Source organism: Fringilla coelebs (genome assembly GCF_963513975.1).
Source record: "Fringilla coelebs genome assembly, chromosome: Z".
NCBI classification, from domain to species: domain Eukaryota; kingdom Metazoa; phylum Chordata; class Aves; order Passeriformes; family Fringillidae; genus Fringilla; species Fringilla coelebs.
The window spans coordinates 49,172,998-49,233,945 of NC_140031.1; the positions used below are offsets into that span (position 1 = coordinate 49,172,998).

At 38.9% G+C, this 60,948-nt stretch overlaps 2 protein-coding genes across 8 annotated transcripts; one reads left to right on the forward strand and one right to left on the reverse strand.

Annotated features, from left to right (window-relative positions):
- Window positions 1-8,478: 8,478 nt before the first annotated feature.
- On the reverse strand, window positions 8,479-10,176 carry LOC311165367 (uncharacterized protein). 2 transcript variants are annotated; one of them, XM_084225284.1, is made up of 3 exons: window positions 9,975-10,176; window positions 9,706-9,884; window positions 8,479-9,514 (listed from the first exon to the last, which is right to left on the reverse strand). In XM_084225284.1, exons 1-3 carry the CDS (start codon window positions 9,980-9,982, stop codon window positions 9,402-9,404), a joined length of 300 nt encoding a protein of 99 aa, XP_084081410.1. In that variant the 5' UTR covers window positions 9,983-10,176; the 3' UTR covers window positions 8,479-9,401. The 2 variants fall into 2 exon arrangements, with proteins under 2 accessions (XP_084081410.1, XP_084081409.1); XM_084225283.1 differs by having other exon boundaries at window positions 9,963-10,176.
- Window positions 10,177-10,406: 230 nt separating this feature from the next.
- Window positions 10,407-60,122, forward strand: CEMIP2 (cell migration inducing hyaluronidase 2). 6 transcript variants are annotated; one of them, XM_084225886.1, is made up of 25 exons: window positions 17,344-19,014; window positions 20,297-20,414; window positions 22,777-23,113; window positions 27,482-27,622; window positions 28,132-28,693; window positions 31,791-31,960; window positions 33,237-33,425; window positions 36,005-36,174; window positions 38,630-38,839; window positions 39,242-39,447; window positions 40,007-40,076; window positions 42,749-42,877; window positions 44,509-44,597; window positions 46,475-46,606; window positions 47,072-47,107; window positions 47,816-47,971; window positions 50,967-51,144; window positions 51,638-51,853; window positions 52,511-52,722; window positions 53,243-53,428; window positions 54,504-54,723; window positions 55,308-55,400; window positions 56,491-56,639; window positions 57,333-57,439; window positions 58,177-60,122. In XM_084225886.1, the coding sequence occupies exons 3-25, from the start codon at window positions 22,789-22,791 to the stop codon at window positions 58,371-58,373; spliced, it is 4,143 nt and encodes a 1,380-aa protein (XP_084082012.1). In that variant the 5' UTR covers window positions 17,344-19,014; window positions 20,297-20,414; window positions 22,777-22,788; the 3' UTR covers window positions 58,374-60,122. The 6 variants fall into 6 exon arrangements, 5 of the variants coding, with proteins under 5 accessions (XP_084082011.1, XP_084082014.1, XP_084082013.1 ...); XM_084225885.1 differs by lacking the exons at window positions 17,344-19,014; window positions 20,297-20,414 and adding an exon at window positions 10,407-10,533; XM_084225888.1 differs by lacking the exons at window positions 17,344-19,014; window positions 20,297-20,414 and adding an exon at window positions 10,859-11,183.
- Window positions 60,123-60,948: the final 826 nt, after the last annotated feature.

Below are 60,948 nucleotides of genomic sequence, written 5' to 3' on the forward strand. Positions count from 1 at the left end.
ATATTTGTTTAACAACATTTATACTTAATGTTTGTATAATTCATTTTCTTATGTCTAGAAACAGCAATTTGAAGCAGTAACAAAAGGCAAACACTGATAGTGAAACAAAACTATGATAAAACTATGGATTGTTTATAGGTATTTTCTGGCTAGTTTACATTTGAATGCTTTCTGACCTTCTTTGTGCCCTCTGCTGACATATACTTGAATTACCAAACATTATTACATTTAACATCCTAGCCTAATAAATCTTTGTTACCAGCAGATTATCTAATGCAATCTGCAGTTCAGTCAAAACTGAACTGCAGACTGGAGTCAGGAGTTAAATGCTCTGGAAACATAGGAACTTATGCCAGCACAAAACCTGCCAAATTATATTAACCCTTTTAGTCAAATTTACACTTATGTTTCAAATATGTGATTGGATTCTGGCACTGGGGGAGGAGGTTTCTGACTTTATAGGTTTCCTTGTAAGAGTCCATCAGTGCTATCGACTGGTCATGTCAATGGCTTAAGGACCAGAATGGAGAGATCCCAAAAAGGTGTGTTAATCTCCCTGTGCCTGACCTTTCTGCTGAGAATATTAGAAAAGTCAGTAATGGTTACAAAACAGACACTGGTTTGCATTGACTTGGACTGAGAAGGTTGCTTGTCTTCAGTATGCTTTCCCATGGTGGCATCAGGCAATTCTTCTGTACTTTGTTTTCAACTCTCTTTATAAACACAAATCCATCATTCTTTTAATCTGCTGGAGTGCTGGTTGAAGTTGACTCAAACATAAAAGGGTCTGTATCCTGTTGGGCCTCTGCTATCCTTTAAGTAGTATTTAATGACTGTACTGTTTGTGAGACAATACTGGCAGAGTCATAGGAAGACCCTACTGCATTGTGACCTAGATTATTATCAGTCAGATAAACTTTAGAAAGAAAAAGAGGCCTGCAGAGCTGGTTTTTACATTTAGTTGTAAATAGAATGCATTCTGTAAAGTTTTGTACGAGATCTGTTTTACAGAGGATGTTTATGAATCTCTTCAAAAAGGAAGGGAGAGTAAACTCGTTAATATACCAATCCAATATATTGAAAACATATGGTGGACCACAAAAAGTCTTGAGTTTATCCCTCTCCCATAATACAAACTAACCCAAACCTAGTCCTTTAAATTGACCTGTGTTTTGAACTGTCAGTGGGCACAAAAGTTATATTTTCAAACTCCAACTTCAAAACAGAAGCTGAAGTACTTAATTTTTAAAAGAAAGCTTAGATTCTGATGTAACCATAGCATTCTAAAGAGAATAAGAAGGTGTAGAGAGTATAAGACAGATGTTATTAAACTTCAAAATAAAGAAAGGGTCATGAGAGCTGACAACACCAAAAAGCTTGAGTTTCCGCATTGATTTATGGTGCTGCTCCTTGCACAACCAATTTGAGATTCTGCAAGCTGGGTCTTGAGACTGTCAAGGACAGGTGCATGAGGTTGTAACCAGTGGGTACCTTAGTGTATATTACATGGGAGATTACAGCTTTGGCTTCTGAGTTTAACCCATTTGTATTTAAGAGGAGATTAAAAAGAAAAATTAAAAATGGTTGTGTCAGCCAGACACCAAATGTAGCAGTCTGTTGATTTAGATTTACCCAGTCCATAGTAAGATGCAGCTTTTTCATTGCTAGTGTTATCTAAATGTTCAGAAGATCCTTAAGCCACAGACAACTTTGTGCTAAAAGTTGTGTTTCTTCTAGCTACTGTGGAAAGTCTAGGAATCATCTTTTTCATGCTATCTCATTCCATAGCCATGTTCATATCCAAGAAAGCTGCATTCACATAGCAGTTCTATTCAGATCTTAAATACTCCTCTAACTTGAGTTCTAGCTCAAGACTAGTCCAAAGCAAAGAACAAGCCTCCTATCAAGTTTTGGGTATTGTCAACTTCATATGAAAAAGTCAGCATTTTATTCCCAAAAAAGAAAAAGGATGGTTGTAACTGTCTGCCATCCTCTTTGAGGGAACACTTGAAAATATGGCTAGTGAAAAGGACAGCATGTACGCCAGGATAAAAATTTAATTCTTTAAAAGGGAGGAAGAAATTCCATTTGACTGGCAAGCAATTCCAGTTAGCAAGGAAGTATGTGTTCCACTCCAGGTTTGAATTGGAATATAGCACGAACGAATAGTTGTGAGGAGTTATTAGCCACACTAACATTTCTTTTTCCAATTAGTAATAAAGTGTTTACTAATATTTCCCTTTAAAATGTGGTTACCCAATTTCAGGATTAGCACTCATGAGACCTACAGGAGCCATTCACACCTCATGTCTTTTGTTATACTTGTCAGCAATCTCTGTTATTAAGCTGATATGCATATTTTGAAACTTAATTATAGAGCTACAGGCATTCCAAGACAGATATTAAGTTTCTCTGAATATATTTGTATAGTATCTTGCAAGAAGCTTAGACACTGGATCATAAATACATCAAATAAAATAGGATTCTGTTTTGGGGATATGAGAGATGAATAGTAAATCAAAGTTTAAACTCTGAAGACCAAATAGAGCTATGTACTTAAAAAAAGTAGAGTCATTACTACTGAATAATCCTTTAGATATGTATATAGCAACATATTCCTGAGTATTTGCTACACAAGATAGATGGATCAGGTAGTACTGTTTCAAATTCAAAAATATTCTACGAGAAGAGGTCCTAAATAACAGCATGCAAAGATATTTGTGTCCATTTGTGTCTGATTTTAATTCATTATCTGTACATGAAGTCAATACTTTGAACAGTGGAATAAGTTTTTAAAAATTATGTGATTTCTGTACACTCTGGCTTTCAGAAAATTTATGATTTATTGTCAAATTTCTCTGATTCCAAAAAAGTGTCTTCTTTCCCTGGTTTCATGTGAGAGGCTTATAAAGCTGACCAAAGGTAAGCTGTTATCATAAAAGGAAAAGAAACAGGCAGAAGCCTCTTTTAAAGTCTTTCTGTTAAAATGACACACCACAAAGATTAAGTTAATATTCAGTTCTGGTGGCTTGACCTTGGCTGTATGTCCAGTATCAACCCAGCCACACTATCACTCCTCAATTGACAGAAGTCTGTTCCAGTGCAGGCTTCCCATGGGATCACAGCATCCTTCAGGCATCACCCTGCTCCGGACTGGGGCTTCAAGAGCTACAGGTGAAGCTGCAGGTGGATCTCTGCTCTCCTGTGGATCTCTATGGGCTGCAGGGGCACCATTGCCTCACCATAGGCTGCACCAGGGGCTGCAGAGGAATCTCTTCTCCAGGCACCTGGAGCACCTGCTCCCCTTCCCTCTGCAGGTCTTTTTCTCTCAGGTATCCTCACTCCTTCCCAGTGCAATAATTTACACTTATGAATTGATTTTTATCTCCTGAAGGGTGTATGATTTAAAACAGTAATGTAAAAAGTGTTACATAACAAATGAAGTAAAATAACAATCTATAACTATATAATGCATAGCAAAACATTTGACTTAAGGCATCCATAAATTTGGGAAATTACTGTATCCTGCTCTTTGTCTTTTTGGTTAGCCAGAATGTAAATGTCTAAGAGTTTATGTCCAATTGCTGAGTGCTTCAAGGAGAGGACACAAATTTGCCCAGCCTCATACAGCTTTTTGTTCTGACCAGCCCATCCAGCATGAATCTGGTCCATGTACAGGTGGAGGTTTAGTCCAAAGCCTGCATGAATCTCACCCCTGCAGCAGGGGCTGATGAAAGCTGCTGCATTGTTTCGGCCTCATATGAATTTTAGTCTGAACCCATGAAAAGGTCTAATCACTGTGTAACGCAGCACCACTGGTGATTCCTTATGCTTGTAAAAAGTGTAAACATATGGTGGGAAACATCAGACTCTATGGAGAATATTGTCCAAATAAGTCTTTTAGACAGCCTCTACCATGCATAAAGCCAGCAAGACCTTTTCTGTGTAGTCATTACCTCTGAGTCTCTAGAGGCTTGGTTGTGATATATTTTTGTTGACGCCCTCCCCCAACTCTGGCATTGTTTTTTCCCGGGAGCTGACTTCAGTTAAGCCTTTAATCTCTATAAAGTCTCTGGGCTCTGTCCAATTCAGAATGGAGAAAATTGCTTGGACAGATATTATACCTTCATTGTGCTCAGCTTGAAGTTTCAGTTGAAAAATCATTGTCTAAGTTATCTTTCCTGTCAGAGTTTGTTGCCCAAACATGAAGAATATTTCTATCTGTAGTCTTTTTCTTTCTTTTTTTCCTGTGCTCTCTTTTCCACACAGCTTGCTCCACTGAATTTTGCAGAGGTAAGACTTAACTATAAAGTGTTGATGTCAGTCCAATGAGTACAACTGCCTGGCTTAGTAAATACGCTCCTACTGCAAAAAAAAAAAAAAAAAAAGGAAACAGGCTAAGGGAGTGGAACCAAAAAGTAAGAGAGAAACATAAGATTGGTAGCAAGAGAACTTGAAGGAAAATTAAAGAGTCAGCAGAAAAGAACTTCCCTGACTGAGTAGCCTCATGTGTAAAACGAATGGCAAGCTTGCTGACTGAGAATGTTGTCTTGCCTTCAGTGCACTATCAGCTTTGAAAGGTATTTTTTCTTGTCTTTTTTTTTTCCCCTCATTGCTTACCTAAAATCAAATGACAGCATTTGAGGAAAAAATAGGATGGCCTATTTTTTTCAAAGGGCTGGTTTATGGTAAAGGTTATAATTTTTGAATGTCTCCTATTTTGCAATTGACTCAGAACAGGAAGTAGCTGTTCAGAACAGAACATGAACAATCTAAAATGCAGCTCCTTCTTGAAAGCTTACTGATGTGATTGTGATAGCATATGGCACTTAGAGGTTGTTGGAAAATCCAAAGTGAAGTTTATGTACACAATTACAGGCTCTAAAGAGTTACTGTTCAGAAATACTACTAAGGAAACATCAATGCAATATTCAGTGGTGACCAACAAAACAAAAAGATTTTAGATATGATTTAGGGAGAAAATACAATAAAAAGAAAGCACTTTTTTCAATCTAAGGTATCCATATTCTGGAGGATACTGCAATTCTCTTTCTGTCTTTAAATAAATGGGCAGCAAAACTGCCAAAAGAAAAATTAAGATGCTGAAATATGAAACAGTTTCCATGAAAGGGACAGAAAAATATGTTCTGTTAATACATATATTGTTATCTCAAAAGAGATGGGCATGAGAGAACTTGATGGAGTGTGAAAAAGATGGATAGGGACTAACTTTCTTTCAATTTAAGAACTATGGGGTATCATATAAGATAAGTGGAACCTCTGAAACAGATACATCTTGTTAAAAAATAAGCTGCTTGTGACCCATATGCCCTGTGTAGTTACTACAGAACTCCTTGTCACAGGACGTTATGGCTATTGGGAACTTATATAGTTCAGAAAGCAAAAGATTCTTTAATAGAAGCTGGTAAAAAGCAGCATATCAATGGTGACACAGAGCTGCAAATCACTTGAAGAAGGGGAACTAGTCTATCATGTTTTGATGTATGTTTACTTATCTTTTAAAAATATATTCTTGTAATATCAACAGCTCTTGGAAAGAAGCTACTTTGCAAGATGAATCTCTGCTTTAGTGTAGAGAATCCTATTTTAACGTTAATTTATATTTTTTGTAAAGAAACAGATCTGCAAAACCAGTAATGATCATGGTGCTTTCACCTCAGTCTCTTGTTTAAAGAATTGATTTTTAAAAGTAGCATGATTTTTAGGAGTATTGAATATCTCAACCTAAGCCAAATATTTAAGGACCATGTTCTACAGGATTGCAAATGCATCTCACAAAATCAAATAATTCATTTCTGTTGGGCAAAGAAATACTTATTATTTTTACATTTGGCTGTCATTCATATTAGACACTTCCGCTCCCGGAGTTTTTTCACACACACAAAAAAAAAAAAAAAAAAAAAAAAAAAAAAAAAAAAATCAGAAGGTCAGGGTGATATCCTATGCACAGAATCCAAAAGATAACTTTTCCTGTAACAGTGATTCACATTTGTATTTGTTCTTCCAAAAAGGAAAAAGGTTCAGTCTGTCATTTGGTGACACACTCTGTTGGCAGAAAACTGAAAATTTACTGGAAACAATTCCCTCTGATATTACATAGGCATGTTATTCCTTTGTTACAAAACAAGGTAAACATAAGTGCTTTATTCTACAATGTTATTTAAACACATGTCAAATGTGTTTCTGCTGAATTTCACAGAAGGTTTAATAAAAGAATGACATTTTGAGGACTATGGTGTAAATGTGAATAGACAACCCAAAGTTTTGTAAGATTTACATTAGCAAATCATCATGTGCAAGAAATGTATCTTGTTGTGTTTGATGGAGAGTTCTGTTTTAAATTTGGTTTTAATCCCATGGAAAACAATGTTATCTTAGTGTCCTAATGTTGTACTTTGCCTTTAATATTTTCAATTACGCATTGTTCCTACCTACATATGTTTCTTCTGGGACAAAACAAGGTACCAGCGAATACAGGTTTTTAGAACTTTCCATATCTGGTTTTGGCACTAATTTAGAAGCATTACACCTTTATTATTTTCAAAATGTTTAAATACTTTTAAAATAAGTATTATTCCTGAGCATTTCACCTTGTGAAAATATTTATATTATCTCTTCAATCAGATACATAATAAGTAACCATAAGAGCAGATCACTTAAAAGCATTTCTCTACATTGGAAGTCAGACTCTCTTCTGATGCAAATCAGAAATCTATGCTTTAAGCTCTGCTCTTCCTGTAAAATTCACACAGTTTTAACCAAAATAATTCTTTGTTAAGATAAAAACAAAACAAAAAAATCAGGACTTAAATTTATCACATTGAAACATTATGTGCACAATTTAAAAACAATTACACCAGGCATATGAGATAAAAAGCAAATGTTCATAAATATTTCAAATAGTCTCAACCGAAGTCTAGCAGGCAATTTGCAGGAAATTATGCACTTAACAATTTTTAGTCTGCCTTATTGATTACAGAATGCCTCATAATCAAAAATTTCTGACAGATCTTAAAAGGTCTGTAGGCTGTGGTTCATCTCATGAGCACAGCACTCCAAATTCAACTCTCATGGATCTGACTAGCCTAACAGTGTATCTCCTTACATATTGCTTATGTTTATTGAGCAAACAAGCAACTAGAACCAGCACTACTTATGGCTGTGTTTCTGGTCACTCATTTGCCAATCAATTTCCATCAATATTTACCTTAAATGTAAGGCAAATTTACTGTTGCACTTAGCTTGTAAAATTGACATAAATGTCAACCCAATTCACATCAAAATAAATATTGAAGTGACTTGGAAGGTGGATACCTGCTGTGAGAATCTTTCCCAAGGAAAAATTTTTTAAATATGGAAGGCAATCACAATCAAATGTTTTTAATAATGTTGAACTAAAATCCAAACACAACAAGAAAGTAGTATCTGTGTTTCTTGATTTGAATGAATGGATTTGATAGGAAATCATAACTTTTATTCTGATGATATTTAAAATTGATGCAATATGGCTTTGTTGCATTTTGTGTTTCATCAAATTCCACTTTAGAAGTGTAAAAGGCAAAATACAGCTTTCTGCTACTCTTATTGGCTTTGTGATTTTGTTGTTTTCTTCTTTTTTCCCATTGTCTCAGTTATGTGCTCCCCTTCATGTGTTCCATCTATGTATATCTGCTGCCCCTTCCCATTCTTATTTGTTCTTGATACTTATTTTCAACTATTCTTTTAAAACCCTGATGTAATAATTCTCCTTTCATCCTTCAGTGCAGCCTATAATACTCCATTAACACAAGTTTTAATGTTTGGTGATAATTCCATTCTGTAAGAGATCTACAGCTACCTGAAAGAGATCATAGTGAGGTGGGTGTCAGTCTTTTCTCCTGGGTAACAAGTGGCAGGATGAGAGGAAATGGCATCAAGTTGCACCAGAGGATGCTTAGGCTAAATTTTTGGATTTTATTTTTCACAGAAATGGTTGTAAAGCATGTTGGAGTCACTGTCCCTGTAAGTGTTCAAAAAAACTGTGGATATGGCGCTTGACATGGTTTAATGGTGAACATACTTGTGGTGCTGGGTTGACAGTTGGACCTAATAATCTTAAAGGTCCTTACCAGAATTAATTTTTCTATGGTCCTATGATCTAGTGCTTTTATAGCTCAAAGGTGTTTGTGACCTGAGACTGAAAAGAAGGTATTATGTGGGTTGCCTAAAATACACATATGTATGCACTCCTAAAATACACCTACCTAATGCAATATATTTAGTTTCAGACTATTTAAGTATGTAGAAATGTTTTATTTTATGCCCCTGTACAGTAGTACTGGCAAAAACATCTGTACTTGGGTATCAGTGAAATTACCTTTTCTTCAGGCTTCTGGCTGAGAATGTTGATCAGCAGTGTATTTCTTCTTTATTTAGACAAGCATATAAAAAAAGTAAATACTTTCTGTTTCTGGACTATTATCTTTCTAGTAGATAAGCAGTGCTTACCTTCAGTTTAATTTCAGCCGAAGTATTCAGTACATACATTTGTTAGTAAGTATGCATATGTTTGTTGAAAAGAGGCCAAGTTTTACAATTACACGTGTTAGAATGATTTGTTAGGCTCCTGGCCTAACAAAGAAAGAATAGGAGACACACTGTCAAAGCCAAGATGAAATTGTCTTATTCATACACCTACAGGCTTTCCTCTCTGTGGTTTAGTGACAAAGGCAAGTTAGGAACTGTCTCAACCCGTTTTGTGTCTATACAGGCAAATCTCTGTCTTGACTCAATTACTGCTGTAACTCTTAGCCCTGGAGCTCAAGCTGTGCAGCAGAGCTGCAGTCACTGTCTTCTCCTGAGCTACTGCAGCTGCTCATTCCACCGTGGTCCCTGCCCAAGGGCAGCTGCTAGTCAGTGGCACGATGGTTTGCAGTAAAACTGCTCGGCACCCTGCAGTCCTGGCGTGAAACATTGCAAGTAATGGATGCGACGATCATCTCCAAGATTTCAGATTAATGAAGCTGATTTGCAGTCTGTTATTTAGGCGCTAGATGTCTCTGTGTGCTATAAGCACACCACACAGGCTATGTTTTAAACAAAGAGGAAATCGCTAGAGGCAAAGTTAGCAGGGCAGTGTTCACAGACATACAAGTGAGTTATCACTTTGACTTCATCTGTTTGGAATATTCCCAAGGAAATAACTATGTTGGGAAATGCTTGTATTTTCCGAAGCATTTCATTGAAGCATCTTGAATCTGATCAGAGCATGCTTTTTTTCTTTTTCGTTTTCTCTTTTTTTTTTTTTTTTTTTTCCTTCTACTGGCTCATTAGTAATGAGTGTGGCCCAAGCTCGCTGCGCGGAACTGGTGGGAGGTCCCAAATTTAAGAGAAGCCCGTTGTCAGATTTGCATCAAAGCTGACAGCCTGAGGTGCCCTGAGGCTTCACAGTTCCTCTTGAATGTCCATTCCAACTGATGCTCTTTTCTGTGTAACAGCTTCAGGCAGGGGTTCCCTGAAATTCAGCACATTTTGGGCTTTAGTTTGATTTTACTTAAAAAACATTAGAACCCGAAACAAAATTAAAACAAACAAACGAAAAAAGCAAATCAGAAAGCGGAATCAGGTTCTCCAGTCGGCTCTTTCCCCTGGTCAGACTGCCCGGACTACAACCGCCGTAAGTAACTCTGTTCAGCCTGCACGTACCGACAGCCGCCGCGTGTCTCTGCTCTCTGCTACTGTCGCCTCTCATGCTCTCCGGGTATCCCTCCATCCCTTCCCGCTGCTCCTCCGGAGACAGCACACTGTCTCTTCCTTCGTTGTCGCCTGGCCCTCGTACCTTGCGCACATTCCACACCGCCCAGGCAGCACCTGCGCGTTTATAACTGCGGAATAATTATTACTATTGTAAGTATTATTATCATTATTAGTAGTAGTACTACTACTGCTGTTGTTACTATTACTTTGACACGGACATCGGCATCTAACGGTGTGTCCAGTATTTAAGCTGCAAATCAGCTCTTTTCTACTCTGCCCAGAGGAGAGCCGTAAGTCAGGGCACGGATGCAAAGTACCCCCCTGCCTCCTCTTGCCCCCCAGGCCCGGGTGCTGCAGGAAGCGGCGCCTGGGTCTCCCGGCGGCAGCTGGAGGGCCGGAGGGACGCAGTCCTGCGGAGAAGGAAGCGCCAGGCCCGGGCCGGGCAGCGCGGCGCCGGGGAGCGCAGAGCGGAGGTGCGGCCGGGCCGGGCCGAGCCGGGCGAGGGGCGGGCGGGCCGCGCGGGGCGGCCCCGCTCCTCCCCCGGCGCGGGGGCGGGGGGAGCGCGGGAGGAGGGGCAGCGGCGGCGGGGCTCTGCCGCCTCCGCTCGGGGCCCGCGATCTGGGTCGCCCCGCGGGGCTTGCGGCCGCTGCCAATTGCGTAAGGGCGGCAGCCGAGGCGGGGAGCGGCGGAGTTGGCGAGCAGCCGGCGGCCTCCCGCCGTGTCCGGGGCGGGGAGCGCTATGCCGCCGCCCTGAGCGCGCCGCCGCGCCGGGCCCAGGTGAGAGCGCGCCCGGCCCGGCCGGGGCCAGCGCGGGGCCGGGCCGGGTCGGGCCGGCTGTGGCGCGGGCCGAGCCGCCGCGCCCGGCCGGCCGGGCTCCGCCGCACTGGCCTCTTTTGTTCCCGGGGCCGGCGGGAGGGGAGGGAAGGAGGGAGCAGACGGAGCGAGCGGGGGCGGCAGCAGCAGCCGGCGGCGGGGTGGGAGGGCCGGGCGGCAGCCGGCGGCGGGCGCGGCCGCCCTGAGGAGCCGCCCGGGGGCCGCGCGTGCCCGGCAGGTGTGGGCCTCGCGCCGCTGGCGGGGCCGCGGCAGGTGCGGCGGTGGGGCCGCGCTCCCGGGGCCGCGGCTTTGTTGGCGCGCCTGGTCGGATGCTGCCGCGATCGCGGTGGAGAGCGAGCGGGCTCGGGGCCGCATCGCGGCGTGACTGCGCTGGGACTTGTCATAGGTATCGCCGAGTACTTGGGCTGCCGTGGAATGCCGTCCTTGTGACTGATAAGCAACAGCTGCTTCACTTGCCCAGAGGCACGGAAGAAACAGTGAGAGCTGTACATCATCGCAGCCCCTCTAAGAAAGGAGGGTGTGCAGCGATTAATGCACTGCATTTGTGCTACACCGCAGCTATATGAGGGCTGTGTGCTGAAGATAATACCCTTGTGGGTACCTTAAGTGTGTATTTAGTGGTACAGTTTCCTTGAAAGAGAAGAGATTTTATATTTCTGAGTAGCTCTAAAAGCAGAATAGAAGCTGTGGCTCGACAAAGACAATGTAATAAGGAGGATAAAGTAGTACTTGGTACTTTTTTTGTGGCATTAGACAGTTTTCATGAATCACAGAAAAAGATTTGCAGTGGCTTAGCTACTGATGTGCAATGGCCCATGGGGAGCATTAAGGAGAAGGGAGGTTCATCTTTGTTCTTAGGAGTCTGCAGCTCTTCGGGGTGCTTTGTCTACATGGATCATGAACACTGCCTGCACAAATGTGAGCTCTTCTCCACAGATCAAATTTTTTGGGCCTCCTCCTCCTGCACTCCCTCTACTAATACAGCATCCAGCAGACTATGCTGGGAACTTGAGCTAGGCAGGGAGGTTAGAGAAATAAGTTACATGTAAAGCATGAGAAATACCCCCAAATACAAAGGGATTCAGGAAGAAGAAAGGGAGTGTGGAGGGGAAAAAGACAAAGACAAGGGGTCTTGTGAGGTCCATGCTAAAATGAGTGTCTTCTGGAGTTCTGTGTATGGTCTCGGCAAGAGCTGTGGTGTGTGCTGTTTTGAGATGGGGATATTTTCCAGTGGCACACTTGGGGTTTTTTAATGACAAATATTAACATATTGCCCCCGCGGTATTTTGTGGGGAAAGTGGTGTTAAGGATTGGCTGGAAGCTTTTAGCCAGTTCGTCTGACTTGTTGCTAGTTGTTAGAGACACTAACTAGTAGAAGATGGTGGCGCCTGTGTGTAAAAACCATTGTTTACAGAAGGGCCTATGAAATCCTCTGAACATTTCTTAGCTGTTACAGGTCCTGTGACTGGAAGTTGCCTTTTGGTGGTACAGTTCACTTTTCTTCCAAGTTTACAAACCAGGGGACCAAAAAATGGTTGTTTGTGCTTTAAGGCATGAATATAAAATTAGGTAGATCACAAGTTGTGGTTATTTTATAGCTTTTCTTTTTTTTCTTTTTTTTTTTTTTTTTTTAGTTTGAGTTGATATGTATTTGAGCAGCTTGTACTTCAGAGGAAGTTAGGAGGTTTATTTCCTTAATAATGACAGGGGGCAGTGAGATAGGTGCTTTTCAGTCTTATTTAAGTACTTCAAAACAACATTCTTACCACTGAGGCTGTGAAGAAATGTCTGCATGCCTTGGACTGTTGGGACAAGAAATGTTATTTAGTTATGGATAACTTTAAATGTGCTTTATATACAAAGGACAGTCATTAACTCCCTTTATTATATGTCCAGTGTGTTTCAGAAGTTTTACTAAACAGTTTTAGTGTACTGTTTTTGTATGTTTTGAGGTAAGTCCAGCTTCTCGCTGTGGAGGTCTTGTTTGCAGAAAATGAGCAGTGACTCAGTTTTGTTTATCTTACCTGTTGAATAGGACGGAGCTGTTTGCTTCTGTACCTGTGGAAAGGCTCTGGCTACTCTCTGTGCTAGGATTGGAGCTCCATCTCCTCTTGATTCTGCCTTGTACTGGAGATGGGGGGAGCCGGGGAGGAGAGGGAACCTGGTCCCCATTGTCTGCTGGAGGCTGATGCTGCAGCCTCCACAGCTGTGAGAGCACACTGTGCTACCTCTGCCCTGTGGCTGAAAGAGCTCCTTGGCTGACGGGCCACGTCACGCCTGACTTCAAGGAAAGTTGTCCCACAGTGCTTGCGATGAACTGTTCTTTACCTTCTGTGTGCGTGTACCAGTGATTTAAAAACTTCAGACAGAAATTAGTGGGAAAGTTGTCACCTAGTAAATGTTGCTTTTTGTATATTAAAAAATTAAATCATAGGAATATAATCTGAAGTATATCAGTAAGGTTCATGCTTTGCATTAGTAAGTTTGTCCCATAAAATCACCTACAGCATCAAAACATGATTAAAGTCTGTGTTGTAAGCTGCAGTTTCTTGTTTGGAGACAAATTCTGATTAGACTTGATACATTCTCAGCTTGTTTTTGCCAAAAGGGATTTCACTATTGATTTAATTAAGGTATTTTTGGCAAGACAAATGGGAATGAATTATTTGTAGAGGTGGGTGTCGAAATCCACAGAAATATTTTCGTGTAATAGTAATACTGAGAAAGTGGAAAAGGAGTAGAAAAGTTGAGCAAAGATGTGAGGGAGAAAAGTGATGTATTTGCCAATATGGAAAGAAAATACTGAAGGCATTAAAGAATGCATACTTTAGAACTTGTAACTGATTTTATTGCTTTGTTGTGAAGTAGGTTAATGGAAGGGATGTGCTAGTAGCTCTTCTATCTTTTTGGCACATGGGATTAAGAAGAACATGTGAAAAAGAGTAGTGCAGTCATGCAGAATGACTTGCTATACCTGGCAGGATGTTGCAGTACTTGGCAGTAGGGTGCAGAGTTCTTGGAGTTTCCTAGAATGAAATTCAATGTAGGTAAGCCAAAATACTGAGCCACCAGCTCAGTAGAAAGCATACCTAATGGTGGGTTACAGGGCTTTGTTTTGCTGTTTGAAGATTGAGATTTTGATGTTTTGAGATATCTCAAATATGCTGTTTGTGTTTTTTATAAAAGGAAAATTATAGCATGTTTTTTCTTTTAAAAAATTCTACAAAGGTATCATGTTGCATAAGTTAAGTCACTCTTCCTTTTTCACCGGGTTCTCAACTTACGTAGGTCTGTGATTTCTGAGATACTTTGGGGCCATGGATTATGTTGGCATTCAGATACACAGTCAAGTTACTTTTCTTTAGTTCATCAGTAGAAACTTTTTTCACAAGACACTGTGGCCTTCTGAGTTAGCTGGTATGTGCTCTGCCCTTCTGCTACATTGCCATAATTCCTACAGCAAAATTAAAACTACTGTATTTCAGCTAATGTGTATCTGTGTAGCATATTAATGTAAATCAGGTATCATATTAATGTAATCATATTAATATAATCGAGTAAAGGTGTATTTTGTGTTACTGATCTCAGCAGGCAATTGCAGTGGCTGAGTTGAGGGGAATTTGTTCCTTAGAGGAGGAGAGGTGGTTTTGGAAAAGTGAAGGTGAAAGGTAAATGACGTCTTAAAGCATAGTAGAAGAGTGACCGCATCACATTAGGCCAAGTGTCCATCCAGGCAATTACCCAGGGTCTGACAGTGGTAATAGTCATCTGGTGAAGCTACTGTTTTGTGATGCTACTGCTTCCAGCTTGTATTTCAAGGACTTCCTAAACCTGAGGCAGTGTTATTTATTCAATAATCCTCAACTGAATTCTCTTCTGCAACCTTGTTGCTCCCTGAACCTGTGTAAATTCTTGATGTCTAAAGCATATAGTACTGAGACAGATTCAGAGACTTCTGTGTCAGCTATTTTTTTCCTCCTTGGAAGAGGTATGAAATGTTTTTTGCATTCTACCAGCTACTTCTGATTCTATGGACTTAGTGACATAGAGCCTCTCTCTCAGTCATCTATGAAGAGTATGAAGAGTCCTTTGGGGATTCAAAGAGTTCTTACTGGATGTGATTGGATGTGATTTGCAGCTCTTAATTATTTTTTAATACAGACTCATTTAACTTGGTTCATACAAAGGCAAGACAAAAGAGTGTGGGTGTGCATCTGCAACAATGCAGTTTTTCAAGCAGTGTTTTTTTTTGTGGTTGATGCTCAGTTAAAATCTGCTGAAGCAGTCCTCCAAGTATGCAGAATGAGGGGTGGCATATCATTTACTGAAGCTTGAGTTGGACTGAAGAAAAAATTCTAAGAACTTAACAGCTTTGCCAAAGAAAGAAATCCACATGCTGATATGGAAGAGAGTGTGTTATGCTGATTCTTGTTTTAAATATAACTTAAACATGACAACCCTTTGATGATTAAGTGATTATGGGAGTACACTCAGGAATGTTTTGCATATGTCAGTTTACTGAAGCTAAATATCGGATCTGATTCTTTTCCCCACTGCATGTTATAGTCTGTACTATCATATATGCTTCTAATGTATTTATAAGAGCTTTTCTAATTTAATAATAGATGTCTAATCTTACTGTCCTTCTCTTTGGAGTAGGATTGTGGGCCAGTGATTCAAAGTAGTGCCAGAATTCAACTTTACTTCTCTGAAGTGTCCTATCTATACATAGAAAATTTTCTGCTTTGAAGTCCTAGGCTGTAGATGTTAGGTTGGGATTTGTGTTTTTCTAGAGACTGTAGATATCTGTATACTGCTTCTTATTGTCTATATGAGAAGTAGTTTAAATGCTTTTCCCTGATTTTTATTTGGATTTTTCCCTACCATCTTGTTCAGGTTCCCTAAGGTGAGTGTGGCAAATCCATCACTTTCGTGTGAAAGTTGTTGGCTTAAGTGTAGCTATTTATTTACTTAAAAGTGGGCTTGTACTCAGATGCATCACTGAGCTGAGGCCAAAGCATTCTCTAAACTAACCCTCACAATGTCCCTATGAGGCTAGCGACCACTTTTTTTCTCATGTTACAGGATTGGGGCCCAAGTAATCTGTGACTCATGCAGCAAGCTACTGACATATGGGTGGCTAAAATGCAAGTTTCCACTCTTGATCTCTTACACAGATTATTAAACATTTCATTTCTGAAAGTGAAGCAGTAAAAATTATTCCATTCATTTTGCTTACTTCAGCGCCATATTTCCTAGTGTGCTCTTGGATGTGCTGTATTTAAGTTGTTGATAATTCACTTGTTTCTGTGTGGTTTCCTCCAGCAGAATATGCTATTTTTAAACAGTAAATGAAAAATAGAATAGACTTCCACCAATTTATAATTTACAAAGATAAACTGTGTCAAAAAGAAACAAAGGGCAGGAAAGTAGAATTCACTGGAAATGTCAGATACCATTTTAGAAACACTGACTACAGTTTTCTGTGGCTGCTGGCTTATGTTTCTTTGTTTCATTGGGCCAAATCTGAAGCTACTACAGTTCTACTTGAACAGACTGAAAATTGCAGTGTCTGCTGGTCAATTTAGAATTTTTGAAAGCTTACCTAGATGTTTGGTGTCTAGAAACTGGGAAAAAAACATGTCCCTTCAGTTTCTGCAGTAGGATGCATATCTGCAGCACTACAAAAATCCCTAAGTTTTGTGCATAAACTTTCTGCAAGATTAGGTACTTCGTCTGCTCCATCAAATGCTCTGTAAGTGAAACAGGTGAGTGCTGCAGAACTTGTTCACACAAACTGTATCTGAAGGACAAAAGCCCACTTGTCATTGCAGCAGGGGACCATTTTTATTCTACAAATACCCTCTGGTCTGTCTCATCCTTAATGGTGATCTGCCAAACACCTGCACAAGAGGAGAGAAATGAAATTCATGGCTCTCCTATATGCTGTCAGCTGTGGACATGAGAGTGGTTTTACTTGACCATAACTTCGTACTTATTCCCACAAACAAGTTTTATTCCAGAGTGTCTATTTACTACTTTCCCATGCAATCTTTTCACCGTCCTCTCACCCTCACCTCGTCATCCTTTCTAGTCCATAGATAATAGCTTAATTGTTTTGCATATCACCTAAACATATGTAGTCCAACTTTCCCTACTTGTATATGTTTGAAATTTCTTCTGAACTGGAGAGAGGTTTGTGTTCTCTAAGATTTCATTAGAACAGCTGGTGAAGGTTATTTCTATCTATAAGCCTTCTTTTATACTGTAAATATAATGCATGCTTTCACTTCTGTTTCTTGATGTGTGCTACTGAAGTGGTTCTGTGATTCTGTGCTTTGAAAAATTTGGTTTAAGAAATATGGACCTTGCAGTTTTACATGTTTTCTACATGCCAAGAAATTCACTAAAGATTATTAACTGCTACACAGGAAATTCAGAAAATCTACTGCACATTTTCTTCTGAAAAGCTGGAGCATGGGAGAAAACTTGGTGGAGGCATGTAGAAAACACACGTGTGTCTAGATGTCAGTAGAGTTTCTAAAGGTTTTTTTTTGTAACTCAGTTGAGATTTTTCAGGCTGTTCTAAATATTGTGATTTCCAACAGTTACTTAACTTAGCAGTTCATTTTACTGTGCACATATTCTTTCCAGCTTTTGTATATGGATGGAAAAGTAGGTTCCTTCCAATATGCTGTTGTCTTAGTGAATAGGTGTAATTTCAGAATGAGGCAGGAGGAGAAAATGTGAAACCAGGAAAGAAAGCATGTGGGCACCCTGTCTGGAATTGTTCTTAATGGTGAGGTTGAGATTTGTGGACCTGGGGACTTCCAAGGCACTTGAAGCATTGACGTTTGTATCTCTGTTGTGGTTGATCTTGAAGGTCTGCAGAGGTGTGCGTGCCATGCTTTAGGAGCTTACCTGACATCACATTCTGTTCAGTAACTGTTTCTAGTTAGGAGCTTTTCAATTGTTGTCCCTTTCCCTTTTCATGGGTTTCTCACTGCCCTTTGGTTGTATACCAGGCAAGTGCCTCTACTAGGAAAACAGTAATAACTTTTGTGGTACAGAATCACTGGGTTGGAAGAGACCTTCAGGATCATGGTGTCCAACCCATGCCCTAACACCTCAACTAAACCATGGCACCAGCTGCCACATCCAGTCTTTTTTTAAACACGTCCAGGGATGATGACTCCACCGCCTCCATGGGCGCACCATTACAGTATTTTATCACTCTTTCTGTAAAAAACTTTTTCTTATAGCCAACCTATACTTCCCTTGGTGCAGCTTAAGACTGTGTTGTCTTGTTCTGTCAGTTGCTGCCTGGAGAAAGAGACCAATCCCCACCTGACTACAGCGACCTTTCAGGAAGGTGTAGACTGTGATAAGAGTGAGGCTCCTTTACAGTAGATAGAGATATCCTTTAGATAGAGAGTCTCCTTTTCTCCAGGCTAAACACCCCCAGCTCCCTCAGTGGTTCCTCAGGGTTTGTGTTCCAAGCCCCTCACCAGCCTTGTTGCTTCCTCTGGACGTGCTCGAGGATCTCAGCATCCTTCCCAAACTGAGGGCCCAGAACTGGACACAGCACTCGAGGCACAGCCTCACCAGTGCCGAGTACAGGGGAAGGATGACCTCCCTGCTCCTGCTGGGCACACTGTTCCTGACACAGGCCAGGATGCCCTTGGCCTTCTTGGCCACCAAGGCACACTGCTGGCTCCTGTTCAGCTGGCTGTCAGCCAGTACCCCAGGTCCTTTTCCACCTGGGCTCTGTCCAGCCACACCATCCCCAACCTGTAGCATTGCAGGGGGTTGTTGTGACCAAAATGTAGGACTTGGCACTTGGACATATTAAACTTCATCTTATTGGACTCTGCCCATCCATCCAACTGTTCCAGGTCTCTCAGCAGAGCCCTCCTACCTTCCAACAGATCAACACATGCTCTCAGCTTAATGCTGTCTGCAAATTTACTACTGTGTTGCATGGGGAAATATTTTTTTGTGTATGTGTTTTCCTCCACCCTTTGCTCAGTCTTTTCCTTAGCAGTAATTATATACTCTAGACAGTGTGGTAATAGGTCAGCACTAGAGCTGGTGTAGTTTGATGGCCCAGATCAACAGAAGTGTGTCATTTTTTCTGGTTTCTTTTATTTTATTTTTAAGACCAGTGATCTTTAAAATGTGCTTAAAGAGATGCATGAATTATGAAGTAAGCAAACGTTCTGTACAACTTTTTCGGATGGTGCAGGTGTGGGAGTCTATTAGCATGTTTTACATGTCTTATTACACTTAGCATTTGACAACACAGAAATGTAAAAAAACTTGGCTTTTTCCGCACTTTTTTGGGTGGTGTCATGTGACATTTCGAATTATCTTGTAAAATAAGCCAATTTCTTTCCAGGAAACCAGCCCCAAAATGAGTAACGGGTAAGCATGCTACTTGCTTCCAAGCACAGTCATGTCTCAGAAGGTTCATATGTTTTGCCCTAGTTGTACAGTGCATATGTTTCCAGTTTCTGACCGTGTGGAACAATGTGGGCTTGTATGAGAGTGTGGTAGCGGCACAAGTTAAAAGTGGTGAAGGAATACTTGAGGAGACTGGAGATGTTGCAGCCTGTTCAGTCGCTCACTGCTGTCTGCATGCTGGGGTTTGCTGTCCACAGCTGTTTGCTCAGTTGCTCTGTAGACGTATCCAGACTTGTAAATATTCACTGTTTTCACTTGGAAGCTGTGCAAAATAAACCTTTTATTTTTTTTAAAATTTAAGGTAGTTTAAGCTGGCCTGGCTGATGTTACCAGTATGAGAAGTAATTGTTTGCTTGCTCATGCTGTAGGAAGGGGTGCATGAGCAGAAACCTGGATTGTGTGGAGTTGCACTACTCTTGCAAAAGAGCGCTATGCAAATAGTGCAGTTATCCAGCAGATGGGTGGCAATGAAATATCTGAGATACTCCAGATAGATCGTGGGCTGAAGCATCTGAGATCCTCCAGCTGAGTCTGTGCATTGAAAGCTTCCCTCTTACTGATGGGCTCAAAGCACATGCTTAAGTGTGGCTCTGACTAAAAGCTGTATTGAATAATGGATTTAAAGTCTTGCATAATACTATGTTGAAAGCTAACATGCAAAAAGTTTGGGAGTAGTGAGAAAGCAGCATTTTTAAATGGCATGACAAATAACACATTGGTACAGATAGAGCTCTGTACAAATGTTAGGTAATTGGTTGTATATGGTGTATGAGAACTTGACTGTTATTGAAAGCACTCTGAAGCAAGCTGCAAAGTAAAATACTGTATCATTCTGTGTACCACAGTGCAATTGCAAAAGTGGGAGATGTTCTTGTCTGGGACTGACCATCAGGAAGAGATGCCCAGATCATGAGTTCCTTTAGGAGACCATGGCACGGGCACAGGTCAAACAGAAACATGGGAAAATTCAGGTGCATGGGAATTTTCAATGTGGGATTTAAATAGTTCAACTGTTTGGGTATTTTGTCCTGCATTTCTGTAAATGCATTTGCAGAGTAAACTTTGTGCTGTATTTGTGACACACGAACTGTATTCGGGCAGCCAAATAATTGCCTTCTCTGGTGCATAACTTGCCTTACAATTACTATGCATGCTTTTTTGTGGTGTTTTCTGAAGGGTTCCACAGAGTGAAAATAAACAGACCAATAATTTGAATCAGTTTATCTGTCTGTCCTTCAAAAAGCTAGTAGCTGGATAGAAGGATAGAAGACATCCTTTTTCAGCTAGAGAATTTCAAATAACGCATGAAGAGGGAAGGAAGTATTGTGATGGTTACTCCTGTTTTAATGGAAAACTGTATGGTGAGTCTTTAGAATGTTCTGAGTATCTCCTTATTGGTTTAGTGTAATTATTTTTATTTTGTAGTGGTTAAGACAGCAATTCTACCGTCTCTTTCCCACCCATCCTTGGGGTGACCTGTGTTTTCACTTGAGTGGGACAGTTGAAAAACTTTTACAATTGCCAAAATGAGGGTTTCAAACAAAGCAGAATGCTTTGTACAACACAAAATATGTTTGAAATATGACACAAGCGTTTCCAGTGGCTGCTGTAATTAATGTTTTTTGTTTGGTTTTTTTGTTACTTCTTTAGAGGTCTGGCAGTACTTTAGGAGGCCTTGGTGGGAAGAATTGTGGGAAAATTATTTTGTAAAACTGTTTCAAGTCTTGCATAGCCGATCTGGATTCAGTTGCTATAGCTGAGTAGTTTAAAAACTTTTTAACTGTTGATATTACACTATAATGAACACTGTAATAATTTTGTCAGTGTCACAGAAAAATGTCCTAACTGAAAAATTAGCCAAGTTTAAGGAGTTGGGGTTTCAAACCATAAAAAAAAAGAAAATCTCAATGCTGGATCAGGTTTCTTAAAATGTTTAATTAAGAACCCAGTCCAGCATTTGTTTAGCTAGACATAAATGCTGTCTTTGAACTAGTTGAAAAGCTCCATCTCTACCCAGCTTCTAATACCATATCTAAAACACAAAAATTACCTTCATTCTGAGAGGTGATAAGTTGAGTAAAAGCATGTGAGGGTAAAGCAAACTGTTCCACAGTGCATGTAACTGGTTGGGCAGTTAAGTTTGAGAGCAGATTGGGTTTGTCAAAGAACAGAAAGGAGAATGCTGAAAATTAATTTGTTATAACAAACAGGTGCAAGAATCACTTCTGGAGGACTTGGAATAATTTTTCCACTCAGTTAATGTTTCTGTGCCTTCATTGTCATTGTGCTTACATCTGGAGATGCATTGTCTCCCATGAAAGGGTAATCTAGCCTGTTCTATAGTAACAGCTCTTTTTCCTGGAAACAGTGAACTATCAGATTTTGCAGCATGTGGGACAAAAGGCTCCTTTGCTACTTCTCAGAATAAGATTACAGTTGCACATTTCTCCTTCATCAGCATGCCTGATACTTCAGAGCGTGGCTCAGACCTCCCTTTGTTAATGGAACAGAAAGAGGATCTTAATACTCTTCCATTATCAGTAGTTTTTATTTTCCCTACACTTTGCTGTTTAATGCACATAACCTATGCCTAAATCCCCTTCAGGATTTAGTTTCAAAAGTTAGGTTTCAGTTAACTGAAACTTGAGCATTCTTCTCAAAAAATTTCATCTATATGAAGTGTTAATCTTAATGAGGATAAAAAAAATTATGCCAGCTTTGTGAATACTCTGTGCAACTGTTGACTGGAAAACCAGAGAAAACAGTCAAATAAGTCAAATGCAGGTTTGTCTCTTAAACTAGACAAGTGTGGTGAGTTAGAGATGCTGCTGAGGATGAGCCAGGCAGTGATGGCATTGGTATGCTTTCCTCTTGGTGTGCTTCAGAAGAAAGATAGAAACAATACTAGTAACTGAAATAAAAGGACCACTCACTTCTGGGCGATGGATACAGACATCTGGAGCAGGCATGTTACTTCCAGGCTTTGTGTCCAAACCCAGGCATCTCAGCAGAAAAAAACCACAAGGTTTGCTGAATAAGATGTAGGTGACTTTCTTATAGAACAATTCCTGGTGTACCTTTACTAGCAAATGAATCTTGCTGTGAGTAAATCAAGAGTTTTCTGGCTCTATGCCCCTCAGCTTATTAAAAGTGTTGACTTAAGTTGTGTCAGCATGGCTAGAAATAAAATAGTATTTGGTATTTTAATTTAAACAGCTTTTATGGCTTCTGGTGTAGAAGGCAGACTTATCTTTTTCAGCTTCTTTTCCATAAGGGAAAGTGAGGAGTTTGTTCAGCTTCTGTGTACAGAAAAAATACATTTACACATTCATTGCATAACTGTGGGGAAGCAGCGGTTGCTAACTTTCTCATTGTTCATCTGATTTCTTAATCTCATAACACAAGTTAACTGTGAAAATACTCAGTGAAAAATACCTACTGGAACTATGAAGAAATGGTCTGTGCTGTATTGGGTCACTGTACCACATGCTTTTGAGTTCGTGTTGAAGACACCTATGTTGTTCCAAGCACTTACACCATGGCAAGTGACCAATAGCAACTGAGTAACAGATACTTTGTAAATAGTCACAGCTTCAGTAGCTGTTCTTGACACATGTGGCTTAAAATTGAGTTTTGCTGTTGTTTCTTTTTTTAATTTCATGCATTTTGATCTGTACTCTGAATGCTTGTCTCTTACTTTTTCCCTGTGTGTGTGTGTTCCAGTGACTTTATAACATGCAAGGCACTGATACCAGGGGGAGCTCCCCTGCATTCCTCCGTCCTCAGAACGGGAGCAGTCACAGGTCTTCAGGGTACGTCCCGGGGAGAATTGCCCCTCTCCGTCCCCCGCCGCCTTCGCAGAGCCATGCTGCAGCAGAATTTACCTCGGCGAGGCAGGAGGCCCAGACAAGACTCCCGTCCTTACCAGTGGAGCAGCACCGCCGACAGGCAGAAGCCAACAGACATAAAAATACACTTATATGTTCTGCCATTTCTAGCCTTTCACTTTTTGTTGCACTGGGGATTTTTTTGGGAATAGCTTCAAAATATGCTCCAGATGGTAAGTTCATTAAGAAAATCATCCTAGAAGTTATGCTACCTGTGAACATAACTCAATAATTCAGCATCAGCATTATTGTTGAAAGATAATAGGACATTCACTGTGATTTTGAGATCGAAGGAGGCAGAGACTGGGGGCAAAGATCAGCCCCTTTTTTGTTATCAGTGTTGTTTTTATTATGTATAGTTTGATTTACTTACACGAAACAGGCATAGCAGTAAATAAAGATTAGTGGTGAGGGGAGAAAGAGGCATGAGTGTTTTATAAGTGTAATTATTTTTATCTGCATAAGCTGTCTCATCTTTTCCCAAATTGTAGACAAAACTCAATCCTGTCTGTTTCAACAGTAACTAAGGAAGATAGTAAAAATGTGTTAAAGTAAAATAATTTAAAAATCTTCGAGAACCTGTGCTAATAGTATGTGTTTGTTTTGTTTATATGCAAATTGGGCAGGGAGCTTTTTTGATATATGAGCCCTGATTTTTTGTTTTCAGCTAATTTTAGAAAACTGGGCAACTCTTCTGGAGTTTGGAGAATCTCTGAAATGTGTCAGTGGTTTTAAGGCATCAACAGGTCATGTGATCACAAAGTGTACATCTCTCTAGTCAGTTACTCCTAGAAGATGCTATGAGGTGTAGTTGCTAAATATTGGTAGTACAGTTTGGAGTGTGGGTTGTTTTGATGACCTTGTTTGGAATTTTTGGCTGTTTTTAAGGCAGTAGTCAGAAGCTTTCTAGCAGCTAAAGAGGATTTTGAATTGAAACTGTTGGCTGCTGTAGTAACAGACTTCTCAGTGGCTTTTGACATAGTAATCAAAAAGATGCTGTTTCCAAAGTCAGTGCAACACAGGCTGAACAAATCAGATAACCAACTGAAGGTTACAGATGATAGTACGAAATAAATGCACATATCCAACTGAACTGCTCTTTGTGGTGGCTTGCTGAGATACCTCCTTGGGTGAAGTTGCTGAGCTTTCCTAATAAATTATGAAGGAAAATAATAAAACCTTAGGGACTAGTAAGTGGAGGATTATTCCTCTGTTATGGTACATATTGCTGGTAATGGGTACATATGCATTAAATGCTTCTGCTACAGACAAATTCCAGAGGAGACTGGAGGGTGATTTACCAGTTAACACTCTGAAGTATTTCGGAGTGCAGCCAGGCTCTTCTTGGTGCTGGTGTGCAGTAAGACAAGAGTTAATAAGACGCTCCACCTCAATATGAGGAAGAATTTTACTGTGTGAATGACTATGCCCTGGAACAGATTGGCCAGAGAGGCTGTGGAGTATTACTGGAGATACTCCACAGCCGTCTGGACACGATTCTGTGCAATGTGCTCTGGGATGACCCTTCTTAGGCGGGGAGGCTGGACCAGATGACCCACTGTGGTCCCTTCCAGCCCTGTTTATTCTGTGATACTGTGAAACCCTGACACAAGAGACTCTTCTGCAGGGACTAAGAAAAGCCTGGCTGATGTTTTAATCTTGCAGTATAGATGTCGCAGAAACTCCCCAAAAGTTCCCCGGTAGATTGAAATGTTAATGTGCATAAACATGTGCACAATATGTGCTCTGACCCAAGCAGGCATGGTTCTGTAGCGATCAACACCAGTTCCAGTTAGATGTGCTTTTCTTCAGGAGTAGTTGGAAATCCGTATTGTCAGAACTTTTAATAGCTGTTTAAAAGACAGTGGAAGGAATGTGACACTTGGTAGTAAATGCATATAAATTCCAAACCTACACCGTACTTTCCCCAAAGGCAAGATGCTGCTTGTCAGCATTTCTGTTCTTGTTTATCAGCTGGTTTCCTTCATGCTTCTTTCCTGATTCATCTAAGGAGTCCTGAACACTGGAGATCAGGGAGAGCAATGGAAGTGCAATTTCCTTCCCTATTTCCCCAGGCTTCTGATGCAAGGGTAAGCTGGGGAGACAGGGAAAAGTTCTTCAGTCTTCCAGCTCTCAGCTGGACCTTGCCGAGAGTAAACAGGATCCTCAGAAAGTTTAGCTGCCAAAGTCTTATAAACTTCTGCTGAGCATAATTTAACACTGGTAAATTTTTCCCAAAGGCCTTAAGAGTTCTAAACATGGTATCTAAACAAGTAGAAACTAACTATTTAGTTGTATCTTGAGAAGTGTTCCCGGCCTGTCTTTTTCTCCTGTCAGATTTCATATGCTTGCTCCATGAAAAGTTCTAGCATTGGACTTTTTTTTTGGTCAGGATGCTTTCTTGTGGGTGGGATGGTGTACTTTTCCTCCACTACTTGCAGAAATTTTACTTCTCCCCCCAGCTGTAATAGAAGCTACTAAACCTGAATGAATGCTGACCCATTTTTACAGAAATGTTTTGAAGTAGAGGCTTCATTTGAAAAATCTTCAACATGATTTCCTAAATTTGGCAAGGTCATCACTACCTAACGGTTTCTGGTCTGTGCTTCTGTTTTTATTTAACTTTAAAGGCAGTAACTGTTATCTGTAAAATCTACTTGATAATTTTGGAGATAACATATGGTGAAGTTCTATATATTTGATGTTTTCATGCAGCCCACCACAATTGCTAAGGGAGAATTTCAAAATACTTTAGCTAAACATCTCATCTGCTTGCCAAAAAATTGACCCACTGTGCCCCAAAAGCATGTTTGCATTACAGAGTGTCTGGTTCTGATTCTGATAGCTTTCTCTCTGGATTGTAATGTACAATGGATTTTAAAAAAATAATTTTTTAGTTACTGTTTTATATGACTTCTTTCTGATTCAGCAGGAAAATATATGTTCACTAGATTTTCTCTTCTGGGAATCACACTAAGCAGAAGTCATCAGGTTGCTGACTCACGGTTTCCTCACACTGCCCTTTGCTACCGGCCAGGAAATAAGCGTTTCTTCACAGTGCTTGTGTGTGTGGTGTCTGGGGAAAAGGGGTTAGGGACTCTTCATGAGTCAGACATTAGACTTGCCTTTATCTGGTGAACGCTCAGCAGTCTTGCTGATTGCAGCTCTCCTTGCTTTTCGGCTTTCCCTCATGTTGAATTACGTTTTCTAAAAGCTGTCTTCACAGGATCCTCCTAAAAGATTTTATTTTGTTTTTATTTTCATAATACTACTTGTCTGCCTTCTGACCTTTCTGCAGTTTGCTAATTTTTCCCCACTGGTAGATAAATCTTGGTTTATGTCGCTTTCCTGGGTTGGGAGGGATTTAAAATGTGGGCAGTTAATACCAAAGGAAAAACATTTCAGTTAGCAAAATAAGGCTGGCTTGTATTAAACTTGTGGATAGGTTTTGGTTTCTTTAGTTATTGCAAGAATGGACTGGTTTTGATAGCTTTTTGCCTCCAAAGTAGCACTTCATAAGTGTGGGTGTATTTATTCAGAAGACAGGATGTGAAAAAGCTATTTTGCCTGTTAACCTCAGTTGGCCTGCTAACATGTTTATTTTGGCAACTTTTTGATTGTCTTTTGCACAGGAAAAATATCTTTAATATTTAAATTTTTTAATATTTATTTTTAATTTTGATAAGATATTCCAAGAAATTGACTTTCCAGTTTTTATAGTGTGTCTGCTTCCACATTACTCAGATGCTTAATTAGTTAAAGAGGTAACTACATGGGTGTAACTTTGTCTGAAATCGTACAAGCCTGTCACTTGCTGCTGCCTCTCCTTCTCTGGCCTTGTAGCTCTCTTTATAGCCTATGTAGTGCCACGGCTTTCAGCAAGGACTGCGTGTGTCTTTGCCCTTGTGTAGTTTGTAGCCTGATATTTAAGCTCACTTCCTAAGGGGATACAAATGTTTAAGTTAGAGCCAAATATCTCATGTCCCTGCTCTAGCTAGTTAGGTTTTATACTAAATATGTTCAGAGTGTCTTGTCCCTCCTGCATACTTCCACTGAGAGAATGATTTGAATGCTTAAAAGTAAGAAGGGATCAGCCTTTCTGACAGGGTTGAGACCTTGAAGAGGTGGGATATTTAGATGCTTTATAACCATGTTAGCCTAGTTAGCTGGCCTAAGGCTTCCAGTGCTCAGTGATTGCTCTCTGTCTGACTGCATCCTGCTTATCTCTTCTCATCTACTACAGGTGACCTAGCAAATAAGAGAAAAATCAGATGGGGTTCAAAAGTATCTATGGTTAATAATGTGTGGTCAATAGTAGCTTAATTCAGTAAAAGAAGGCCTTCCTACCCCTGAGACTTCAGCTGTTTTTCAGGTGTCTTTTTGGCTATTCGAATGCAATGACTGCAGTGTTGAAAGCACAGAAGGATGTTGGAGTCCTTTGTGGGCGACTGAGCCTTTCTTACTTGTGTTCATCCTAATGCCGCCTTGATTGATGTGATGACGTTTGTTTTTTAAAAGTGGGATTTCCCATTGTATTGCAGAGAATTGTCCTGATCAGAATCCTCGCCTTAAAAACTGGAGCCCTGGAAAAGATCCTGAAAAACGAGTTATTATCAAAAAAGGGGATTTGTTTCGTCTGAACTCAGACGCTACAGTACACTCTATAGTTATACAGGATGGAGGTATGAAATAGCAAGCTGAACACCTTGCTTCAGTGTCCTACATATTTTTTACTTCTGTGATGGCACAAAAATATGTTGAAGCTTTTATCTTGCAGCTTATTGACCAGTTCCCATGCTTTTTTACTTTTCAGCCTGCTGCCAGGTTGGGTGTATTGTTCAAAAGATGAATTCTCTATGATGATACTCTAGTATCTTTCCAGGGCAGCATTGATGTAGTTTTCAATATAGGAAAAAATATAGGAAAAAAAAGGTTGTTTAGTAGCCTGTTTGTCCTCTGGTGATAACTGTTGGATATTAGTAATCCTACCAAACAGGCAGAAAAAGAATAGGAATAAACCAGTAGCAGTTACTTTCTCAAATATTCTTAAATATATGTAAGAACATAACAGCTTAATTCATGGGTGTGAAAATAAATCTGTAATTTTTCTGTTGCTCTTTCTGCAAAACATGATTATTTGAGTCTGTCTGAATTTTGCTTTGATGTACAGAAATATTTTTTTTTCCTTTAGGTTTACTTGTTTTTGCTGATGATAAAGAAGGTTCTAAAAATATTACCTTGAGAACTCGATTTATCCTGGTAAAGGATGGTGGAATGCTTCATGTTGGAGCAGAGAAATGCCGCTATAAATCCAAAGCAACTATTATTTTGTATGGGAAGTCAAACGAAGGTGCTGATGTGCCAGAATTTGGCAAAAAATTTATTGGTGTGGGCCCTGGAGGAACGCTGGAATTGCACGGGCACCAGAAGGTATCATGGACTCTTCTGTCGAAGACTATATATTTCTCAGGGCTGGCCTATGGTCATTATACATTTAAAAAGAATTTTTCCCGAGGACTAAATGTTAGAGTGATTGATCAGGATACAGCGGAGGTTTTGGAAGTGCTGAAGTTTGATACTCATGAATTTGCAGAGGAAAGCTTAAAGCTCCAGAACTTACTGAAAAATGGGCATCCTGGTCGTATTATTGCTATTGCTGTAGGAGATTCAGCTGCTAAAAATCTTTTGGAGGAAACCAGAGTGACTATTCAAAATCTTTTGGGAAGTAGGTTTGTCAGAGGATTAAGTTACAGGTAAGTAACTTATTTTCCCTTTTGTGCTGATTAAAGATGACATGCAGATTCTGTTGTGGGGGTTTTGTTAAACTTTTACAATTCATAAAGTTTTCAGAGAGTTCCTAGTGTTGTGCATTGTGCTGCAGTAATAGTATTCAGTTAGCGGTACAGCGCAGAGACTGGTGTCTTTGTGACAGACTTTTTTACTTACTCAAAATTACTTGCTTTTACTGTTACTTAAGAAATTAAACTATGACATAGATAGGCTGCTAGGTGAAGCTTTTAATTTGTATGACTTTGGAAGAGCAACGAGTGCAACTAAAGGATCTCTAAGGTTCCTTCCAACCCAAAATGTTATTTCTAAGGGATACTAAGATATCAACCTTCTTATTCATATTCCTGCACTGTTGAAATAAAAGTATGTTACCTCTCCGTTGAGTTCTCAAAGGAGCTGACCTGCCAAATTATTTTATGATTGAAATGCAGTTACAAGGTGTTTCTATGTCTTTTGGCAGTTCTTTTCAGTTGGTCAGGATTTGGATACTGAGGCAGTAGAAAAAATGTTACAGGAGTTATTAAAGGAAGAAACTTACACTGCTCCTCATTGCTCTTCATTTATTTGTTGCAAATGGCTTTTTGCAGTGCATGTTCTGAATTTGTCTTTGTGCCATGGGGTTGTGCACACTGCTCTGGGCAACACAAAGCAATGTGCCCTCATGGCCAGGAAGGTTCTGGCTAGTATCACAGTAATGTGGCCAGCAGGACCATGGCAGTGCTGTACTGGGCACTGGTGAAGCCACCCCTTGAGTCCTGTGTCCAGTTCTGGGCCCCTTACTACAATAAAGACTGATGTGCTGGAGTGTGTCCAGAGAAGGGCAGTGGAGCTGAGGAAGAGTCTAGAATGTAGTAAGTCGTATGAGGAGCTGCTGAGGGAGCTGAGAATGTTTAGCCTGAACTAAAGGAGATTCAGAGGGACCTCATTGTTCTCTACAAGCCTGGTGGGGGGTCAGCATCTTCTAGGCAACCAGTGACAGAACAAGAGGATGTAACATCAAGCTACATCAGGGGAGGTTTACAGCTGAACATAGGAGGAATTTCTTAAGGGAAAGGGTTAGGAGTCATCATCCCTGGAAGTGTTGAAGAAATAACTGGATGTGGTACTTGGTATCATGTTCTGTTTGACAAGGTGGCCATTGGTCAAAGGCTAGACTTGATAATCTTAGAGGTATTTTCCAGCCTAAATAATTCTGTGATTCTGTATTGGCAATACAAGTGAAAAGTATACTCAGTATGTTGTTGTTCTACTGGGATGGTGTTGTATAACCTCTCTGTGTCATCCAGTGTTTCCAGGAAATTGGTCATTTGGTTTTTCCGTTCTATTCTTATCCCTCACTATCCCATGATATGTGGTTTCCAGTTAGTTTCTTCCCTGTGCTTTGGCAGAGGCGGGATGGCGTGTCAGTCAGGATGGCATGTTCTGACCTCAGTTCCCGTCAGGATTACATTTATGTCACTGTCTGTGTAAGCACAGGGGTGTGGAATGGAATGCTCTTGCCTCTGAAGCAGTTGGGCCAAAAGTGCCAAGACCTGAAGGTTCTGTAGTAGAATACCACTTCCTGAAAGCAGCAAAGCCTGTGTGGCTTCACATTGCTCAGGTGGAGGTGCAGCCAGCCCAGCGTGTCCTGAGAGGTGTGTGTTTCTGGGGTTTGTCTCTGCCCATGACCTCCACACCAGTTTGTTTGAAATGAGGAACATCATCTTGTAACTGGGGAAAAAGCAGCCTTTTTTGCCTCTCTGCTGAGCTGATCCTTGTCTGCTTTCCTTAGTCGGTAAAGGCTCTGGAAGCACAGTAAAACTGTTTTGTTCTGTGGTGGAAGATAGCCAAGAAGCTATCCCTGATGGCTCGCTCAGGATAGGCAGGGTCACTTTCTTAAGCCTCTAATGGTAGTGCAAAAGATGTTAGCATGGAGGTGAGTCCTCCATTACAGCCCTCTCCCCTTCTACTTCTTCCTGCAACATGTGGAATGCAAAGCATGCATCAAAATACTTTATGTATGCAAGATGTTCAGCTTATTTGTGAAATGTTCAGCTTATTTGTTGCTGCTACTAAAGTGTGGCTCAGTATGTACTATTTCTGTGAACATTTTAATGCTAAAGTATTGTTTGGCTTTTTGATCTCAATCAACAAAAACATCAAGAAGGGTTAAAATAAGGGCATGTAGATTGAAGGTGAGTTTAATATCTGCCTTTGAATTAATCATTAGCAACAGACTGCAGTCCAGCTAGCTGACACTGTTTTCACTTGGGGTAAATGATTCAACTTTAATGATGCAAAATTGTCTGGCTTTTTAATAGATGATCTCTACTGCTTCCTTTGTGCACATGGTTATGGCATTACAGTGCAGTAAAGGACAGCAAAATAAACTTGTTTTTTTGAACTTGGTGGCAGCCATCTGTGGTGCATGGTTTGCTTTCAATTTCCAAACACTCACGCATGAGTGGTATATTATATGAAGGTTGTGCAACAGCATGCGTTTCCTTTTCTGGGTCTGAGCACCCTGGAAGATTAAAAAGCTGCTGTCTGTCCAGCACAGGGGCGAGCACCAGTGGCCATGGTGTTGCTGGCTCTGTCCATCCCTCCTGGCCTGAGGAACACGGGGTCCCCTGGAGTCCTGACTGCTCCTTTGGGGTGTTGCTGGCAAATGGCAGGGGGCTGTGGCAGGAACATTGGCACTGACTCCTGCCCCTCCTGGGCCATGGTAAAGCTGTTTGGGAGTAGGGTCCTCCGTGACTTTTGTCACACATCTCTAGCAATTTGCTTTTGGAAAAATGTTTATGTTGTTGAATGTTTTACTTAAAATGTACATGAAAGCCCTCCCCAGGAAGAGCTCTTGTTTGCCAATTTGTGTATCGGGCACCCAGTTATTTTTAACCTTTTTTTCTCTGCTGTTACATCTGCCCATTTTCTTCTACATTTTGAAGTTGCATTTTAAAATTAATTTGGAAGAGCAAGCAAAAGGATTTTTTATTACTTCTATACTTCTTGCCTTTCCTGGTTTTGTAAAGAATTTTTAAAGGGCCATTATATTTAAACATTTACTTTTGATTTTCACAGGCAAGCCTGGGCTTTAGTTGGTGTCATAGGTGGTGGAAATTCTTCCTGTAATGAATCAGTGAGAAACTATGAAAACCACAGCACTGGTGGGAAAGCTCTTGCTCAAAAAGAGTTTTTCACAGTGGATGGTCAGAAGTTTGTTGTGAGAGCTTACAGCGAATGGAATGATGGTAGGAAAGTGTTTTGTGAAATTCTACATTTGAGGGGAAAAGAAAAAATACTTCATATGCTGTTTTTTCACTAAAACTTCTGGTTGCAATTTAAATTTTTGAGTGCTGATATAAGTTGTTTTTTCTTGCTATGGATGGCATAGGAGGACACAGTTCTTCAGTATTACCTATTTCTCACTCTTTTTGTATACAGTACGTGAGCAGCTTAATATTGAGTCTTAAATTCTAGTGTATTTAGATGAAGGTAGGAGTCCTGTAAGTTTTGACACTTTTAAAATGTATTTTCATAATTTGGCAGATCATGTAGATTTTAAATCCAAGCTTCTGAGATGTTGATTATGGTACAAAAAAAAAAAAAAATCAAACCATACTTCAGAAGCCAAAAGAAATTTTTTATGCTTGTTACGATTTTTGGTTGCTCTTAGAGTGCTGAACTTTAGGCAGCTGTTCTGATACAAAGGTGAATCTGTGGTATAAAAAGCTAGAAGACCTGCCACTTGCTTGCTTTTATCCTTTATTAATGTTTTTTTTAAATTTAGGATACCTTTGATCTGAGTTTTTATGGGTAATAATCTCTTTCTGCTTTTAGAATTAATTAATGCTATTATGTTTTCCTCAAAAACTTTTTTATGGTAATTATAAATTTATTTGTTAGGCAGTCGAGCTATTTGGTACTACCCCTTTACTGTTCTTCATAGCCCCATGAAAATGTAAAGACTTATATTAAAAAAAAATCTACAAAAATACATCTTTTACTTACTGTTGCTGTAGAGTTAGGTTCAAGAGTCAGCAAAAGTGGCTGAACTTATGCAAATTCATCATAAGCCAGGGAAATTTTATGTGCATGCCATTTAGTCTGCCAAATGGTTCTATTAGTTAGTGCTTAAAAAAGAAAGTCCTCTACTTTGTTTTCCATGCCCTTGATTACATCTGCACAGTTTAAAATGGCAAAAAAATGTCACTTGAAACAAGCAGAGGTAGCTGGACCTACCAATTACTGCCATATGATAGTAGGGTTTTTTGAAGGAAAAAAAAAAAATCACAGTTTATTCCAGTCACCATTAGTTCTGTGTTTTTCCTTTGTTTTATTTGATATCCAATGAGTAAACAAGGCGGTGAAGGCATCTCACACTGGCATGTTTGAGGGTAGAGTTGTACTTTAGAGGGCTTTGGGGCCTGCAAAATGTCTTACATATTTTGTTAGTACCTTCTTGGGAATTTTTTTGTATAAAGGTGAATATAATCTTTGTTTTCTTTTCTTTTATTTTTTAATTAGGTGTCCCAATATCAGGCTTCCAGGTGGAAGCAGTGGGTGGAGTAATACTGAATCTTCTGGATGATGTTAGTAATTGGGAGCCTGGAGACAGGATTGTGGTTGCGAGCACAGACTATTCTATGTATCAGACAGAGGAATTCACCCTCCTTCCCTGCACGGAGTGTACCAAGCATCAGGTTAAAGTCAAAGGTATGAGAGCGGTCCCCACCTGAAGATCTGTATGAAGTGTGTATTTGCTGCTGGACAGGCCTTTGCAGTGTAAGCAGTAAAGAGCAGCCTTTTCTCAAATCGCTGTATGGCTTTGTTGCCCCATTCACGGATGTGCAATTCTCCTTGCTATAAAATGACTCTGTATGTCAGGTCTGCCTCACAGCTCACCATGCTAACTTCTTTCTTCTTTCTTCCCAGGCTCATTGAATGCCTTATTTTTTTTTCCAGTAGGGTTAGGCTTGTTTTCCTTCCTTGGCTCTTTTCTGTCTTTTCATATGCTTGAATGTGGTCATTTCTTGTTTCCCATGCCTTTAGTGTCATTCTCATATTTTGAACTGTTATCATTTTAATTTTTTCTATTGTTATTGAAAAAGTAGAAATAAAAACAGGAAGGAAAAGAAGAAAATTGCAATCTGTACCTTTTTTTTTCTCCTTTCTCTCAGTCTCCTTTTTACCACCTCCCCAACAAAATGTTATGAAATAAGTGACCCTTCCAAGATTCTGCTCTCACAGGATATCCTTGAGTAGTTGCAATCTGTTTTTCCTTTGGGTGTGATGCACAAGTAAATGGTCATGCATGTTGTTGACCATTTCCTTTTTATTATCTGAGTCATTCTGTTTGAGATCACAAGAGCCTCCCATGGGACTGGCTTGCCAGCTATGCTGGCGTCTCTGTTTTCCTTCTGCTGCGCCACACCTGCTCCTTGATACTGCCCTCCCCCTTGGTGTCCTCCGTCTTCTGGTCTGGAGCTCCTGGTGGGCTGCAGCATCAGTCCTTAGCACAAACTAACAAGTGTTGTTCTGCAGTAGTAGTTTGCAGCAGCTCATGGGTGCTCTTCTCAGTCTGGTCCCATTAATTTCTGCGCAGTGTGACTTCCTTCTTCAAAGTGTTCTTCTTCATTCTCGGAAGTTTTCTGTCAACAACCTCAGATTTCCCTATATACCTCTGCCTTAAGGGACTGCTAGTTTGGCTGGTGGTGAAATTTGCTTCTCACACGTTTGTTAGCATGGGTCATGTATGTTTTACTGCATTGAGAGATCTCAAGTGTGAGGAAAGCCTATCCGTGTCTACGTGATTACACCATCAGAGAATACCAGTTTGTGTGAAGCTGCAGAGCTAATTTAGTGCTGTTGAACATGGTATTTCCTGGGCTTTAAGTGTCATGTGATGTGTTTTATTTGGCACAGTGTTTTAAAGAGCAAACTTAACTGAAAGGTTGCCGTATGAAGTTTAAGAAGTTTCTTGTCACCACTGAGTAGTGTGTGTGTAGACTCTATTTCATCTTGGAAATATTGTGCTGTGAAAAAGCAGCTACTTTTAAAGGTTAAAAAAAAATCCCGTTTTCACAAGATACGGTGTAAACCACAATATCTTGGGATTTTTTATTTTTTGAAAGTAAATCCTAACTAAAAAGATATTAAAGGAGGTGAACTTACAGTCAACTTTCCCAGCTGGGGTTCTTTGCCATCCTCAATGTAGTTTTCTTTGTCATAGTAATGTAAATAGTTTTAAAAAATCCACATGACACCCTACTATTTGTTCCACAAAGAATGAATTTTCTCTGTAATGGTAAACTTGACATGCTGATGAGCGTATAATGTTTTGAAATTATTTCTAGCATTGTGTTTTAGTAGGCTTTTTGCAGGTTTCACCTTTCTGTAGTGTTGTAGGAGCCCTGGTTGCTCTTTCTGCACTTGATTTCTTGAGTTTCTAGTCAAATATAGGGAAAAACAATAGGCAAGCATTTAGGGAGAGGAGTGCAGTCCCATTTACTGATGTCTCTTATCTTTTTAAATTCTCAGAAGCAGATAATAGTGTTGGTGTCACTCTTAGTTCTGCTTCATGTTGTGGTTTAGGCTTATATCCTTTTTTTTTTTAAGGCTTGGAGGGATAATGATAATCGGTATTCAGGGTAGCAATAAATGCATAAATGCATTTTTTAAGGTTTACAGAACCAGATGATTTCTTACTTTCAATGAGAAGTTGATTGGGTTTTTGAAGACAGGTGTAAAACCAGACTGTCTTCTTTTCCCTAATTTCCTCTTTCTTAGGTAGCTATTCTGAAGATGCATAAAGAGGAAATTTAGTTAGAAAAGAAAGCCCTTTTTTTCTTTTAGGGGGAGATCAATACAGCATTTTCAAAAAGTGTTTTGGCTTTACTTTTAGTTCTTAATTTGTCTTTGAAACAGATTAAGCTGCCAGCATATTTTTTTCTTTTAAAGCAAGTCTGCATCTGTGTTTCACTAAAAGTTTGATAGTTGGATTAATAAAATCATCTTTGGTTTTTTCCCTATTCTGTTCACAAACTATTGGATCAAAACTAAAAGATGCACTTGCAAATAAAATGTTGATTTTTTTGATGATTGATTTTTTATTAAAATGAAAAATATGTCTACCATAAGAAAAGCTAAGAGAGACCAGCATGTTCAGAGAAATGCATAGGTTTTGTTGCTGTGGTTATCTTTCTTATTTGTTAAAGTTGATTCTGGTTTTAATCAGTGGTGCCTTTTTTTCTTTTTTTTTTTTTCCTCCTGCTTCAAAACTTTTTGTTGGACAGAAAACCCTCAGTTTCTTCATGTAGGAGAAGTAATTGATGGAGTGGACATGAGAGCAGAAGTTGGAGTTCTTACAAGAAACATCCTAATAAAGGGGGAGACAGAAAATACCTGCTATCTTGAAAAGGAGTGTCAGTTCTTCAGTTATGATACATTTGGTGGACATATCAAGGTTTGAAAAACATTTTGAATTAACTTTCTGTCATATAAAGGCATATTAAGGACAAAAAGATTAATGTTTAACTTCAAGGGATTTGAAAACTTAAAGAACATCATTCAGTTGCTTTTTGTGGAAATTACTTCATTCTCAGCTTTACCCAGATTAGATTTAACTCCTCAAAACTTAGTCTGCATAATTGAAGGAAGGGATATAATGCTCAAATTGTTCTAGAAATGTCCAGCAGGTACTGTAACATTGTATATCAGGGACTGAACAAGTGATATCCATGCCATGTGCATCCTATAACATTACAGAATAAAACTTGACCTCCCTGGTATTTCTCTTCCTTCCTTTCACTGCCTTTGTACCTCCCCTGGTGATGAGCATTGAATCCTAATTCAGATTTCCCATGTGAACCTGAGCACTAGAGAGGCATGGAGGGAGAATAAACTGACTTGTAATATGGGGTTTTATATTTAGTTTCTTAAAAGTCTGAAAGTACTAAGGCTCTATAAAGGAAACTGCTTCAAATTTCTTGTCTTATGAATAAACAAAGCTGAGAGAAAGCAGTGTTCTAGAAACTAGTATTTAAACTGGTGTTCAATTAATTTTTAGATGAAAGATTTCAGCAGCAGTGCTTCAGTGATGCTAGAGAAGTTTGAGGCCTCAAATTTTAGTTGCAAATGTATTTGTGTTCATTATGTGGTTAAATTAACACAGTTTAAATCTCTTTCTAATGTATTTGGATACAAATTTTAATTTCATAGTGGTGGTCATAATAGTGGGAAAGAAAATAAGCCCTTTCCTACTGGCAGCTTTTATTTTGTGGAAGAAGGTAGGTGGACTCAAGATGTCAAGGGCTCAAGATAATGTAATGAAAGAAGATAATGACAAGCTCTGAATCTTGCTAAGTGTGACCAAAGTGTAAATAAGCAGACCTTCAGTTGTCTAGAAGGTAGAAAAGAAAACAAACATTTGACTCATCAAAGTTAAATTGTTCGCAGGAGACTGAGTAGCAAGTGTCTGCTGCCAAACCTAGACTTCAGCACTGAAAGTATTTTTGGTTTATGCTAATCTTATATGCTCAAGCAGAGGGATCCTAGATGTTAAGAAATGTAGTAGCTTTTGAACATCCTGAATTTCCTACTGGTCACTAGTTCAGTAGCCTAAGGGGGCTTAGTAGCAATGAGGAGTGGTAATGGTTTGCAGTTTTGGTGCTTCTCAGTAGTTAAGAGCTAGAGATTAAGGATGCCTAAAAGGTCAGGTTTGGACCATACCTCTATTTGTTAGGTATGCAAACCCTAAGAGTCCAATTAGGAGGAAAAAACCTTATTGATTTCCCTATGAAAATGGATATTTTTGATAAATACTCAGTAAAGCTAAGTTAATGCAATGAAGTTACAAAAAAAAAAGTGGGGTTTGTTTTGGTTTGGTTTCTGTTGGTTTTTTTTTTTTTTGTTTGTTTGTTTGGTTTTTAACTCGGGTTAGCTCCTTGCAGTTTAGCTGTTCCACTTGGTTTATGCTTTCATAGCAGGTTAGGTGGAAGAAAATGCATTTCCTGCATTACTGGTACAACCCCATTATGACTTTTACTTCGTACATATTAACATTTCTGTGGAGTTGTATGATTGTGAGGATTATTTCATATATTACTTAGTAAAGAAATTTCTCTGGAGTGCAGTGTCCAGTTTTGGGTTCTCATTGCAATGAGAACGTAGATACACTGGTCTGTGTCCTGGAAAGGTGGTGTGGCAGTGTGTGATGATGAGTTGAGAGGAGAGATCTTGTATTGTCTTCAGGTACTGGTAAGGTTCAGTGTGGCTACAGCAGTTCTTGGAGGTGCACAGCAAGAGGACAAGAGGCAATGGGACCAGGCTTAAAGAAGGCAAATAATGCTCACATATAGGGAAAATAAGAGGGTGGAACCAACTGACGTCATGAGCGCCTCTGTGACTGGAGGTATTCTCTGAGCAGCTGTCTAATGAAACTGACCCAGCGCTGAGCTCTCAACTGGGCAAGGTATCCCAACAGGTTCCTTTGAATCTGCATAATTCTGTGGGTTTTATTCAGCTAAGCCTGTCCCAGATGGACTGTGCTGGTGCAGCTTCTTTACTGACACACCCAGATATGGGTGACTTCTGTTTGGTTGGACAGTACATGTAAGAATATTTAATCTGCCACCTGGTAAAGACCAAACAGTAAAGTGTGGCAGTATGTCTGGTGAAAATTCCTCTGTTGTAGCCACATGGAGGTTTAAATTTTGTAATCATATATGAAGGAAACAGTTTTGTAAGGCTTCTTGTAGAGCTAGACCGTAATGTTTGTTATAACTTTTATTGTGTTGGCGTGTGGCAACTGCATACATCTAGCTTCTGTGCATCTGGGGTGGATGATGTATTAACTTAAAATTTCCATTGATTAAATTGCAAGCAAATTGTTTTTTCCCTCTGGATTTCATGTTTTTTAGATTTTGAAGAATTTTACATCTGTTCACCTTTCTTATGTGGAATTGAAGCAAATGGGCCAGCAGCAGATTGGAAGTTATCCTGTTCACTTTCACCTTTGTGGGGATGTGGATGAAAAAGGAGGATATACTTTTAAAACTTATCTGGAAGGTCTATCCATTCATCACTGTTTTTCCAGATGTGTGACTGTTCATGCAACTAATGGTTTGCTGGTAGGTGCACAGAGAGTAAAACCTAATAGGTTGGAATAAATATTGTGAAGAGCATTTTGATGGCAAAATGATCCCATCCCTTATACAAATCCAATGCTCAGGAGAGGTTTTCTTATTTCAGTGGATAAATAAATTACTACAAACAGTAATTTAACAGTTCTCACCATTTTGCTTTTTCAGATTCTTACAGCAGCTAGCTATAAGACAGCTGTAAGGCCGCTAAACTCTCCAGACAGCACTGTGTTTGTAAGGGATAAATAAAACTATGTGCTTGAATCATCTGAGATGCTGATACTGACACTTTACTCTGCAGCTGAGCCAAGATAGTAAAACTAGATGGTATTTGTCAAATAAATCTCAGTTAGTAGTTACTACTGACATAATGAACTTGTATTTCTACAGATAAAGGACACAATTGGCTATGACACACTAGGTCACTGTTTCTTCATAGAAGATGGCATTGAGCAGAGGAATATTTTGTTCCACAACCTTGGGCTAGTCACAAAACCAGGCACTCTTCTACCTACAGACAGAAACAGCAGCATGTGTATTGGGATTAGGGATAAGGTATATGGAAGTTATGTCCCAGTGCCAGCCACGGACTGCATGTGAGTATGTCATGATGAAAAGTAAAACTCAGCCAGCTGTAGCAGTTAAAGTGCTGATGATCTTTTGACAAAGTACAGGTGGAAACATTTTTATTTTTAATTTAATGAATGTAGTTCATTTAGTACTTCTATTTAAAAAATAGCAATAAAAAATAACACTTTGTCTTCTATTAAAGAAAAAAAATTATAGGAACATTGTTGTTTCTTGTGATACTTGGGACCTTAGAAGTCTGTTGAACATCTTCACTACTGCATAAATGTATGCATATTCTGAAGTTGTCACCGCTATTTTTTCTGAATGCTACTTGTTTCTTGTGAAAGCTTCTTAAAACAGTTTATCATTGCATGGGATAACTGAACAACATTAAATACAATACTGTGCACTGAACTAAAAAAAAGGCATTTTTGACTTATAGATGTGGAAGATTTTGTTATTTGTATTTTGAGTGTGAAGTATTACTTCAACAGTTTACCTTTTTCTGACAATGTTAAAAAGGGAGGATATTTCTGTTGGAGATAGAGGTTTTCTTTAGTAACTAGTTTCTGAATAATATTTCAGGGCCGTTTCAACTTTCTGGATTTCTCACCCCAACAATCATCTTATAAATAATGCAGCAGCAGGCTCACAGGTAAGGCATATGGGTGTAATTAATGACAAACTTCTTATGTCACTGGCATTTGTAAAATCTGTAACATTTACACTGCCAGATATACACGTATTTTCTTTTTTTATATATGCATCTTTTTGTGTTTGGCAGCATATTGGCATTGAAAGTGCAGGGTATGTCTAGGTGTGCATTTAAGTGATGCCAAAAATCTTTGTTGTGGCTGCAACAGAGGAGATTTCTTCTTTGTATTTAGTAGACCTGATAGTAGTGTCAATGTAGAAATGTAGTAGTGTCTGTGTGGAAATCCTTTTATTTTCACAGAATTAGTGCATTTCATATTAAGTCTTCTGTATTTCTGTAGGTTGTCATGAGTTTAGTGACAACTCTGCAGTTGTAGTCACTGAAATGAAAAATTACTGCAAAAAGGTGTTCATTGTGTAAGAAACAGTAAAATTCTTCTTTTCTGTCAGTGGTTAGGCAAACAGTAAAATTCTTCTTTTCTATCAGTGGTTAGGCAATTGTTTCCAGCCAGTTACTGCTGATATACTTTTGCTTGTTCTGAACCTGCAAATATATTATCATAGGTGCCTGTGATCTAAAGATCTGTACATACTGTGGAGGAGGGGGCTGGAGTCTGTTCTATATTGGATGAGAGGCTGAGATATGTAAGGTTTTTAATTGGATTTTTCTGAAGAGATCAATGGGAATGGAAAACAGGAAAGGTTGTTGTTGTTGCAAATGCTCTGCTATTGGAAGAATATGAGCTTATGTATTTTTAGCCGCAGATAACGTTTATCTATAAATGATAACATTTATATAAATAATTTATTTATTAGCAGGTAACTGTTATTAATAAATAGATTAGGATTCAAAATACTTAGCTGAATTGAAATATCTGGAGTATTAAAATCAGAAAATTTCATTCTGTTTTTTGTGTGGTCTAATTCTTGTTGTTTTTATTGTAGTGGGTTTGTTTCTGTTTGATTTTTTTTTTTTGGTCTTATCACTAGGAGGGATCTGGACTCACCTCCTAAATTAAACCAGATCTTTTTTGTCCAACACAATGTCTTCCTCTTTTACCTGCTTTATGTAATATACCTCATTTAGGCTTTGCAGGCTAAGTTAAACAGCTTTTTTTTTTCTTTATCTGGTGCTTAAGTCTTGCAAAGTCTTTTTCTACCTGTGTAGCTCATCCCAGTAGATGTTGCTTTTCTCAACAGGATGTGCCTGACTGGAGCAAAAATTTGTGTCTTAAAAAGTTTAGCCACTCTGATACACATCCATTGCACAGATGTAAACATGTTAGTATAAAGGGACCACAGCTTATTGCTTCAGAAATAGAATAATTCAACTGTGTTCATACAGACTCTGCACTAAGGAGCTTTTACTGGTATAAACTAGAGCAATTCACTGCCGGATAATTCCATTCCTCCCCAAGATCCTTAATTATGCAGTGAAGCCTATTGTAAGGCTCTACAGGCAGTAGATGTTTCTTTTGTTTTAGTGCATATGAGAGAGAAGAGAAGAAGGAAAAAACCCAACCTTTTTCATATTTCTGAATGCTTGCAGATACTTAACATGCTTTTAAGTTTATCTAAGTCTATTTTTTAAGCAGCAGGGGGTGTTTTGGGTAAAATTTGAGTCTGCCAAACACAGAGCTGTATTTAATTATATGTGAGGTAAGATTTTGGTATTTTTATTAATGGAACATCCATATTTGCTTTGTAATGGTTAATCACCAGAAATGTCAGTGTGTCATCATTACACACTGGGATGGGAATATTACTGTAAAGTAGAATTTCCAGCACTCATTGGAAAATGAGTATATTCTTGGAATGAAATGCATAAAATCTTATAAGCCAGGACGAATTGGCTTTATCCATGATTCTTGAAAAGGTTGATGACTGTTTTTCATGAGATGGAGCACCCGGTGTTTCTTTAGCTACCATTTAATTCTTTAATGTGCCTTGTGGAGTGATTTTTTTTTTTTCAGGGCACATGGCCTATGGTCAGGCAAAAGTTTCGATGTCTGTAGGTGTCTCCAATGCAGATGTTGTCATGATGCCACCTCTTGCAAATGCAGATGTAGTTGAGAGGGAAATTTTGTGGGTTTTGTTTAGCAGATAAATCCAGCTTCTTTAAGAGCAGAGATATTAAAGAAATATAGAAAATGAACAGATAATAAAATTATTACTGCATGTCATTGGCACAGTGCCCCAGACTGGCCAGATTTCTTGATGTGCTTTTTTTCCTGTCTGCTGAAAGCTCTTGAGGGTTTTTTTGGCTGTGCCATTTAAATTTTGATGGGAGCAGAGATGAAGCAACCTTAACAGACTGAAAGAGTAAAGATAGGAGGAATGATTTTGAGTATCTTGCCATGAGTAGTATTATCTACTAGTAAAGGAAAATCTAGTGTGTGGGATGACATAACTGAAATGCAGAAGTTACATTAATTTGAACACTTTTCTACTTTGAAATATTATAACATCTTAAATACGTGGTGTTGAAAGGCTTCACTGAGAAGCAAAACACTTTTTAGTTGATATTGTCCATTAGAATGTAGCCTAATTTCCAAAATCCCACGTTTTCACTGATTAAATTTTTGTTTGGAGTCTTTATTTTAAAATACATATCAGTGCCAATAATAGTATCAGACTCACTTATAAGTAATACTATTCTCTCATTACTTGCAGGATGCTGGAATATGGTATTTGTTCCACAGGGTTGCTACAGGAGATTCTCATAGTCTAGGCATCGAAACTAAATCAGAGCTTACACCCCTAGGAATCTTCTATAACAACCGGGTTCATTCTAATTTTAAGGTAATGTAGTATATTATTAAAAAAAAGGTGAAGTTTTTATCTCTCAGTATTCTATATTACAACTTTTCTGTTTACATTTTAAGCTGGGTAGGAGATTAGATTTTGTGCTGTGTTTGAACTCCACTGTAGAACAATGTATTGTCAGCATGGGTGTATTTTCTAGTTGCATTTTGGATATTCAGTGCTTCAGAGCCTTGTAAGATACAAACAACTAAAATAAATCAATACTTCTAATAAAATAATTTTTTCAAAATTAACATTTCCGATGCTACTGTTTACTGATTTGTTTTCTACTCTGAAGAAAGCTGACCCTTGAAGAATCAAAGTTTATTATAGCAGTGATTCATCTAATAGCTTGCTGCAGAAGCTACAATTTATTTTTCTGAGTGTCAGGTGTTTGCACATGGCGATGCAGTCTCTGGCTAGAGATTAAGGTTTAATATTTCCTTCAGAAGCTCACTTATTTGCAACAGTTTTCTTATGAAGTTCTCAGCCTACAGTCATTGAGGAGTATTCTGTTAGTATGACTTTTAAACCTTTTCCACATTTTGGCTGAAGTTTCACTTCAGCTGAAATCCTTAAAGTATTTCATTTGGAATCTAGTTGCTGTGTGTATGTAGAAATATAATGACATTTACAAAGCTACCTAACTCTAAATAATTACTTATTTGTGTTTCTTTGCTGCATGAAATTCTCATAGTTTAACCATTAAAACCTCATAAAATCGTTATTGGATTTTTTTTTTTTTTGTCATGTGAAACTGATTTTGCCTTACAGTTGTCTGAGATACCAAGAAATGATGCAGTGTTTAATGGAAGTTGTGTTAATAATGTGTTTGGGACTGTAGGGCATTTTATTCAGATTGGAATTAGAACATACTAAATACAAAAGTGAGGAAAAGATTTTCCCCTGTATAGCTATTATCATCTTTAAACAAGGGTAGCAATTTGTGTGCTAAAGTTCCATGTTGAAGGAGAGCTCCATGAGCAGGTCTAAAAATCTGCTTGTGTATAAGACTCAGTTGTAATCCTAATTTGGATCAGAAGTGAAAGTAGTCACAGGTATTTGTAAGTAATTCAGGTAAAAGAGCACAAACGCTTTCTCATGCTTTTATTTTCTCAAGTAATTTATTGCATACTGAATTATTGAGTTTCAAGCTTATTACTGCATCAAAATAATCAAAATAATCTTTTATGGTAAAGGTAGTTTAGTTTTAAAGTGAAACACAAAGGATTTTTCACAGTGGGTTTTGGGGTTTCTTTTTTATTTTCCATTTGTGAGAATAATTTGAACTCACCACAAGATTGGCTTCCAGATTTTCCAGAACAGCATCTGGTCATTAATGGAAAACCTCAAATAGATGTTGTGAAAGAAATCTGAAGTGAACTTTAATCATTTTCCATTGCCTTTTTTTTTTTAAATCACAGATAATTCGTATCATTTTAGCGCTGACTGGTTTGTTATATTAATTAGCTTGTTTTCCATTAGACAATATGCCAATTGAAGCTAAATAGAAAGATATAAGAGTTTCTAATATGTGTATAGAATGCAATACCTAAATTTTTAAAATTTCATTTTTACTCTGTCATTAATTTTAGATGTTACGAATTTTCTTTCCTTGCTTATTTCAGGCTGGTTTGTTCATTGATAAGGGTGTTAAAACAACTAATGCTAGTGCTGATGATCCCAGAGAATATCTCTGTTTGGATAACAATGCAAGGTAAAGGATATTTTCTTTCAAGTGGGTGAAAAATGGCAAAGTTTTGAGGCTGCTCTTATATCCACATGGGAAAAAAACACTTTTAAGACAATAAAATAGCTTATAAATTATAACCAAGCAGTAAGTTCATATGTGTTCTTTTCCTTCATTTATTAATCTGTTATGGGAACAGGGATGGTGTCTCTTAAAGGATTTAGGTTTCTTCTGAGCTTTTGCTCAGGATAGTTTCCATCCTCTTAGAGGATTGTTTTAAACATGCTCTACTGTCATGCTTAAAATGTTTTCTGGAATTGCTGCTGATAGGAAAATATTCCTTTAAAATCTAATCTTCTGACTTATAACTGAGTTTTAACTACCTGTTAGAAAAAGGCTTCAGTAGTGTATCCACTCACCTTTCCTACTGCTGAATGTTTCTGCTGTTCCTTTTAGACTTGGAAGTCATAGCTCGGTAGTACAGTTCTACTGAAGGCTCTTTGCAGAGGTGGTACAATCAACCACATTTTCTTCAGTTTACAAAGTGAGAGAAGGTAATGGAGAGTCTAGGAAAGATCCAGGTTATACTGTGCCTGCTTAGTCTTGTCCTGAACTTCAAATAAAATAGCCTGGGATACTGGTTATATGAATATTTGATAACTGTATCTGTCAACATATTATTGTGTTAACAAGCATTAGCACTGAAAATATGGTTCATAGATTCTTTATTAATAGTCAATTGACCTATGTTTAAGACAAGGACAGTTAAATGACTGCTGCAGATGCAGACAGGAAAGTTCCAAATTTTGATGATACTCAATAATTTTTGATGATACTAATTTGGAAATGAACCTGCTAGTTCCATGTTTTGACAGAAAGTCCATGTAACCCTTGTGGTTTACCTCATTCATAACAGGTAACTGAGAGGAACTTCAGGGGGTGAAGATGCCCTCTGAGAGCCTGTAGTGTGTTGAGGATGCAAGAAACTCAGTGCATGAAATGGGGTTGTGTTTCACAGCAGAAAGAAAAAGAATGAGATACTGCATAATTATGTGAGGTCCCTAATCATTGTACATGGAACCAGACTGGAGGGATTTAAATGTTAATTGAGAAGACTGAGGTTATCAAAACCTAGCATTTACTTATTTTCCAATTTCTCTCTTGGATGGGGAGTGGGGAGATCCAAATCTGAACAAAAGAGTATCAGGTGATTAGGATAACAGACATAGATATCTTAACCCGCTCAAAATGCCTGTTGGCAGTTTTTAAAATTGTATTACTTTTTGTCTGGGGTTCTGGGGGTAATCAAGTGAAAATATTACCAGTTCTTAATCAGACTGTTCATTCCTACTATTTAAACTAGATTCCCGTCATAATTTACTGTACAAAACCATCTTGGTAGCAATGCAATAAAAAAACCCTCAGGCTTGCCCAAAGAAACAGCACTGCTTGTATGTCAGAAGAGCTTGAAACAATTGAAGGATCAGTTAGACAAATGTCCAGACTGTTCCTGCATAACTAATGTCAACCTTGTGTGTCCTTCCAAGGAGCTTATAATTCCCTTCATCAGACTTTCACATTAATACTTCACTACAAGTAGGGAGGGCAGAAGGAAAAGGAGGATAAAGGGAGGCTAAAGGCAGCTAAAGAAATTTACAGAGACTGAATAAGAGCGTGTGAGAATTACTGGAAAAGTGATGCCTCATGATACCCCAAAGATGCTTTTCTAGTACTAGCAAGGACGAGAGATGTACCTGCTGCTTTAGCTTCTTTGATTCCAAGCATTAAGCAGAATGGAATTTGCCCATCCGATGATTGTTTTGTCTTTTGGGTTCACTCAGCACAACATATAGGGCACATATAAAATAACAAGTTTTCTTCTACTGAGTGTTTATCTCTCCCAGGTTTCGACCTCATCAAGATGCAGACCCTGAAAAGCCCCGAGTTGCTGCCCTGATTGACAGATTAATCTCTTTCAAAAACAATGATCATGGAGCCTGGGTCAGGGGAGGGGATATCCTCATTCAGAACTCTGGGTAGGTATTTAGAAGCAAACAGCTACACACTGTTTTCTCTGAGGCTTTGTTTATGAAAGTACATTACAGCAGGGTTATAGGAGAGGATTGATGGTTGGCTTTAGGAACTTCTTAGTATGACCAGCTCTCATACCATCCCACAACTTCAAATATGTAAGTTTATATGTGATTACATGACAATCTGCCTTAAACAGCAGAAAACCAGCTGTAGTTGAAAGAAGCCTGAGAGTTGGTAGAGACAATAAATTCAGTCTCCTTGAAGCTCTCAAGTCCTTTTTAAAATGTGTAGAAAATTATTTTACTACTTTTTAACAAGAATGCTTTTAGAAAAGTTACCTGTGTGGTGGTTATATGTTTCATTAATAGAAAAATTCAAGCTTTTTTCACATCACAGGATGTGCTTTTACATTAACCAATTGTAGGATAATTCCGGAAAAACAACTGATGTTTTGGACTTTCTTGTAGGTTTGCAGACAATGGAATAGGTTTGACATTTGCGAGGTGAGTACTTTTTTAATAATTTCTGTATTTCCTTGCATAGAAGTTTTGAAAATCTACATGTATGTATTAATTTTAATAGGCATGCTTTGATAAAGCTGCAGTTTTGGTTTGGAGCCTGGTTATATTTCCAGTCATGTAGATGTCGTTATAGAGGCTGTAAACTGGCACAGCTGCCAAAGTTTCTGCTTTAGTTCAGCCTGTGCTTGGTTTACACCATGGTTTGTTGCCTCTTTACCAGAAAGCTTATATTTATCGAGGTATTCTTGGTAGTGTATGATTCCTAAGGCAGTATATTTTTCCTTCTGAACAGCGAAGAGTGTGCAATGGAAAAGAAAGGGAGGGTGAGTATTTAGCAGGGGTAGAGTCTCTTTCTAACGAAAAATATTGAGAGTAACTTAAGTAGTGAGCTGAAATTACTGCTGTTGAGTAACTAGTTCTAGTTCTAGGACTGGAAAAGTGGGCTGTAAATAAAAAGATGCTCCACTACAAAGGGAGTTAGAAATTTTAATGTTTGGCTCTGGTGGACATTTCAGTGAGTTAGCCTCTATTTAATGTTAATGATTAAATCTATTGTTTTGTGTATTGTCCATGAAGTCTATACTGCTTTGCTTGAGGAGGGCTGTTTCAAAAGTAAGAGTGGTGCTATGGCTTGGCAAATCATCTGCTGGAGAGTCTTGGCTAAAATTTATCTTTGATGTGCTTTGATAGTGATGGGAGCTTCCCAAATGATGAAGGTGCCAGCCAGGAGGTATCAGAGTCACTGTTCATAGGTGAGAGCAAGAATTATGGGTTTCAAGGTGGACAAAATAAATATGTGGGAACTGGAGGAATAGACAACAAGACACGCACTCTGCCTAGAAATCGGTAAGTATGAAGGAAGTAGAAATACAAAAAAAATTCACTATATCAGATGTAAAGACCCTTCTTGGTTGAGCTGTCAGAGATTAAGACTCCATTGAAAGTGATGCTCTCTTTTTCTTTTTGATGCTATGTGTGCAGCTGTGTCACTCTCACCTTTTTACTGAAGCAGGTTCGTCTGATGCTTCCACAGGTTACTATTCTGTAGAAATTTAAGTTATCCTACTTAAATTAAACCTTAGACTTAAAAAGTATTTGGGTCTAGAAGAGAGCTTTCAGGTAAGAGAATTTCAAAGGTCAGCTTGGGACTAGAGACTGTCTGTGACAAATCACAATCTGTGACCATGATCCTTCTCTTGTCTCTTTGACTTGCACTGGTGCTTGTTTAACATAATACCAAGTCCTGTCCTTGTGACAGAATTAGAAAGAAGACTGTTTTGGTTTAAGCCCAGCTGAAAATTGAGCCCCATGTAGCCACTCCCCTTTCCCCACCTCCTCAGGTGAGAAAGACAAATGACAGAGATCTCAAGCTGAGGCAAGAACAGTGTACTGGAAACAGTGAGATTAAGAATAACAATAATAGCAACAATATTAATAACAAAAGTATACAAAACAAAGGTGATTTGTGTGCAAAAAAAAAAAAAACAAACAAGAATGCTCACCACTCAACCTGACACTGGGTAGCCCTCAAGATGAAGAACTAGATGGCCAAGTGACCATCAGCACCCCAAAGTGTTCTCCTGGTGGACAAATCCTCTGATCGGGATCGGTGTTATCCCACTGCTTCCCCAGGAAAAGGAATACTCTCCCTTCAGAATATGAGAGACAGTCCCTTTCCCCCACTTTCTTGCCATGATGTTAGATGCTATCAAGTAGCACAGTGTATTGGCCATGCCCACATGGCTCCAGGTTCTGTCCCTACACATTCTTGGCCAAGTAGGACAAAGGGTGAAGTGGGCCCCAGCCACCCTAGTTTTTTTTGTTCAGCCATTTAAAGAGGAGAAGTTGATGTGGTGGTGATACGAGGTATTTAGTCTTGTTGAGTGGAATCACCTAACAACTGAGGCTGGGAGGGGCCTCTGGAAGTCATCTTGTCCAACTTCCTGTTCAAGAACTGTCACCTAGGGCTCAGGTTCCAGGACAGCGTTCATGTGTCTTTACTGTATTTCCAAGGGTAGATTCTACATAAATTTCTTGGGCAACCTGTGCCAGTGGTCAGTCACTCAGTGAAAGGTTTCTCCTGTTGTTTAGCAGGGACATGTTATTTTTCATGTCGTGCACATTGCTCCTGGTCTTGTGACTGGGAATATGCTGGCTCCGTCTTCTTTGCACCCTCCCTTCAGAAGACTGAGATGCCTGCCTGAGGCTTTTCTGCTCCAGGCTGAGCATGTCTCCTAGTGTTTCTTCCCATGAGAAATGCTCCAGGGACTTAATCATCTTTGTGGCCCTTTGCTGCATTTTCCAGTATCTCCATATCTGCCTCATACTGGGGACAAGCACTCCACACTGTTGCTTCACCAGTCCTGTAAAAATTGGAAATATCACTTCCCTCAGTGTGACAGTGTTCGCAGGGGTCCCAGGATGACGGAAGAGACAAGAATGTTGACTCCATGTTTCAGAAGGCTTGATTTGTTATTTTATGATATATATTATATTAAAACTATACTAAAAGAATAGATGAAAGGATTTCATCAGAAGGCTAGCTAAGAATAGAAAAAGAATGATAACAAAGGCTTGTGACTGACCAGACAGTCCCAGACAGCTGGACTGTGATTGGCCATTAATTAGAAACAACCACATGAGACCAATCACAGATCCACCTGTTGCATTCCACAGAAGCAGATCATTCTTGTTTACATTTTGTTCCTGAGGCGTCTCAGCTTTTCAGGAGCAAAGAATCCTAAGGAAAGGATTTTTCAGAGAATGTGGCTACACCCTCAGTTTGCTGATAACACTTCTCACAGTGCAGCCTTGGATACTTTTTGCCTCTTTGTGGCAAGGGCACATTGTTTGGCTTATGGTTAATTTTGCTTCCTTTAGGACACATAGGTCTTTTTCACTGGCGCAAGGGGTTGTTGCTCCCAATGTGCAAGACCTTGCAGTTTACCATGTTAAACTTCATGAGGTCCCCATCTGCCCATTTGTCCAGCCTGTCAGGGTCTGTCTGAGTGGTATCACAACCCTCTGCTGCATCAGCTGCTTCCCTCTGTGTTATGCCCTCTGCAACCTTCTCCCATAGATGATACTTGGCCTAATCATCCAGATCACTAATGAAAATAATGAACAAGACTGGACTGGGTATTGACCCCTGGGGTACATCACCTGTTATTAGTCACCAAGTAGACTTTATGCCATCATTTTCTGGGCCCAGCCATTTGTCCTCTCATCCTGCCCATATTTCATGAGGATCTTATGGGACACAGTGCTTACTGCAGTTTTGTTAGACTCTGTCCTCTGCTCTCCCACTGCTCTACCAGGCCAGTCATTTCATCACAGAAGTTTGTCAGCTTCTCCTTGGTGAATTCATGCTGATTATTCCTGATGACTTTCCAGTGCTCCAGGCACGTGGAAGTGGTTTCTAGGATTAGCTGCTCCATCATCTTCCTGGGGGTCAAGTTAAGCCTTACCAGCCTACCATTCTCAGTGTGCTTCTTCCTCAAGTTAGAAATAACATTTGCTTTCTTCCAGTCTGCAGTCACTTCCAGTTGTCATGATCAATCAAAGAGCAGGTGTATTATTTTTCTGCTGTATTTCTCATATTGAAAAAAGGGCACATTTGCACAAGGAGAGTGATAGCTCCATTAACAGGAAAATGTAGGAGTAGGGAATTTTTTGACTCATTAGAGAAGCGCAGAAACCGTATATCCTTTGCTAAATTCTGTCTTGCAAGTCATTCTGTAATTGTTGCTTTATTGATTTCTGAAGGGATATATTTGACACAGATTCAAGCATACCGTGAATTTTGTTACAGGATGGTATAAATATTTGCTTGCATCAACAGGACATTTCCAATCAGAGGCTTTCAGATTTATGATGGACCTATTCACCTTACCAAGTGCACGTTTAAAAACTTTGTGCCAACTCCAGACAGATTTACCAGTGCAGTTGGATTCTTGATGAAAAATCCATGGCAGATGACTCCAAAAAATAACATTTCTCTTGTGAAGTTTGGTCCAAACGTAAGTTTACTGCAAGTTTTCCTGAAATCTTGCAAATGGTTTTCTCTTCTTGTATTTAACATACACAAACAAGAGCTGTAGGTGATCCTTTCTACACATACCTACTTCAGAATTTATCTCCTGGCTGGAGGTCACACAGACCTCTCCTGACCAAAAAATCCAATACCAACAGAGATGTAGGATATGTTACACTAAATGATTCATGGCTTGTGGTGAAGCTGAAAAGAAATTTTTATAAGATTTTTAAGGTTTGGTATATCTTTAGTAACAAATATTCTGCTGCAAATATTAACCCTGTTCAGAAGCAAGACCTGGCCTGAGCCTCCTTGTGGCAAGGGCACAAAGTAAAACCCAGCATGTCTGCTTTGCAAGATTCTGCTATTCTTGCTGTAAAGTTTTTAATCAGCTTTGTCAAATTCCTGTGTTTCTGCACATGTGCAAATGCTACTCTGTGTTTCACCTCAGGAAAAACAAAAACTTTTGTTGTTGTCAGGTTTCTTTGAAAGCCTTCTTTGGGAGGCCTGGTCCCTGGTTTGAAGAAGGAGATCTGGATGGTGACAAGAACTCAATATTTCATGATCTAGATGGCTCGGTGACTGACTACAGGGATACCTATGTGGGCCGAATGGATAATTACTTGATTCAACACCCCAAATGCATTAACATCATAGAATGGAGTGGAGTGGTTTGCAGTGGGAGCTATGCACAGGCTAGTACTTTTTGTCTTCCTGTTTGGGGCAAATCTATAATATGAGCTACTTGTGGAGTCAGGTAGTGTAAGAAATAAAAAATTACCTGGTTTTGGATTTCAACATTTTTTGACTTTTAAAAATACTTCTGTACATATCACACTTTTGAGCCAGTTGTGTATACATCATGCTTCCTCTCAGCAGACTGAGGGTATAGTATTGGATGCTGCAAGGTAGAACTAAATGTGTTTGCCAAGAATTCTGAGTTGCAGCTGTATCTGCTAAAACATCTTTGTGTTGGAGGTGTCTTCTACACAAATTCTGTCTGCTTTTTTTCATGGAGTGGATTTTAACATTTGTTTTCTGGAGATGTTAAATACTAGTCTGAATATGTGTCTTACAGGTTTGATTCCCATTCTGGTTCCTGCTCTGTGTGGCCAGGTGTTATAGCTGATTTTTTTTTTCTCCTCCATATGCTTTTTTGTCTGTAAGATGGGAAAAATCTATAATAGTTTTTTAAATAGGACTTTTATTCAGGAGAGATTTGTATATTACGTAACTCAGAGCATCAGATTGCAGCATTTTGGTTAGTAATGTCCTTATTGTGCTTCACAATTTCATTTTCTTTTGCAAAGAGACCAAATCTTCCTATTTTCACCCTCTTGAATATCATATAGGTTTATGTCCAAACCTGGAATGGACAGAATCTTTCCATGACTATTGTCCGAGATGAGTATCCAGCCAATCCCATGGTTCTTCGAGGTATTAATCAGAGAGCAGCTGCCTTTCAGCAGTACCAGCCAGTGGTGATGCTCCAAAAGGGCTATACAATACATTGGAATGGAAAAGCTCCAAATGTCACCTATCTGTATCTCATTAACTTCAACAAGTAAGTTGTTTTTTTTTTTGTGGGTTTGATCCATAAGGCAATACTGAAGTTATGTCCTGCAAAGTTATTGTGTGTGAGTTTGCAACCATCTGGAAGACCAGAGCTTGGGTTTGGTTTTTTTTTTCCATAGTCAAAAATGCAAAAGTATTTTGTAAAACAACAGACTTGCACCTGAAGTTAAACACTTGTCCAGTACAGTGTCTTTAAGGAAAAACCTTTGGAGAGGATGATGTACCAATAGTGAAGTCAAGCAGAATTGCAGTTGAATAGCTTATCATACTTGGTTTTGTTGGCAGGTGAACTTATTAAATATCTCTCAAGTATATACTGAAATATATCCTGAGACAATGAGTTACTAAAATGTTTAATGAAAGGCTGTGCAGATTTGATCATCTTGTTGAGGGTTTAGGAGCTTTTTGTGTTCCTTTTTCTTTTTTTTTTTTTTTTGGGTGATCTCTTTGCTCTGTATTGACACCTAAACTGTTCCTGCGAGGACTCATACATTTTATATTGGTTTTAGGAACGACTGGATACGTGTTGGTCTTTGTTACCAACCAAAAACAGATTTTCTTATAGTGCTGGAAACCTTTCAAAGGCGGTCATCTGCTCTGTCAAGCAAGGTGGAGCGCTACATGCCTGTATCTTCAATGGTGGAGCTTGAAAAGAATCGATCAGACAAGAGGTTTTACTTTGACAACAGTACTGGGTAACTCTTGTCATTTGACTAGTAGAAGTTGTTGTTTAACTTTGAAATGTCCAGTTTGAAAGTGTTAAAAGCAGCTGGATGAGGCACCTGCATAAGAGGAAAGCTGTTGAGAAGGACTCCAGAACTCTTGTGAAAAATGTTCATATGTCTTTAAATCTCCATACTACCATGGTTGTTATTGAAATACTTTCCATGTGCACCACAGTGGCCAAAGATATTTCCTACCCCCTATGTCTGGGGAAAATATAGTATCAGGTGTGCTGCAGAGCAGTGCCTTTTAGGATTTAATTATCTGTTTTCTTGTTAAGCAGAAAATTCTATAATTTTCCAAGAAACTTTCCCTTCCAACATTTAAAAATTATATTTTTTAAAATCCTAATCTGTTTTCAGCTGTCTCAAAAGAACTTAAAAGTCGCCTAATCTCTCTTTCAAATGTACTTCTCACAGAGGCCGCTAAGATCCTTCTGAGAGGTTTTAGATATAGTCATTAGATATGGTCAGCTTCCAATAAGTTAAGTCCTGTGTACATCAATTGTGAGTTTTGCAAACATTGATTGTAAATTTATAATTTGTTCTGTTAACTGCTACTGTGCCTGTCTGTAATAAATACACAAATGAATGTAGTTTTTGAATAGACATTTACATTGCTTTGTGTAAGAGCTTTTCACCCTAAATTGCCTTTCAAGGCATTTGAAATAGCACAACTATATTGTTCAGTGTTGATGGGTGAAACTGAATATTTCTGCTGTGTCTCTGCAAAGATCTATGAGCAAGGAAACAATTTGTGCTCTGCACTTTTTTTCCTGTAAGCCGCTGATCTGAGGACTGTTTTTTCTTTGCAAAGCATCTACATTTATATTGATGTCTCCTTTAACTGTGGGGAATTTTAGATAAGTTGCTAGGGATTTCCTAACTCTAGTGAACTGTAAATACCTTGAAACCTTTGGATAGTGGTGCAGAAGTGAATACTGTAGTTTGTCTGCTTCTGAAAATCATTAAATATAGCTGCTAAGATTGAATATAAATACCTATATTTCACCAGTTAATTTAGATTATTTTTCCCCTTCTTGTGTAGATTACTGTTTTTATTTCTTCAAGCCAAATATAATAGGGATGGTCACAGTTATTGCTCATCTCAGGGATGTGAAAGGATCAAGATTGTGACCAAAGATTCATCAAAAGGGATAAGTAATTGCATGGCAAAAGCTTACCCAAAGTACTACCAAGTACCAACCGTCATAAAGCAGATGCCAGAAAAAACTACTGTACCATGTTCAAAATGTGGCACAACTCAGGTAAAATAAAATAAGCTAAAACTTTCATGAACTGTAGGATTGCTGATGCTGTCTACTCAATTTAAGTCCAAATTTCAGTCTTTCAGCAGAGAATACTGCAATTATCAAATTACAGTGGTCAGCTTGTTAATCTTCTTGGACTCCTTGAAGGCTTGGAGTCCTTTCTGTAGCACGAAGGTTTCAAGGTTTTTTTTTTTTTTTTCTTTTGTGCAACTCTTGCTCCAAGTGCTACAGAAAAGGGACATAGGGGGATTGATGTTTTGCACTGCAGTATTGTCTGTGCTACATGGAGAGCTTTGCTGCAGAGATCTACATGGCAAACCTTCTCTCTGTTTGAATCTTTGCTTATTAACATGAACTTGAAATTGTCTCAGCTATACAAGCTGAGAAAAATATTGAAATTATGAGATAAAACAGGTTACACTAGGTATAATTATATTTATTAGAATTAACAGTACCATAAATAATGCCACGGACAAGTGGATATATCTGCTTTGGAGCATGGGCTGTCTGTTGTAAACTGGCATGGTAAAGTGTTGAAGAAACATTAATATGTGTATTTAACTATTTTGTTTGATATCCAGATGGTGTTCACAAGTGACCCTCACAGAAACTACCTCTTTGTGCAGATTAATTCATCTGATAAATCAAGCAGAGGTCAGCAAGCATTTATATATGTAAGTATTCTTTAAGGTTTTCCTCTTAAATATCACTGTAGCAGTTTGTGTTGTAGAAGTTGTAGAGCTCTACATAACGCAGATCTCAGTTTTTTTCACTTGAGTGAAAAGATTGGTTAATTGTTTAAAAAATAAAGTCAAAAAACTTATGTTTAAACATTAGAAAGTGATGCTTCAAAGCTCCATTTTATATTTGAGTCCTATTTGCTGAAGAGAAAAATGTTCCTATTAGAGTTCAAAATGTTCAGCTTATGTTTAAAACTGTATAGATATATATTTATGGCTGGTTTTGGAAATAAATGGAGCACATAAACTAAAAATTTCAGTTAAATCAAATTTGTTGAAGTTGTCCTTGTGAAAGTAGATTGGTAAATTAGTGGAATGGGTCACATGAGCCATTAAGCTTTGCTGAAGTCCTCTGAATGGCAATTGCTAAAGAATCAGTAGACTTCTGTATTAGTTCTGGTGTGACCTAAATAACCCCAGTGATGTGATACTGTATAACAGATAGTTTAGTTTGACTTCTCCATTCAGATGCTGAAGTAGACTTGCACGTGAAGGTGAAATAAAACTTAGTGTGCACATGCCTTACATTCTGCAGTGTCATTGTTGGCCTGGCTGAACCTTCAGTTATTCAGGAAGACAAATAGCACATGAGCAGCTTAACCTTTGCAGCTGCAAACTTCTCCAGGAATGTATGTGCCATATCCAAAGCAGCAGGAAGAAACTGGTATGGAAATAACCTGCTGCAGGGATCAATTAACTCTAGTACTGTAAAGAAGTCCAGGGGATTCAGTATCTGAGTTTTAGCTTCCCGAAGCAGGAGGAATGACTGAGGCAGGTGGGAAGTCGCCTGGAATGTGCAATATTCCTGTAGAAGCTCCTGGCTTAAAATTCCCATGCAATTTCAGAAGTCCCATTAAGCAGTGTCCTTTCAAAGGGAAAACTGAAGAGTTGCTAGGGAGAAGCAAGTATTTGTAATGAAATTACTGTGTCTAAACTGGAGTAAGATTGATTAACACTGAGTTCAGTAGAATTGCTCTTTGATTCACATTAACTTCCTTTTCTCTTTCTTTTTCTTCCCATTCAGGTTAATGACACCATGTTTTCCTTCAAGGATAATGGAATACTTATTGTTGTAGTAGATGCTTGCACTGGCACAGTGCTGGGAAACAAATTATTTTCTGGAGTAGACATTAGGCGTGTAGATGGATATTTAAAATCTGGAATTCCACAAAGGTATGTGCAATGACTTGTCATTTCCAGTATGTCTGGCAAGCTGTAGTTCTGCTCTCTGAAAAGGATTAATGATGAATAGATAATGATACCTGAGCACTGAAAGTGAACAAAACATATATCTAAGTTCAGCCAAAAGGAGAAACAGAGGAGCAATTTATTGGACAGTGTAGCCTTATTTAAGAAAACTAAGCAGATTTTGAACACTTGAAATTTTTCTGGTGTTGCCTTTTTCCTCAAAAATAATTTATTTAATGAAACATCATGTAATAACACTACTTGGCTTAAAACAAGAATAACAGTTTGTTTAATGACAGTGGCAAGGACTATGTGAAAGATGTCATACTGTTCTCTCCCTATAGGAAGAAAAAGTTTTATCACTAAATAAAGAGTTAATATCAGAAAATAATCAGTATTTTAATTTTCTAATTTTGGATTAATATCCAAACTTGATTTTTCGATACAAAATACTAAACTGTGTTTAAATAACACTTTCCATTGATTTTGAAGTTAAATTTAAAGTCAGTTTAAAACCAAGAAATTCTAAGTACTGCTTTCAGAAAGGGTTGAATATTTCCATGTCATAAGTACTCATAAGGAATTGGACACTGAGGGCAGCTAGCTGGAAGGGTGTGTTGCAGAATATTAAAAAAATATGTTTATAATAGCTGCTGTGTCATGCTGTTCCTGTTGCAGGTCTATCATTCTGCTGAGCACAAGAGGTGATGTAGCAATTCCTAATAATTTAGCTGAAGCTTTAATGTCCCTGGGGACAGCGAAACCACCTTATCTTCAGAGCAATGGTTGGTGGAAATGTTGCACATTTATTTGACACCACATTGGTTTTTTTGTCTTTGTTGGTGTGGTGGGTTTCTTATGGAGTGTGTGAAGAGAATGCAGGGTGCTTGCCAGTTTGCACTGGTGTGGCTACTGTGTGTCAGCTCTTGTTGAGAGAGGAGGTGGGCAGCCCTTTAGCAGATGGGGCAGAAAACCCCTTTATGCCACTGTGTGAAGCTTGTTGCAAACAGAGAAGTAACCAGCAGTTCTTTGTGCCTGTGGATCACGCAAGAGTCCCAGGCTTTTTTCCTAAAGCCTGTATTTCGTGCTTCACTCTGCAAATGTATCTTTAAGCAATCTCCTGTGCCTGCCTAGTATTTCCTGTTCTTAAATAACTTGAAGCAAGAAATGAGAAGGTGTTGGTAATTTTGAGGGATGATGAGTTTGTAGACCACATGGGGTAGCTTTCATTTGTTCAGAGTGATGCCACAAGTTGTGGTTGAGAAAGCAGGTTTTGTAACTGTCCAATTAGCTGTGTTTTCAAATTAAGATTTCAGAGTATTTAATAGTAAGTATTGAGACAGGAAAATGCAAATCTTTATTTCCTTGTAAGGTGCATGTAAAGCTGAGAATGGATAAATATCCTGAATAACACGGGGGAAGGAATTTTTGGGGGGAGCATACCTTTGCCTACCTAACCAGTCCTGTATGATGCTGCAGTGAGCTTGACTCGTTTGGTAATGCTGAGCTTTTTCTGCCACAGGAAGCTTGGCCTTTCTAGGCTTCAGAGGAAACAGTAAGCCATCCTGGATTAAGCTGTTTACCAGTCCTGCTGGGCATGGGCTCGTTCAGATAGAAAAGTATATCCCTCTGCAACTGGAAGAGTATGGCTGTGCCAGAGCAACTAAAAGCCGTCAGAAAGACCTCGAGCTTCTGAAGAAGGCTGCACGATCTCATTAAAGACTAAGATGTACATAAAGTCTGGGGAAAAAATGTGAACTAACTTATTTTTTAATTTATGGCATTTTAAACTATATTGTTATCCAAGTAAATCATGTTATTGTCTGAGAGATGTTTGCCAGCATTGACTGCTTGAATGCCAATCTGTGCACCTTCTAGTTGTACAAAATATTAAAGAATTTATTAGTATTTGTATAAACAGGTTTCAGAGATTTTTCAGATGTTTGTATTTACTGTAAACAAGTTCCTTCTGTTTAATACTCCTTTTGTATGTAAGAGCCTTAAGTTTTTAGTAACAGGTGTTGGAGTGCATTTTGGGTTACTTGAAAGATTAACATCAATGCCTTCATAAACAGCTTGAATTGGTCATTATAACTTAAGCATTTTTCCCTCAGCTGTTTATGTATTTCCATGGGAGTTTACCTGTCAGCTCATTTACATTCTCAGTCTGCTTTCCAATGTGTTAAAACCCAATTTCCCCTATGCATGAGGCTGACTCAAGGGATTTTTAACTGCAGTAAAAATTTTTGCTTTCCTGTGTGAAAGATGGAGGAAGGAATTCAAAGATCCAGCCTGGGGCTGGGTGAGGATTGTGTACCATTCAGCAGAGCTTTACAAGGCTTTGTGTCCAAGCATGGCACGCAGAGCAGGAAATTACTCCTGTTCTTTAGGATCACTGTTAATTTTTCTCTCTAAATACACAGGTGTCTGTAAGAGTTACTTTAAAAAACAGTCTAGAAGTTAAGGCTGCAGTCTTGAATACAGCTTGACTTCAGCTTAGCCTTTTAAAGCTTTTAGCTAGAAGGGCAAAGCTGGGATACTGTTACTCTGAATTTGTTAGGAAATGAGGCTTCTACTCTTGCAATGGTGTTTTTTTTATTTTGTTTTGATTTTGTTTTTTTTCTTTTCTTGTTTTGGGGGTTTGTTTTGTTGTTTGGTTGGTTTTGGGTTGTTTTTATTTTTTTGTTTTTTGGTGTTGGTTTTTCTTTAATTATTTTTAAGGCTATCTCAGCTTTAACTTCTAAGTGAATAGAAAGTGCTCTCAGTTCATTAAGTCATACCTTCTGCCTTAACTTTGACTCTTTTAGTATACTCATGTTGTTAATTCCTGTTGATTTTATATTAGGTCCGTTGATTTAATCTGGTTTTGTTGCAATTATTTGGCTCTGCCAATAGTGTGAAAATCATTTAGAACAGCGGCACAGACGCCCTTTTTCAGGATCTTCGCCTTTGAAATTAAATTTCAGGGATGGTAAAAATGCATTTCATTATAGGGAACAAAAGGTGCCATAGGGCTAAAATGTAACCCTAGTTCTAATAAAACTGACATACTTCCTTCTTCTTGTATATGTTCTCATTCATTTGAGCTGGTATCATGTATCCACCATTCATAGATGCTTTGTGCTTTGAATGCAAAATAGAGTGGCTGTTGGAAATGAACTATATGCCTGTCTTCTCCAAAGATGTTGAAAAACTGTGGGGATGTTTTTTTGTGCTTTAAAGGAGAAGAGGCACAATATCAAACATATTACTCTGTTCACTTAAAATATGCTACCTCAGTGCTACAAACTGCCTGGTCTAGTATAGTTTCCTAAGTGAGAAACAAGGGGGTAAGGAGTATGACACAAGAGTTGAAGTTAACAAATAGATGACTGATACTATTTTTTATTGTAAAATCAAGCCAAATGGATGATTGTGTATTTTGCAGTTGTTCTGATGCACAGATCTCTTGTTATGTTTAAAAGAAAAGTAATTTTGTTAGGGGAAGCTGTGATAAATCTTTACGACTAACTGTAATGTTTGGTGTTGTTAATGCAGGGCAGTGATGTAATTGCTCTGAGTGCAGTAGTGATAGTGTTTGGGGATTAAAATGGCTTTAAGGCTTCCTCTATTCTCATGCTCGGCAGAGAAATAGCGATGAGGTAGTGATCCTCAGGCTTGTGAAGTTGGCCATTATTTATGATATTCTGCTGTTCTAAGTGTCTTGTAAAAATTGTCCTTGGAAGTGTCAAGGGTATTCTGATGTAGGGCTTACTGATGAACAATTGGACCTAAGGTTTAAGTGTTTGTCTTTTGTGTAAATTTAAACACTTGACAAATAGCATAAATAAATTTTTACGTCTGACAAGGCAATAAAATTATGGGTGTCTTCTGTTCTTGTATCAAGTAATTTTATAATGTGTGCTGTGTCAATACAAACTATCTTATTTGAACACTGGTTTACTTGTGAAGTTTGCAGAGTATATCCTATTCTTCATTCAGAGACAAGCTAGCAACACTGGAAAGGAGACGCTGATGGTGACTGAAGCTATGGGCCTGTCTTGGAAGCCAGATATCTCAAAGCCTTTCTGAGCTGCTGAGTCTAAAGTCATTTCAGCTCAGGGGAGCAAGGAGCAGCATTGTTACTGACTCAGGGGCATCCTATCCCTGTTTTAACTACCTGGTGGGGGAGTGAAGAAGGTGAAGCCAGCCATTCTCAGTGGGGCCCAGTGGCAGAGAAAAAGAGTTTGTGGGGACGCATTGAAATACAGGCAGTTTCACAAAAACAGAGGGAAAGTTTTTATTGAGTAGGTGG

Coding starts and splice junctions, on each gene's coding strand:
- LOC311165367 (XM_084225283.1), bottom strand. CDS start 9,982: ATGCCGATGTCCGTGTCAAA. Junction 9,885..9,962: donor ATGCCGATGTCCGTGTCAAA/GTAATAGTAACA, acceptor ATTATTCCGCAG/TTATAAACGCGCAGGTGCTG. Junction 9,515..9,705: donor GAGACACGCGGCGGCTGTCG/GTACGTGCAGGC, acceptor GCTGAATTTCAG/GGAACCCCTGCCTGAAGCTG.
- CEMIP2 (XM_084225885.1), top strand. CDS start 22,789: ATGCAAGGCACTGATACCAGGGGGAGCTCCCCTGCATTCCTCCGTCCT. Junction 42,878..44,508: donor GGGTTCATTCTAATTTTAAG/GTAATGTAGTAT, acceptor TGCTTATTTCAG/GCTGGTTTGTTCATTGATAA. Junction 44,598..46,474: donor TGTTTGGATAACAATGCAAG/GTAAAGGATATT, acceptor TATCTCTCCCAG/GTTTCGACCTCATCAAGATG.